The sequence below is a fragment of the Achroia grisella genome, unplaced genomic scaffold (genome assembly GCF_030625045.1).
Source record: "Achroia grisella isolate CSIRO2021 unplaced genomic scaffold, CSIRO_AGI_Agris_v1 utg149, whole genome shotgun sequence".
NCBI classification, from domain to species: domain Eukaryota; kingdom Metazoa; phylum Arthropoda; class Insecta; order Lepidoptera; family Pyralidae; genus Achroia; species Achroia grisella.
The window spans coordinates 2580651-2652739 of record NW_026712644.1 but is presented as its reverse complement, the minus strand read 5'-3'; the positions used below and the strand labels follow the sequence as shown (position 1 = coordinate 2652739).

The following is a 72089-nucleotide window of genomic DNA, read 5'->3' as shown; positions in this document are numbered from 1 at the left end:
ACGGCGCGATGATTTCATGAAAATTATTATTGAGGGGAAAATAGAAGGAAAGAGGGAGAGGGGAAGACCAAGGAATAGCTACATCAAACAAATTGAGGACAAAATGGGAGTCGTGTCGTATCAAGAATTAAAGAGCATGATGGAAGATCGCGGAAAGTGGCAAGAGCTCCACCGACAAGAGCGTAGCTCTTAAATTATGAATGAATGAATGAAAGATACATGTCTCTCGTGTACAGTAAATTTATTCTTCCTTTTATTTTTCTGATTTAATATTAATAGCCTTGGTTTTCCATATAAAATAAATAATTTTCTCTGCAATGACCAAATCATTTATTCAAATAAACTTACATTGAAGCACTTTTGATCAGAGAAGTATGTCAGTTGCTCTGTGGCAACGAGAAGTTCATGAAAACTGGAAATCGCGAAACCGTAAGTCTATGTACTTATTGAAGACATATACCTATAGATTGTATGTAGAAATTATATGTTAGCGGGAATGTCTCTGACTGCCACGGCCGCGACCCCAATAGCTATCAAGGTATTTGATGTTTAATAATCTTTACTTGTTATACAATGAAGTCGCATGAAGCCAGGTCAGTTCTCCAAGAATTTGTCATAATGGTTTCCAGGGAAGGCGCGTGGAGGCCAACCTAATTATTACTAGCAATGCACCTTACATTGCCAGTAATGGGGTCGACGGTCCAAACACATAAAAAAACAGCTATTCTTTTCAATATAAATCAATTAGTTTCTGATCTATTACTTTACGTTAATAATGTACATACATATTTTTTTTTTATTTCAGGCAGGACTCAAATACGTACCTTTATAGCTGGCGTGCCCACACTATGTACAGCATTGGACAAACTGCCTGGTGATGCTATCAGCCATAGACTAAACGCAAACAGGACGGTACAACATATCTGTAACAAAACCTGGTGTCAGAATGTGCTTTTTTGGGAATTATAGATAGATAGAATATACTGTATGTAAAGAAACGGAATAGACAATATTAATGGACACATGTATTGTTACAAAAAGGCGGCCTTATTGCTGAAAGCAATCTTTTGAACGTTTAAACTTAAAAATGTAAACTTACAATACTTAAAAGAGTTACACACAAATTTTTCACTCATTCTTCTTTTAATGAGACAACTTTCTGAGTGAGCGGTAGATTAAAAAAATTGTGATGACTATTCAAAAGTGAGTTTGTTAGAATAAAGGATTTTCTATTCTATTCTATTCTAATGAAGTTGACAGCTTTACTGACGGATTTACGGGACAGTTACTGCCGAGTCGCCATATTTTATAAACTATTTTTTTTATTTTTATACAAGACTTACACACATACTGTTATAAATGCATTATACAGTTATAGCCAATTCTGTCACCAATCGGAAAGCAGACCTCACAAGAAAAACAAACAAGAAACTTCACTAATATAACGTATTTTTTTAATTAATCAATACCTTTCACCATATTTTAACTGCGTGATTTTTTTAATCCTTATTTAATGGGAATGAGTTTTTAACCCCTGACTCAAAATGAAGAAGTTTGACGTGTTTGTGTATCTAGTATCTACGAAGGTCGTTTTTTTGTCTATCTGTGACATCAATAATAATAATAATAATCTCAGGACAATTCACACACGCCATCTAGACCTAAGTAAAAAGCCTGTGTTATGACAAACGATTTTTTATTTTTTGTTTTTTTTATTGAAATACTGACACGATCATAGAAAACACACAGATGTTTCTTGGCATGAATACAAATGGTTGTGTCTACAAATAAAATAATTAAATCATAATTCAATAAAAAAAATAATGTTTTATATTTTGATTAATTTTCCGAACTACATGAAGATCTTGCCTTGTTTATTTCTATTTAATTGTAGGCACTTGTTATAAATGTCACCTAGGTTTCGTTGTACAAACCACACACTTAATACAATACTGAATTAACTCCCAAATTGCATTCTTTGGAAACTCCACTCTATAGCTTTAGATTTAAAGTGTAATTTACTAAACCTGAAATTTTCCAGTTAGGTTCTAGATGTGGTATATGTAATTAGTCCATCCTTGTCCTTGTTACATTATGTTTAATCACTGCCCTCGACAATGATAAGTTGGGCGAGCTATAAACTATTCAGCGTGTAACCTTGATGCCTAATATTTCTTCAACTTGACCTTTCATTAACGATCTTTGAGAAGGACATACCAAGTCATGGACAATTTATTTTGTATTAATTTCATTCATAATTTAAGAGCGACGCTCTTGTCGGTGGAGCTCTTGCCACTTTCTACGATCTTCCATTATACTCTTTAAACCTTGATATGACACGACTCCAATTCTGTCTTTCATTTGCTTGATGTAGCTGTGCCCTGGTCTGCTCTCCCCTCTTTCCTTCTATCTTTCCCTCAACAATTACTTTCATTCTAATTGGTGGTTTGTATTCACACACTTAAACTTAAAAATGTAAAGTAATAATAAAATTATTTAAAAGAGCAACACGCAAGTTTCTTGCCCGTTCTTCTTGTGATGAGAGCTTTCCGAATGAGCGGTAGATTAAAAAATGTAATGACTATTCAAAAGTGCTTCAATGTAAGTTATTTGAATTAATGATTTCTATTCTATTCTATTCTATAAAGAAAAGTAAAAAAGGTGATTCGTGAACATGGGAAGAATGTTCACGATGTTTAGCTAACAGATGGGATCCATTCTCTTAAATAGGCCTACGAAGGATATCTAGGTACTGACATTACGTATGTCACGCCGTCCCTAGCTGAGTACGTAGTGCAGATGACTCCAGCAGCAAGATCTGAGGTTGCTTCAGCGTGCAATGTTTTATTTTTGATAGTACTAGTGATACAAATGTAATATTCTCGAGGTTGAGTAACTTATACGCGTTATTACATATGTAAATTTGCATTATTACTATTATATCTGTGTATTAATCTTTCTGCCAAACTAATATCAATAAGTCCGTTGATTTTTGTAGTGGACGTTTTAATAATATACATCTTATAACGGTTAAAAAATCAACTATTATACGCAAAACTTATTCTAGACTTTGATTCGCGGATTTGTCTCTGTTTGTTGATTAGCTCTGTATTCGCGCCTACAAAGCTGGTGCCATTGTCTGGATTGGATCGGTAGAACCTTCGGTAGAGGTCGAATCGCGAGTTCTTGTAGAATTACTAGTTCTGGCCTGCCAAACCTTACTGCTAAAACCTACATTACTTTGACAGGATCTTGCACAGAAGCAACCAACATCGCTACAGCTTCTGTAATCTAGTACTTTGCAGTTGAGAAAATGTTTATTTATAATAAAACGTTTTGTTTATAATAAACTTTCTATTTCAAAACCCAAAATTCGAATTTTAAATTTTAAAAATAAATGAGTATACATACCAAAGTGACACCGTTGATGATTATTAGCAGAGAAGCCGCAATTTTAGATGTGCTACTAGTTTTGCTTTCCATTTTTAAATCTGGAACAAACAAATAAGAATCATGAAACATAACAGGACCACCGTACTCGTTTCAATGGCATCTAACTGTATTTTCCCCAGAATATTGCGACGACTTTTGCGCATTTTTTAGATTTTACCTTTGTGCCCAACATCCTGCACAAAAGACAGGTCAATAGATGGGCCATGACACTGAACTTTTAAGAAATATATTATAATAGAAAACTGTATTGAAAATTCCAATTTATCTTTCATCAGAGGCCTAAGCATTAGAATCAAAAATGTATGTTTGCCAGTCGTTGTTGATATACAAGATGGTCAATGTCAGGATACAATTATTATTGTTTTGTATAGATACTTATATCAGTATACCTTTAGTACCTTTGCTTTGCACGATAGAAAAAAAAAATCTAATTCGTTTCTATTTTTAAAAGTCTTAAATTCTCAATTGCATGTTTACACATAAACAAACCGATTAATCTTTTGGGTGAAATTGTTATTTGTCTGTGGTATTAATGATTGCAGCTGTCAAATTGTGAGGTTTGACCCAAATAACTAGGAAAGTAGCAAGGTCATCGATCATTAGGGACACAAATATTTGTGATAATGACGCTTTTATAGCTGTATGTACCGTGTTATCAGGTAATTCTTCATCGATGTTGTTTTTATATGATGATACAAGAACGGTGCACCCTTCTACGCTGGCAGTTTACGCTGACGGAGCACTAGTGGAGGGTGATAAGATGAGCATGAAGTTAGGTCAGTTAGCCCATCTTGGCAAATTTTTTTACCAGCAAAGCAATTTACCAGTAATTTTCTAAGGGGAACCACAGGAGGTCAAGCTGACATGGTACATTGCTAGCAATAAGATCATCAGTCCACATTACTAACAATCACCTTTCCCCCCTATACAAGTATTTATATCAGTTGACTAGTACCCATAACACAAGCTCTACTTAGCTTGTACTTAGATAGCGCTGTGTGAATTGACTTAGGTTAAGGGGGGGAAAGGAGATTGTTAGTAATGTGGACTCATGACCCCATTACTAGCAATGTACCATGTCAGGTTGACCACCACGCGGTTCCCCCTGGAAACCATCGTGGTAAGTTCGTGGTGAGGTTGTCACGATGGGCTAACTAACCTGACCTCATGTTCATCTTATCATCCCCCACTGGTGCCCCGCCAGCGTAAACCGTTAGCGCGGCGGGTGCACCATTCCATTATCATCCATAAAAAAAAATTGACTTAGGTTAGTATTATTATTAATTACTAGTTACTAGCTATTATACTATGCTAAAATCTTTAAAACTACGCAAAGGATTTTGAAGCGGTTTTTTTAAATAGATAGAGTGATTCAAGAGGAAGGTTTATATGTGTAATACATGTACACCCGGGCAAAGCCAGAGCGGGTCGATAGTTAATATTATAAACGCGAAAGTTTGTGAGTATAGATGGATGTTTGTTACTATTTCACGCAAAAACTACTAAACGGATTGTGATGAAACTTTTCAGTAATATAACTAATACATCAGAATAACATATATAAGGCTATAAAATTCACGCGTAGTAAATAAATAAATATAGAGTTCGACTCCCAAATTGTGTGGTAGGTAGGCGTGTAAATCTATCTGTCTAAATTACCATATTATATATGGAATTAACCTAAATAGTGGTAAATTGTCCGCTCCATCATTCTTCTGATAAGGGTCGAGTGAAAAACTTTCCTCAATTTCCGCCTGAGGCGTTTCTGTTACAAACTTTTGATTGCTAAGGAAATAGATAACTTTCATCATGCATGCGCTGAGCGACAGTGGGTCAAGGAATAAATATAATAAATAATAAATAATCAGGACTAGACTATAAATAATCCCAGATGGGGTAGATACAGAGACATTTTTCCAAATATGATGCACTTGATGATGGTGTCAGGTGCACCTTTTTTTCTTTACCTCAGGAAAATCCATAATGGAGAACCATTCGCTTAGGGACGAATGGATGCCGAACTCACCTGCTAAAATCCTGACGACTATTCCTCCTCGACATAATTGCCGTGGACATTGAATACGCAAGCATTCACCAAGACCACCGTCATGGTTCCCATCGAAGGGACCTTCCATCTAGGCGTGCAGGAAATATGTAGTGTCTGCACGCCATCTCCAGACTCTTATGCCTCCTCGGTGAGCTTCGGATTGCCCTAACAATCCTCCACCTGATTTTACTCAGGTGTCCGTGCCAGGTGAACCTGCGCTAACGGTATACTCTGGCGGGGCACCAGTGAAGGATGTCAGGATGAGGATGAAGTAAGTTTATGTTTTATTATATATATTAATAGATATATTTATGTACAAATAATATGTATATAATAAATAAAGTTATGAGTATAAAAACAAACCCGGAGATGACGAGTTATTGCAGTGAAATGATGGCTAACCTATCTGTCACACTCGGGAATGGGTGCTGATTGTGGGTACTGCTTGCTGCTGTTCAGGTTATAGCTACTGATTACATTTCTTTTACATTCCATTACATTTCCTTTTGACAAAAATGCAGTAACATATGCAGGTGGTCACTGTATTATCCTGAATTGAATTTAAAACTGAATTTGTAATTTTATAATCATGTACGGGGTTATTTGAAAACAATAAGAGCCGAGTTTCTTGTCAGTTCTTAGGTTAGCACTCCGAATTGACAGTAGATTTGACATATCACAAAAGTAATAGACCTACATGAATAAAGATTTTAAATTTTAAATAAAAAAGAAGAAAAAAGGGAAAGAACGCCTGCCGTCTTTTGTTATATGTACAAGCTAATTTGAAAAGAATAAAAGCTGAGTTTCTTGACAGTTCTTAGGTTAGCACTCCGAATTGACTGTAGATTTGGTATATCACAAAATTCTGTAATAGACCTACATGAATAAAGATTTTAAATTTTAAGGAAAAAAGAGAATGAACGCCTGCCGTCTTTTGTTATTAAAAATGTCATAAAATTTAGACAATGTGCTTCGCTTTTTCTTCATTAAATAATCATTTTCTTCATTAAATTATATCTACACGCGTATAGAACAGTTCTTGAAAATGACTCCTAGTTGAAGTTAGCGTGTGTGTTTAGTGTTGATACAAACTATTTCGCGAGTGTGGTTCATCATATTCCGCAGGAGACTGCCTCCGTTTCCCTGTCATCCGGACGTGTTCTGCCTGGACCCGGGGTGCGTGTTCTTTAACAGTGCTCTGGATTGGATTGCAGGTCAGTGGGTGCCGTTATTTTAGGGGTGTTTGTTGCCGCGCAGTTAGGGGCTATATAAGTTTGTGGAAGGACGCCCTTTAGGTCCGGTTAGGGTGCGTGTAGTGGCTGTTTACACGCCGCTACATTATATATTTTAATCACTGCATTTTTGCTGTAAAACTCGACTTAGAAAGTTATACAAGGCGCATCCGTGTTAATGATCTACAGTACCAAATATTTCCTATATTCAGAGTAGTTTTTTCAAATTGGTTTCAGCTATTATTGGTATGGTATTTAGATCTGTAGTACTGCGACCTACATAGATTTATTATATTAATCGGTCAATACTTACTATTGTTATATTCCTTAACCTATATATAAAATGATAAAATAAAAGAATATTGTCTTTGTGTTCACCACACTTACTATAGCAATCTGCCACTGTATCGCCGGTATACCACTCCCTTCGGCCAGTAGGCTTTATAAACTCGAAAATTGGTACAATGATTACTGCCAGGAAGTGGGGTGAATGGCCACTTGCAGTGGTCTGAATAATATATAAGATACCGCCGCGCCTGAAACGGGTCCCTGGGGACGGAAGCAACTGACGCGGCCGTTGGTCTATTTTTAGCATTGTTCTTTGTTAAAATAAAACTATAACGACTAGGTATCTTAGGAGGGGTGTTTTTTTTATTTTTATGTATGATAATGGAATGGTGCATCCGCCTACGCTAACAGTTTACGCTGGCGGGGTACCAGTGGAGGATGATAAGATGAACATGAGGTCAGTTCAGTTAGACCATCGTGACAAATACACCAAGAATTTACCACGATGGTTTCCAGGGGGAACCGCGTGGAAGTCAACCTGACATGGTACATTGTTAGCAATGAGATCATCAGTCCACATTACTAACAATCCCCTTTCCCCCCTCTTAGGAGGGGTAGTCAAAGGTATTGTCAACTGTCGATTTTGTGAAAGCACATTATTGGTACATTTCGCTCAGTATATTTAAATACAATTTATAACACACAGCGCCAGCCAGGCTAAGCATAGTTGTAAGCTTGTGTTATAGGTACTAGACAATTGATGTAAAGTCTTACTCATCCATACAACTTGTGCCGTGCGAATCGAACCCGCGACCATAGGTAGTAACAGAGTGTGCTAAACCTAGCACTTCAAATTTTCTTTTAGTTGACATTTCTCTATAAAAAACGTGGTAAACGTTTAAGATAGGATAGTCAGAGGTATTGTCAACTGTTGATTTTGTGAAAGCACTTATATAAATTTATAACACGCAAAGCCAGCCAGTTCGAAGCTAAGTATAGTTACTAGTTAATACCATCCTGATCATCTGGATGAATGGCGCCTTCCACAGTACGGTTTTCTAGAAACTTTTTGCCTCGCACAACCACATTGTGGAATCACCTTCCAGCAATGGTATTTCCGAACCGATACGATATTGAAACCTTCAAGAAAAGAGCTTATTCCTTTTTAAAAGGCCGACAACGTACTTGCAATTCCTTGCAATTGCTGGTGTTGCGGGGTGCTCATGGGCGGCGGTAATCACTTACCATCGGGTGAGCCACATGCTCGTTTGTCCCCTATGTTATAAAAAAAAAAGTTGTGTTATGGGTACTAGATAACTGATATAAACTTTTGTATTGATGAGTAAGGGTTTATATCAGTTGTATGGTATGCATATAAAATGCATTAGCACACTGCCTTACTTCCAATGGTTCCGGGTTCGATTCCTCGCACGATGCAAACATTGAATGCATGAGTATTATTGTTTGTATCGCTCTGGGTGTTTTATATGTATGTAAATACAAAAACAAATGTATATAAGTGTATATATATACATAGTTGTCTAGTACCCGTAACATAAGCAATTTTAACTATAGACTGAATAGTGCATTGTGATTTTTTTTTTTATTCTTATATTTATTTAGGGACATTTATCATAATATGATAATGCCAGCCCCATCGTATCTTATTACAAATCGACTCATTATCATCTGCTTCTTCCTTATCCCATTTATTTGTGGTCGTCGTAATATGTTTTTCGCTTCCATTCATCCCTGTTCGCAGTCATCGCGTTATTTACTTCCTTTCTTACCATATCATGTTTCACACAGTCCATCCATCTCTTTTTCGGCCTTCCTCTGCCCTTATAACCATCCACATTCATATGTAACACCTTTCTTAAAATATTATCCTCATTCGATCCCTGGATGATGTTGGTATGGTACATACCAACATCATCCAGGGTTATTATAAACTATTATTAGGATAAATTGGATTGTATCTATTTTGCGTGGTGTTTCCATCAGTTGTCTAGTAATCATACATTTGGCTGGGTAACACAAGCTCTGCTTAAATTGGAACTAGATGGCGCTGTGTGAATTGTCCAGGATTCAAATATACCGAATGTACCTATATATTTTTTTTTTTTTTTATACAGCATTGGGGCCAGAAAGCATACGGCCCATCTGATGGTAAATGGTTACCGTAGCCTATGGACGCCTGAAACACTATTATTACATGCAGTATTTTTTTAATTTATATTCATGAGTATGGTTGTTTGTATCGGTCTGAGTGTTTACTATATATAATGTATGTATTTATAAAAAATATACTTATGATTTCTATAAGTTATCAGAGTGGTAGAATAAAAAATATAACTATTCAAAAGTATTTATATTAAGCTTATTTGAATAACTAGCTACTCGCCCTGGCTTTGCCCGGGTGTACATGTATTATATATATACAAAGCTTCCTCTTGAATCACTCTATAATGCCGATTTCTATTAGTTTTCAGAGTGGTAGATTAAAAAAATATAACTATTCAAAAGTATTTATATTAAGCTTATTTGAATAACTAGCTACTCGCCCTGGCTTTGCCCGGGTGTACATGTATTATATATATACAAAGCTTCCTCTTGAATCACTCTATAATGCCACATTATAAAGAAATATAATTTGTATAAGTATAATTAAAAATAAAATTGTGTCCATAAAAAAATTAGGGGTGGACAACCCTTATCACTTAGGGGTATGAAAGAAAGATAATCCGTTGCGTAGCTTTAAAGATTTAAGCATACATAGGGACGGACAGACAGACACATTATTTTATACTATGTACCTAATGGAGATTATTTCTGTTTCTAAAACAAATTCGTTTGGTACAATATTGCTCTATACAATTTAAAGATGTCGGATGATATTACGTCATTACTTCCATAGACAGGTGGCAGGAATTGGTGTATTAAAAATTAAACAAATTATTTACCTATGTGACCTTGACACTTGGTAATATTCATTGTTGTAGTGAAGGTAATCCTGACTAATATATAAATGCGAAAGTAACCGTCTGCCTCGCTTTCACGTCATAACTACTGAACCGATTTAAATGAAATTTGGTACACAGATAGTCTAGACCCTGAGAAAGGACATAGGCTACTTAATGCAAAAAGGGTTATAGGCTTATAAGAGGTTAAAAGGGGGAATGAAATGTTATATGGAAGAATCGTCATTTTTGAAGCTAGAAGCTTGAAACTTATTTCTGAGGCTGTTGATTAAATACTAATAAATATTATATTCAAAGTTTGTAAATATTTACTCTTTATAAATACTCTTAAGAAAGTTAAAATTTAACCCTAAAGGGGATTGAAGGAAAACCGGTCATTTTATTTGCCTTTTTTGAGTTACATAGATATTTGAATATATAATTTATTATTATTTTTATTCTTTGTTTGATCGAGCTCACTAGAACACGCGGACGAAGTCGCGGGCACAGCTAGTACAATATACATTATTAATATTATGTCAAGACACATTGACTTGTAAAAAGTCACTAATTTAACTCATTAATTTAAATGAATTCATTTAATTGCCATTTTTCTATGAAAATTTATACATAGGTTGGTTTAATCATTAGTTTTATAACAATTCTACATTCCTATTAATGTTATAAAATGTTTGTTAATTATATTCCTATAATCATATACAGAGAAAAAAAAATGTCTACCATAATACGTAAAGAATTGTAGCTAATTAAGTATTTCTTGTCTGTACTTAGAAAATAAAAAAAAAAAACAAATTTAAGATATTTAAACTTTTATACAGATTATAAAAAGTGTTTTTAGTTTTGTTATCTGTATAAAAGTTTAATTATTTTCTAAATAGATTTAAATAGATATAGATTTCTACAATAATATCTAATTGTCATTCATGCTCTAGTAATGTTCGTATAAAGAATAATATAGTTTACTTATGAACAGATAATAAAAATAACGAATCAAGTCTTACCTTTGTCTTATTTAAAAAAATGTTTTCCCGCCCAAATAGTTTTTAATAATCCCACAACACTTCCAATTACTACACTGACATTTAAAATTATAATCATTAATAGAATAAAACGAAACCAGATTTTAATTATTACGTAATATTTAAAACCTAACATTTAAACCTACATATTGAAATAATCTAGTTCATTAAAAATATAGATTATAAATTCAGTTTGTTTAAATATTTAAAAGTTCGTAATTTGAACACGTAATTTCCCCGTTGAGTCATGCACACAACCAATACATACGGCTGTCGAGGGAACACTGACGCGCCTATATGTGGCGTATAGCAAATTTCTACAATACGACCGAATTTTAGAAACTACTAGCTGGCCCGTGTAACTTCGTCTGCATCACACTTATTTGACATTTATCATTATACTAGCTGTGCCTGCGGTTTCACTTGCGTTATATTTATAACCTGTGTGTTATTCTAATGTATAAGCTATATTACTGTAAAGTTTAAAAAAAATCCATTCAGTAAATTTTGCGTGAAAGAGTAACAAACATCCGTCCATACTCACAAACTTTCGCATTTATAATATTAACTAGATGAAAACCCGGCTTCGCTCGGGTGAAATGTGGGTAGATATTTCTGTAGTCATCGGTTCTCATGGAATATTAAAAGTAAGCAAGGCATAGATTTGTAAAGCTTCGTTCATTGTGTTTAATAAATATAGTAAATAAAAAGTGCAAAAGTTTTTATTTTTTTGTAAAACTTTTAATTGGGCTAAAAAGGACTTGTATCCAGAGCCGTAACACCAATTAACAAAAATGCCAAATTTGTCTCACAATCAGCCAATTTCAGGTTTAAAAAAAAAAATACATACTCTTTTATCATAAAAAAGTGTCAAAAACAATATTTTCGCGAAACGTCAACGACCGAATAAAATGCTAGTGAAATGAAAAGATGGCGACTGCGTTTTGTTTGTCAGTGTCATTAGAATTTAACGAAATACTCCATAATCCGAATTTTGCGTATATATGTTGTCGACTCGAAATCAATATTTTTTTATGTTTTGTTATTCACATAAGGTTTTGTTCGAGTTTACCGTACCCCTTGACGAAATAATTAATATAGGTAGATGATAATATTTCGCACAATTTACATACGTTTTTAAATTATAGCCTAGGTGTTATTCTGATACATAAGCTACATTACTGTAAAGATTGTAATGTGATGAGTCAGCTTTCTGAACGAGCGGTAGATAAAAAAAAACTGTTATGACTATTCAAAAATGCTTAAATTAAGTTTATTTGAATAAATGATTTTCTATTATATTCTGGATCTATAACTGGACGGTAGGAAAAGAAAATATAATATAAAATATTTGAAGTAAGCGGCTAATGTCCTATATGAATAAATGATTTTTGAATTTGAATTTGATTAAATATTTTCAAGAGGATAATTGATGTATGGTTAAGTCTCGGTGGTATAGCGGTTTAGGACAGCGCTTTATTTTCGATGGTCGCGGGTTCGATTCCTCGCACGATGTACACATTTGTATGATTATATCTGTCTGAGTGTTTTCTATGTATATTATTCATCTAATCACATTATTTGGGGTCTCATTATGTATCTATTTGCAAAATAAAATCTAAATATTTATATCAGTTGTCTAGTATCCATAACTCAAGCTCTGCTTACCGTGGGACTAGATGGCGCTGTGTTAATTGTCCAGAGCTATTTATTATTAGGTAATTAATTTTTTTTTCATAATTTGGTCTGGTTGTCGTTAAGTCCCGATTCAAGATATCTGGTAATTTTATATTTATATTAGCAATTAACATTAATAACTGGTTTCCAAATGTGTTGCCAGCTTATATTTTTTACACAGTTGTAGGTAAATTTCTGAGAGTAGCGATTTATTCGTGTAATTAGACCTTTTAGGGGAAAATGTCGAAGTTTGAAGTTAGGTCAGCATATCGTTTAATGCTCGGAGAGGTTCTTAGTGTATATATTTATATAACTACAATGCACTAAATACCAAAGTCAAAGGCCAGTTATACCACAGATAAGACATTATTACATAGTTATACTTTTTGATGCTCAGTGAGGTTCTTAGTGCTTTTCAACACGTACAGGGTCCAGGGAATGTACTATAACAATGTCACTAGTTTAACACTTAATTTATCTATTCGTTTCAATTATTCTTTAGGAACGTAAGTGCGTGAGTTACGTGAGATCTTTTTTACTGTCATAGTAGAGAAACGAAGGGTACATAAAAATAATTATCAAACTAGACCCATACAAATTGTTTAGTTTTTTAACTGATTTCTAAAAGGTTGTGTAAGTTTTTGTGTGTACCTATATATACGTAATTCACATTATTTATCTATGTGTTATACAAAAATGCCGCCAAGCCAGCTTGCTTAGTAAGTTGTTTCTGTTAAAGTTGATATATGGACAGAAAAAATACAAGGCACGGTCATGCAACAAGTCCTCCAGAATGGCAAGTCATTTGTGATACACGACCGTGGAAATACGATGTAATGTTCGTAATGCTATTCATGTACTCGTATATAGGCGACGGTTACCAGTTACCATCAGATGGGCCGTCAGCTAGTTTCAGTCCAGTTATATAAGTCTTGATTTTTTTTATAATATTCATTCATCATTCATAATTTAAGAGCTACGCTCCTGTCGGTGGAGCTCTTGCCACTTTCCGCGATATAATATTAGGAAAAAGAAATAATCTTTATTCAAATAAATTCAGTACAAGCTTTTGAATAGTCATATTTTAGATTCTACCACTCATTCGGAACGCAGTTTCATCACAAGAAGAATGAGCAAGAAACTTGTGTGTAGCTATTATTAATACTTTTTTTTTATATAAATAATTACACAATAACAAGAGACATGCGATAATCATAGAAACCGCTACGCCACTCATTCTTAGTGCAATCATATAATAGAAAATCATCAAATCATAGTCATAAGAATGTTTTTTTTAATATACCGCACATTCGGAAAGCTGTCTCATCACAAGTAGAACGAGCAAGAAACTTGCGTTTTGCTGTTTTAAATAATCCTTGTAAGTTCACATTATACAATTCAAAACGTGTGAATACAAACTACCAACCAGCACTAATTTATTAGGGTTAAATATAAAAACACAATAAGATTAAATCAGTCGTAATGACAAGAGCAGACCAGTCCCTATAAGCAGCACTCGTTGACGAGTATGACGGATGAGCCAGCCATCACCGCACTCGACCATATTTTAGGGCGCCCAATGACCCGGCCCACCACGCCGCCACATGTCTGGACATTTTAGTGAGCATGACTCCTCATTCCATGACCACGTCATAGCTACTTAAAATTACTATATGGTAGTTACAGTATTCGCGCTTTATATAAGGATGCAAGCGGTAATCAATACAAAAGCCGCTACGCTATCATATATGAAAGAGAATATGAAAGAGCTATATGAAAGAGAAGTTATAACGTTGTTATAATTTCTCTTTCATACTGCTTTCTTTGTTGTTTGTGTTTCGTTGTCCGCAAATAAACTCATTATTATCGTTAAAGAACTTTTCAATACTAACAATTTGGTATTACAAACATATTGACCTATATCTTTTTAGATTCAAATATGCAGCGGAATTAAGCATGTCAAGTGTTGCGTTTACCACGACATTAATGTTTTTCCCTTACCGTCCAAAAGTTCGAATTCAAAATATCTTTATTCATGTAGGTCTATTACAGACTCACTATGTCAGATCTACCGTCAGTTCGGAATGATTTCAAGAGAACGCTTTATTTATTTTTTACTTACAAAGTACATTGTAATTGAATACTGGTAATTTCAGACAATGACGTCTCAATAAGGAAAATGCAAATTATAACTGGTATCTCTGACGCGTAAATGGAATTTACTAATTTAGTTGTGTGCGTGAATTGACAGTGGAAGATCGCGCGATGGACGCATTAAAAACAATTAAAAAAACATATATTCGTATTCAATATTATAGTGAAACAGTGTAATATGTGTTATTGTTTATTGTTTTAATATTTTGTTTTTAATTTCACAATTGTATTTTGTGTATTTGAGTGTTTGTTTATTGAAGTATTTTAATTGACCTCGCCTTGAACTTTATGCGGATTTAAAACTGATAATGTTTTTGCTTTTGCTTCTTTTTGTTTATGGTAAGTTTTTTGTTTTTTGTTGTAGATAAACAATGTAAGTACTCTATGACGTGGTGATATAGTTTCTTTTTGATTGTTATTATATATTTTTTTCATATTTTTAAATGAGCTAAACAATAGAATAGGTACTCTGTAAGAGATAAACATTAGCTACTTTGTGATATGTTAATATAAAGTCCGTTTTTGTATGTTACGATGTTTTTTACCATTATACAAGCTTTTTATTTGTCTTATTTAGGATAAGACAACCTAATATTAGATTTTTTTTTTAATTTTTTAATAGTTGACTGATACAAAGTCATCTTGATTAGCATTCTATTGTTTTGTTCTTCATTACATAGTATAAAACAGTCGCTGTCGCTGTCTGGCCATCCCTATGTATGTTTAAATCTTTAAAACTAAGCAACGGATTTTGAAGCGGTTTTTGTTAATAGATAGTGATTTAAGAGGAAGGTTTAGATATATATATATATATATATAATACATGTTCACCCGTGCAAAGGCGGGGCGAGTAGCTAGTATACAATAATAATATATTAATTTACCATTTAATCATAGTTCCACGGTTAGCAGATCTTGTGTTATGGGTATACTAGACAACTGATCATCATCATTGCCTTGCCTTTATCCCATTATTTGGGGTCGGCGCAGTATGTCATTCTCTTCCACTGATCTCTATCAATCGTCATATCTAAACATACTCTTCTTTTATTCATATCATCTTTCACACAATCCATCCATCTTTTCTTAGGGCGTCCCCTCCTTTTACATCCATCCACATTCATATTATACACTTTCCATAAGACATGGTCCTCATTCCTCTGCATAACATGCCCATACCAGCTCAATCTGTTACCTCGCAACTTTTCTATAACCGGCGCAACTTTCAAACTTCCTCGTATATACTCATTCCTTATTCTGTCATTCCTGGTAACCCCACACATCCATCTTAACATTCGCATTTCTGCCACATGCACACGCCTTTCGTCCATCCCTTTTACGGCCCAACATTCAGATCCATACAAAATGACAGGTCTTATGATAGATTTATAAACCCTTTAGTTTCAAGGGCATTTGGGGGTCGCATATCGTTCCCGAGACCTGTCGCCATTTCATCCATCCCGCACTAATTCTGTGCCTTACATCGCGGTCTATGTCGGCATTGTTCTGAATAACTGAACCGAGGTACCGAAAATCGGAGCAGACCGGAAGCATTACACCGTTTAGATAGATAGGCTTGAAACTGGAGAGACCGCCGAAATCGCAGAATAGGTATTCAGTTTTAGTTCTGCTGATCTTCAAGCCAACACTCTCCAGTTTTTCTTGCCATCTATCTAGTCTACTCTGGTCCTCGATTCCATCCTCACCAACAAGCACAATATCGTCGGCAAACAGCATACACCAGGGTACCTCGTCCTATATTAAACCATTGAATGTCCGATGTCAGAGCATCCATTACAATGAGGAAGAGGTAAGGGCTTAGAGCCGAACCCTGGTGTAAGCCTACCGCCACACTGAACTTATCGGAGGCACCTACCGCCGACCGGACGTATGTGTTAGACCGAATGTACATGGCACGTATCAGATATACATACTTCCCTGGTACACCTTTCTTCTTTAGGGCCCACCACAAAACTAGACGGGGAATTCGGTCGTATGCCTTTTATATCGACAAATACCATATGCAAATTTTTATTTACATTCCGGTATTTTTCGCACAGCTGGCGTAGTGCAAAAATGGCATCCGTGGTGCCTCGACCAGGCATAAAACCGAATTGATTTTGTGAAATATCACACTCCTCTCGCAAGCGTCTCTCTATCATTTTCTCCCACACTTTCATAGTATGTAACATAAGCTTTATTCCTCGATAATTGCTGCAGTCTTGAACATCAGCCTTATTCTTGAAGATAGGCACCAATATGCTTTGGCACCATTCTTCAGGAATAGTTTCTTCATGCAACAACTTATTGAAGAATAAAGTGAGCCACTTACATCCATTTTCACCCAATAACTTCCATACTTCCACTGGTATTCCATCTGGTCCTACGGCTTTACTGCTTTTCATACTTCGCACAGCTTGTTTTACTTCTTCCATTCTTACTTCTCTGACTAAACCCACATTCACTCTTTCCTCTCCTATCGATTTATTCCATGAATTTTCTTCATTCATTAAGTTTTCAAAGTAATTTTTCCATCGATCTTTTATATCATCTTCTTTCATTAGAACCTTTCCTTTATCATCTTTTATACATTTTATATATACTCCATCGTTTGTATATCTCTCATTTTTGCTATCGGAAGAGTCTTTTGGCCTTCGGAAGTATCTAATGAGGCGTAGAGTTTATCTTGGAATTCAGCTCTTGCCGTTGCAACAGCTTTCTTTGCCTTCTTTTTGCATCCTAAATACACTTCCTTTTTTTTTCGTCTTTTGTATTATCATTCTCTTTACAGCTCTTTTGCCATTCTTTAAACGCTCTTTTCTTCTCTTTCAGTATTTGTTGCACACTTTCATTCCACCACCAAGTATCTTTCTCTATCATTTTTTTTGTTTCGCCAACAATATGTTTTGCTATACCTCTCATTCCATTCGCTATTACATTCCAACATTCGTTAACAGATTTTCCTTACATATTATTCATTTCTATAATCATATCATTCACTTGTTCTCTAAATTTCATTGTATTCTCATAGTTCTCGAGCATGTGCCATCTTATTTTTGGGGGCGGTCGGTTTTTGTTTTTATTATACTGTAAATAAATATATTTTTTTTGTAAATACATACATAACATACATAGAAAATGCCCATATAAACAATCATACTCATGAATACAAATATTTGCACCGTGCGAGGAATTGAACTCGTGACCATCGGAAGTATAGCGGTGTGCTAAACCGCTAGGCCACCAAGGACGTCGAATCTGTGGTTTTAAAGTTTTAATTTTATTATTGAGTTTATTTAATAAAAATGTACGTATATTACTTAAATAATATTTCTCTTTATAATATTAATACCTATTGACGGAGAAATAACGTTACGAAAGCCACCAAAAATAACGGTACCCAAACCTGCTGGTCGACCTGATCATTGGTAGGTATTGTTTTTATTATTTTTTAATGGAATGTGGTGATTCTAAAATCCTGAAATTCAATTGAAAATATCTCAGGTTATTAAACCATTGTAACTAATAATCTTATCATTACATGGTATAAAACATTGTCGCTGTCGCTGTCTGTCCGTCCCTATGTATGCTTAAATCTTTAAAAATACGCAACAGATTTAAAAGCAGTTTTTTAAATTTGAATTTGAATATATATATAATACATGTACACCCGTGCGAAGTCGGGGCGAGTAGCTATTCTTATATATAAAATCTCACAATAATACTTATAAATATAAATGTTATATATCGTGCGAGGAATCGAACCCGCGCCTGTTATGAATTTATTTATTTATTTATTTCAGGCAACTAGGCCCATATTATAAATACCTTATAGACTAACATACATATAATATAATATTTAAAATATAATATTAATAATTATGACATGCGTAATACGGGCGATGGTTTAGTATTACTTATTTACTAATTAAGATAAGAACTAGCAATCAACGTAGCCTCTATTTATTTATGGTTTTCCTTACTAATGACCAAATCACTGATGACAATTGTAATTGACGTAAACTCCATTTTATCTATTCTAATATATAAAATTTTTATATATTAGTTTGTTATATAAGTCCTCCAAAACCGCTTTACCGGCTTTTCATGAAATTTTATGTACATAATTTCACCCATCTATTAGATCCACTTCGTATCGAAAATAATAAATTCAATTGAGTTTAGTCTATAGACTAAATTGAACTGTAATAAAAAAAATATTGACATTTATAAACACTTAAATGTTTTACTTTGATGATTATTTAGTTTCGAATTGATTTGATTTTTTTTTTTTTTACCTTAGGACAATTCACACAGCGCCATCTAGACCCAAGTTAAGCTAGCTAAAGCTTGTGTTATGGGTACTAGACAACTGATACAAATACATAGATATTTTTTTTTTTATAAATACATACATATTATATATAGAAAACACCTAGACCGATACAAACAATCATACTCATGAATACAAATGTTTGTGCCGTGCGAGGAATCGAACCCGCGACCATCGGTCGTAAGGCGGTTAGTATTATCTCGTAAGTACTGCAAAGGAAAATTGTTAATTAAAAATATATTTGCTAAATACCACACAGAGTATATCGATCAACAGAGCAGTAAAAATTCAATAGCAGTACATTTAATCTACATGTGGAAAGGCAAAATTACAAGATTATACTGCCAAATCTTCAGTAAAAACGCATTCTTGTTCCCGCCAATAACAAATACAATATGGCGGAAAACTGCCGCGTCGAATATAATTAAATAACATATGTGAACTTATTCAATGTTAATGTTAATGAAATTATATTGGTAAATAATGGTATTTTTGTAAACCAAGATACTAATTGCAATGCTAAAAAAAGTGGAACCAAGCGACGTGCATTTGTTTTTATCTGTACCTAAGTACATATTTGCATTAGCTTTTAGTTCATATTCATTGAAATATCTTTACAAGATTTCATCTACACGGGAGTGTACCTTGTGGCGACGGCTAAAAAAACCCACTATGACCTGCGTAAAATTTTTCATGCACACAAGTATTACTCATATTTACATGTAATTCTGTTTATTACGATAGTTGTTCTTGAAACTACTATTATTAGTAGTTTCAAGAACTACTATTTGGAATTTGAATTTAGAATTTAGATTTCTGGGCTGAATGAAAAAAGAAATTCCATTTTCCAGCATATAAGTCCACCTTTAATCTGGCCATAAATACTGCTACTGCTGCTAATTATTTTGAATTTGGAACACGTGTATTATTTTAAAAACTTCTTTCGATTATGCGCCATTTTGCATATTTTTCGTGTTCATTATCAAATTACAATATGGAATGGGTTGTTAAAGAAAATCGGATTGCAGTGATAGCTTTGCACAAAGCGGGTATGGAGCCGTCTGTTATATTCTAGACACTTCAAAAGCAACCGTATGCTGGTATATCGGAACAAGTTCACCTTTATATTATTGATTCGCGAAACTTCGTCTGCATCACACATACTTTTTTTATATTACTATGGTGGCAAACAAGCATACGCCCCATCTGATGGTAAATGGTTACCGTAGCCTATGGACGCATGATACACCAGGGGTGTCACGTTGCGCGTTGCCGTTTACTTGGTATATGTGATTGTTTTTTTTTAATTATAATCAACATCATTTTTTTAAGCATTATAGGCTATTACGTAAATTTAATTTTGGCTCAGTCTTCATAAGAACAGTATTAACTTACTTCTTATTAATATTATAGACGCGAAAGTTTGTGAGTATGGATGTATGGATGTTTGTTACTTCACCGGACGTTTCAACGCAAAAACTACTGAACGGATTTTTTGATGAAACTTAACAGTAATATTGTTTATACCACTAGTAGATCAGAAAAACACAGGTATTAATTTTATGTGGGTCGAAACCGCCCGGGGCGCCGGTGTGGAGCGCACAGCGCGCGCAGTGATACCATATTGTGTGTATATATATCGTTAGTACGGTGTGTGTGTGTGTAGTCGAGATCAACTGGGCAATTCTTACTGTTCACAAATGAGACTGTACCATAATTGAAGCAATACACACACACACACACACACACACACACACACACACACACACACACACACACACACACACACACACACACACACACACACACACACACACACACACACACACACACACACAAAAATATTTTGCGATTAGAAACACAAAAATTGAAAAATTATTACTGAAACCGATTATAAACAAAGGGACGGTCAAATAGCTTCATCAAGAACCTTTACCTGTGGGCTAGGTATGAGTTTATACGAAGTAGTTAACACAGATAACACTACACTACAATATCATCAGCATATATCTCTTACAAAAAGCCACATTGCTGAATACCTGTCGGATAACTAGGAAATTCTTGACTTCCTCAATAACATCTACACATAGAGCAACCTCTCCCATACTTGGCAATGGCCCGTGTATAAAAGGGAAAGAAAAAATAAAAATAATAATAATAGCACATTATAAAAACTTTAACGCAGTATATCTTATAGATATAGCTATATAGATATACCTAATACACACAACATACAAACTACCATCTCAGATACAGTGTTAAAATACCAGGATCTTGCAATAGAGGTAAAAACACAAACACAACGGCGAGCCGAAACTGTATATATTGTTGTATTGTAATTTCTTCTACGGGTATCGTCCCTGAAACACGTAAAAATCGTCTGCGAACACTAAGTAATTATCCTTGTAAAACATATCTTAGAGATGTGCTAACTCGTAATAGACATGACTCGAGTTAACTCGAGTTAAAATTAAAAAAACTCGAGTTACCTGGAATAAGTTTTTTTTTTTATTTTTTTTTTTATTTTTTCGAGCTATTATAATGTTTTTGGGCGCAGCTAGCCTTGAAAGCTTGAACTTTAGGGGGCGCGCAGAAATGGCACTTTATAGCCGCGGGACTTATGGAACGCATAATCATTTTATTGATAACATAATCGGGCGAATATGCGAAAAAAAATGATAACAACCTCAAATCAATATTAAATACCTATTTGTGACGAGTGAAAATTGTATGAAACCTGAAATGATCGGAAAATTTCATGTCATTGTCAGTTGGATGACAGAATCATGTTCTCGCTCTTTCCCTTGATTCATTCATTTACCAGTTGAATTCTTCCTACTCGAGTTGGCAGAATTCAACTCGAGTTGACACATCTCTAACATCTCAAACAAAAAGCCACGATACGATAACACTGAATACCTGTCGCATTACTAGAAAATATCTAATATCTTCCTCAATAATAACATATTCACATAATGCAACCTCTCCCACACTTAGCTTAGGCCCGTGTGGGTGAGTATTACCTTCTTTTAAATCAGATAAAAGAAAAAGCAAAATAAATATAAAAAAATCTTTATTCGTATCAAATAATAAACTATTACAATTGCTGTTTAGAATAAAATTTAGCGATATTAATCTAGATAAAATGGTCTATAACTATATTCGGTATAAGAACTAACAAGAAGCTCAGTTCTTAATTTTTATAAATTTAAATAATATATATGAAATGTATATAAAAATTGTTACAGGCACATCCCCAATTACGTCATCGACGGTGATTAATCAAGTAAACAAATGCAGGTAATTAAGTCTCGCTTCTTACTAATGATTTTTAATTGGGACATCGGAATGTATTAACAAGTTGTTAGTTCTAAACGTTTCAACAAATTGCTTATAATATTAAAGGAAAAATATTAAATATTAATTTATTTAGAATGGTATACAAGCTGGTGGCACGTCGATGGTAAGTGGTGACCGTCGCCTATATACATGAACAGCACTAGAAATAATATCTTTTCAAATAAACTCAATATAAGCTTCGACGACCTTGGTGGTCTAGCACACCACTTTACGACCGGTCGCGGGTTCGATTCCTCGCACGGCACAAACGGGTGCACCATTCCATTGTCTACACATATAAATAAAATTGGAGTGTCTGTTTGTAATATTGAAATAACCGTTTTTACTACATGCATATGATTAATATGGCAATGAAACACACACCAAAATAACATTTTTTTACAATTTTTGTCTGTCTGTCTGTTTGTTCCGGCTAATCTCTGAAATGGCTGGACCGATTTTGACGGGACTTTTTTTGGCAGGTAGCTGATGTAATAAGGAGTAACTTAAGTTACTTTTATGTTAGAAAAATAAAGTTAAATTCCACACGGACGAAGTCGCGGGAACAGCTAGTCATCAATAAGAAAAAAAAGCATATGGATCAAGTAATTATAATTTTTTTCCTCTTTGGCCACAAGTTACAATAGTATAGGCATTTCCAATGTGGTCACACATGTTACAGTTGCCGTTATCTCTGGTATTGAATGTTGTTTACCTAAACCGTCACAGTTACGAGTTAACTGCACTTTATAAATTATCATTATTCACGGCCTCGATGGTCTAACGCAGGGTAGGCAAACCTTTATGCATCACTAGCAATGTACCATGTCAGGTTGACCTCCACGCGGTTCTCCCTGGAAACCATCGTGATAAATTCTTGGTGAATTCGTCACGATGGGCTAACTGACCTGACCTCATGCTCATCTTATCCTCCACTGGTGCCCCGCCAGTGTAAACCGTTAGCGCAGACGGGGCGCCATTCCATTATCATCTATAAAAAAAACCTTTATGCTTGAACGTGCCATTTTTCCAAAAAAATGTTTAATGGGGTCATTAATATGCCATCAAATAATTTTGATTTTTCTGTTTATTTGGAAAATAATAATAATAAATACTATCAAAACTCTCTATGAAATAAAGTAAGCAAAAGAGGTATATTTTGGATTGTTTTTATTACACGCATAAATTAAATTACTGTAAAATTAGTGTGACTTCTGTTGTTCAGGTTAGATGACAAATAATTTATGTCAGGCTTGTACGATGTTACTTTTAGCAAAATGCATGCTGAACTGGATTCATCTGTCAAACGGTTTCTAACCGAGTTTTTAATGTTATTCATCTCTGACAATAATGACTCGCAGGCATGGGTAGGTGAAAATATTGTTAAAGTTATGAGCCAGCTTCTTCAAACAGTTTTATGATCGACGACGTGCCCAAAAGACGTGCTTAGCGGGGCGGGATCGATTCCTCGCACAGTCCAAACGTTTGCATTCATAAGTATGGTGTATTGGTCTGGATGTTATTATGTATATTAAGTATTTACAAAAGAAAAATGAATCTAAGTTGTCTAATATTACAGAAGCTCTGCTTAGCTTGAGACTAGATGGCGTTGTGAGTTGTCCTGAGATTACATATTATAGTGGTCGAAATTCGACTATAATTAATTTCAATTATATGTTTTAAAATTATTAAGAATCTATTAAGGGTGGCAATAAACAAAAGAGTTGTTAAATACAAACTGTGTTTGTAATGTTTTTATTATTGACTAGTCCGCGTGGAATTTAAATTACATTTTTCTAAAATAAAAGTAGCCTAAGTTACTCCTTATTACATCAGCTACCTGCCAATAAAAGTCCCGTCAAAATCGGTCTAGCCATTTCAGAGATTCGAGAACTCGAGTCAACTCGAGTTACCTGAATTTCAACTCGAGTTAACTCGACTCATGTTTATTACGAGTTATCACGTCTTTATTTTACACTCAACTTAAACCTATGTTATGTGAATAGGTACTAATGGAAGGATCTCGAGTGTTGATAGTGTCTACACTTGTAATATTTCTATCAACACTCGAGATTTCCTATTATTTCTTTTATTAACAAGAATCATTTTCATTTACAGCTCGAATGAATTCTCATGTGGAGATGGCAGTTGTATCAAGCTTAGCAGCTTATGTGATGGCAGACAGGACTGCTGGGATGATAGTGATGAAGCTGCCTGCAGCGGTGTCTCGTAAGTCATCTGGTTGTATCGTTTTTCCTATATGTACATCAAAATGTAATGGATCGGTGGACTGTATGGGTGTCTAAATGATGAAAACACGTAGTTTGTATGATAATAATATGTTAGAATATAGTTGCGAACTATACGAAAGACAATAATAGAATGATACAATAAGTTGAATTATATCAAATAACATGACATATAAAAAAGAACTCTGAAAAAATATGAATTTAAAAATAATAAAAATATCAAATGAGTTCGGCGGTCGGTCGCCAACATAACATATATAGAATTCTCCTGTCACAGGTTTCGAGGATTTATACAGGAGTATAAAACGGCTTGACCGATTTTGATGATGTTTTATATGTATATTCAGTGGGGCAGAGAATAGGTTTATAACTAACCTATTTTATACCACTAAGTGTTAAGGGTTGCTCACGCTAAAAAATATTTGTTTAATTTCGACAAATCTTTTTTTTTGTTATGTGGAATTAAAATACTCTTTTAATTTTTATTATATGGCATTAAAAATACATACAACCTTCAATTTTCACCCCACTACCACCAAGCCCTATTTTTTAATAGCGAATTTAATTTATATAGCAAAAGAACATTTGCGGGGTCAGCTTATTTTTATAAACGATTTTTTATATAATTAGAAACTGCGGGGATCGGGGATTCTAAGGGTTATTTAGTCTTATAAGATGTGACGTCCAGGGACTAGCGGCAAGGCCGCGGACAGCGCCTGAAGGCTGACTCTGACTCAATGGAGAATCATGAATTTAAATGGAATACAAACTATTAAAGAAAAGGAATCATCAGATTATTGTATATATAATGGAAAACAATTGATCATATTAAAGAAAAAAATATGTACTAACATGGCAATCATCAGATATACGGACTATGATATCCGTGATAACACTCATCCGTTGCTATTTTACAGGACTAAGATGTCATGCCTCTTGTCCTGTAATTTCAGGATAAAATAAGTGTATTTTTATTTGTCTTGGGTGATCAGGTGCTAAGACCTGTAACACTGCAACCTACATAGATCTATTGTGCTCGCCCTTTTTCAAAGTTCGCTACCTAGACCCTTCAGGGACAAGAATTGAGTGTAAACATTCCAAAGGAGATATTTCGTATATGCATGAGTGGGCTAAAACCACATAGGATGTGTAGTGGCGTTTCCTCTTCTGCTTGGTAGAAATTAAAGTTCTTAGTGTTAACCAAATTTGCACTCTATCTTTTGGGCTCTAAGGTGGTAGTAAACCGACCACGACGTTGTAAACAATATTTCTTATTCAGTAGGATGTCAGATCAACCTCCACTTTTTATCACTTTAGGGTAGTGTGTAAACATTCCAAAGGAGATATTTCGTTTATGCATGAGTAAGCTACAACCACATAGGATGTGGCGTTTCCTCTTCTGCTAGGCAAAATTTGGGTGTATATTTCAATAGGTTCTTAACTAACTAAAGGACTTTAGTTCGAGTTCTTGCGTTGCCTATATACTTGAATAGCACTGCAGACATCACGTTATCATGTCACAAATGTTATACCACTCGTCGTCACATCGTTGCCGTTCTAGAGGTCTAAGATGTCATGTTGTACTGTAATTTCGGGATGAAATTTTGTATGTAATTCTCAATGGGTTCTTGGACTAACTAGAGGACTTTAGTTAGGGTTCTTGGATGGTTTAAAAACAACATTGGACCTTGTGGATGGATTGTTGATTTATTATGGTATGGTAGCGGGTGTACCGCTTGCGCTATCAGTATACGCTGGCGGGGCACCAGTGGATGATGGATGGGATGAGCGTGAAGTCAAGTCAGTTAGCACATCGTTAGGTGGCGCATTGACCAATAAATTACCACATGGAGGTCAGGGGGACCGCGTTGTGGTCGGCCTCTGTGTGAGGGTCTAGTACTCCTACTAGTAATACAGGCTCGGCGAGGGACATTTGAATCCCGCCATACGACTCCCTCAGCTGGCTGCTGGAAAATAGCCTTTACACCGCAAATAATTATTTGCGGTGTAAATGAATGAAGCTGGGGTGGGCCACCCCAGCAGAATGAGCAAACGGCAAAGAGCTCAGCTCGAGGCCCGAACCCTGCGGATCGTAAGGACCTGCAGAAGACCGGGAACCGAATCGAAATACCGGCCCTCCTACCACTGTTATATTATGGGTCATCTTGTTTTTTGGTAATATTGTTGAAGAAATTTAATATTTAAATTTTGTATTCTACAGGAATGACGCTGGGTCTGATATTCTGAGCAGAGCGAAGAGACAATCGGCTTGTCAGTATGTATTCACGTTGTTGTATCTATAAACAATACTAATGTTATAAATATCTGTCTGTCTGTGTGTTTATCAAGTCTAAACGGCTGAATCGACCTCAATGCAATTTGACATGGAGAAGAATTGTTTCATGAGGACTTTTCTTAACTATTCTAATGGAGCGGCTGAAGGCCAACTGCCGCATGACGGATACGACTTTAGTCTGAGAGCACCGCCAGGGGTTCGAACCTCGGCTCAGGCCGTCGTAACATCGATCCCCGTTTGAATTGGACGGAGAATTGATCGGCGGAGGGAATAGTAAAATAGTGGAATTTACTTTTGTAAGCCTATTATTTAGTATAATCATGCTATTTTTTTAATGGATATATGTTTTTGCTATATGTATATATTACTGTAGAGTTTCATTAGAATCCGTTCAGTAGTTTTTGCGTTAAAGAGTAACATGCATCCATCCATGCTCATAAACTTTCGCGTTTATAATGTAATATTAAAAAAAATACCATTCGTTGATAATAAAAATATTTTACAGGAAGAATCAATGGCAATGCCGGGATGGTACGTGCATCGGCTTCGACGGTAAATGCGACGGTGTGCTCGACTGCCCGGACGGTAGCGACGAGACGCATCCGCTCTGTAGGAAGAGTCTGTTAGTATAGTTTAATTATTTATTTACTTTCTTGCACCAGAATATATATAAAATATATATAAAATATATATATATATATATTTTTTTTTTTTTTTTATATATAAATTTATAATATCTTCCGCTTCTTTTGTGTGTATCCTTTTGGCCTATTTTTTTTGTCCTGTATATGTGTTCTATTGTTTTTTTACCAGAAGTATATTAGAAAGAACATAAACAGAAGTAATAAGGTACAAAAGACGGTCTTATCGCATAAACAATCTCCTCCAGACAACCTTTAGAAGGTAGAGGTAGAAGAGAGACAGAAAGTGGTAGAAGGCGCAAGAATGGATTATGATATTAGAGAAATAAAAAAAGGCATATCAATACTTAATATCTATATATATATATATATATATATATTATATATATATATATAAATATATATATATATATAAAATAAAGTCGTGTTAGTTACTCCACTTATAACTCAAGAACGGCTGAACCGATTTAGCTGAAAATTGGCAGGGAGGTAGTTTAGAGCCAGGAGAAAGACATTTTTATCCCGTTCGACACCATTCCCGTGTGACTTGACATGAAACGTCAGTCACTATAAAACGTGATATAACAAAAAAGAATCAGACTTGGAATAACAAAACGTAAATGACAGCTATGTAATGACGTATGGATGACAATTTGATATTTGTAAGAAACCAATAATAAAACTATTTCTATTAAATAAATTAACTTAATTAACAATTATAATGTAATGATAGTGCCATTGCCCATTCGTATAAACAGTGAAGTGAACAGAGTATAAAACTCGGTATGGTTGAAAATTCAGTCATGGCAAATGCCAACCTTTAGGCGTCTCAAAAATTCAATTGGATAGTTAGTGGCTTTATTATTATCAATAATTTATTATTGATATCAATACCTAAAGGTTGGTATTTGCCATGACCATCAACAAATCACAAGGCCAATCCTTTAAAAAAGTTTGTGGTTTAAATCTAGAACATTCATGTTTTTTCCATGGTCAATTATACATGGTATGTTCACGGGTCGGAAGACCATCTGCGTTGTTTGTTTTTGCGCCTGATAATAAAACAAAAAATGTTGTGTATCACAAGGTACATAAATGAAGAGCATCCTATGTACTAAAATACAGAAATAATTATGAATGATTAATGTAGGTATTTTTTTTTTGTATTTTTCCAATTAAAAAAAAATCTGCTTATTTATTGCCATTAAGGCGGAACAAAGTTCGCCGGGTCAGCTAGTTGAATAATAATAGTAATTTAATAATGTACAATACATTTTTTACACTTTCGTTCACGATCAATTAAATGCCACGTAGGTGGCAGACAAGCATACGGCCCATCTGATGGTAAACGGTTACCGTAGCCTATGGACGCCTGAAACACCAGGGTTGTCACATACGCGTTGCCGACCCTTAAGAAACCTTAATATACCCTTCTTGAAAAACCCCATACTGTAGTCTCGTGAAACCTCGGCAGGTAGTTCATTCCACGATGTAAGTGTACGCGGGAGGAAGCTCCTCTGAAATCGCACTGTCCGAGACCACTTAGGTTCCAGCGTGTGGGGATGAATTCCGTGTGGAATGAAGAATTTTCTTTCACTGGCATGAAATTTATAGCCACTGTAATTCTGATGTATAAGCTACATTACTGTAAAGTTTCATCGGAATTCGTTCAGCAGTTTTTGCGTGAAAGGATAACATCCATACGTCCATCCATACTCACAAACTTTCGCGTTTATCATATAAATAAAATAGTAAGGTGATGATAATAATAATTGTAATCATAGACAACTCGCACAGCGCCATCTAGTCCAATGGTAAGCAGAGCTTGTGTTATGAATACTAGACAACTAATATGTAATACTCATATATTTTTTATTTAAATACATACATAATATACATTGAAAATACTCAGACCGATACAACTAGTCATACTCGTGAATGTTTCAAACAATGCAAACATCGAACTCGTGACCACCGGATGTAAAGCGATGTGCTAAATGGCTAGACGAGCGAGACTGTCTACAATCTCGCGTTGTAGCTCAATTATTGTATATTTGACCAGATGCCAGAACAATAATGTACCCTACGAGGAATCGAACCCGCCACCACCGGAAGTAAATCGGTGTACTAAACCGCTAGCCAACAAGGTCCACCGGATAAATGTTTGTACCTTACGAAACGAACCCGCGACTATCGCAAATGAAGCGTCGTCTAGACTCAATTGTTTAGTCAATTATTATTTGACCAGATGCCAGAACAATAATGTACCCTACGAGGAATCGAACCCGCCACCACCGGAAGTAAATCGGTGTACTAAACCGCTAGCCCAATAAGGTCGTCTAGACTCAATTTTTGTTCTATTTTACCAGGAGCCAGAGCAATAAATGTTTGTACCTTACGAGGAATTACGACAGCCTCGGTGGTCTAGTGGTTTAGCACACCGCTTTACTATCCGATGGTCGTGTGTTCGATTCCTTGCACGGTACAAACATTTGTATTCATGAGTATGATTGTTTGTATCGGTCTGGGTGTTTTCTAAGTATAATATGTATTTATTTACAAAAAAAAAAATGGATCCATGTATTTATATCAGTTGTATAGTACCCATAACACAAGCTCTGCTTAGCTTGGGATTAAATGGCGCTATGTCAGCAAGTATGTATAAGTTAGCAATTACAATAGATAAAGAAAAAAGGAATCGAACCCGCGACTATCGCAAATGAAGCGGTGTGCTAAACCTTGACTCAATTGTTGTTCTATTAACAGATGCCAGAGCAATTGGTTTAAATGTACATACGGCGCGTGTGTGGACGGGACGGCTCCCTGTAACGGGGTAAAGGAATGCGCAGATAACTCTGATGAGCTGCTACCCCGCTGCAGGAACACCACCGACAGCGTCAAGTGAGTACTTGAGTTTATATATAATAGTTTTTTTAAGGGATGATAATTTTATATATTCTTGGAAATAAGACCAGAAGTGATTTTTATAAAAAGAAATAATTACGGCTACCTAAGGTAATTAAACTCTAAAATAAATTTATAACAAAACAATTTTATTGTAACCGTTTAACGATACATCTAAATTTAACTAATACGAATCAAAATGATAACTTCTTACATCGCTTATTTCATACTGCAAAAATAATTAACTACGAAAACTAATTACAAACAGAAATAATTAACCTCCAATTCAAATCAAACAAAACAACACTATGAACTTAAAAAGATTATAACCGATAGCTAAACTAGCAGAGTAACGACATAACAGTCTAAATCACAAAGCGAGAGTGTGTCGGTTCCGAGATGGCATCGCCTTTTATAGGGTCTCCCCTCCACTCTTAATCTTCTTTCCAACAATATTTAATTTAGGCTAATTATAGACTAGCTAGCTATAGCTATAGTTAGGTAAGGCCCATATAAGGCCCAACTAGCGACTCGCCCCGGCTTCGCGCATGTGCCTTATACTCTTATTTCTTAATAGGGATTTTAAATTATACGACAAAACAACATAGTATATATATCTATACATATAAATAAAATTGGAGTGACTGTTTCTAATATTGAAATAACCGTTTTTTAGTACATGCCTATGAATATAAATACGGTACGTACAACAAAATAACATTTTTTTACAATTTTATCTGTCTGTCTGTTTGTTCCGGCTAATCTCTGAAATGCCTGGACCGATTTTGACGGGACTTTTATTGGCAGGTAGCTGATGTAGTAAGGAGTAACTTTGGCTATTTTTAGTTTAGAAAAATAAAGTAATATTCCACGCGGACGTAGTCGCGGGTACAGCTAGTATATATCTAAAACTGTTCCATACAGAGGCAAGTTCAAATGTGAGAACGGCGACATGGTATCCTCTGAGAGCTTGTGCGACGGTATACCTGACTGCAGTGACGGTTCAGACGAGACGGTACGAGCCTGCGCGGGGAACACTTGCCACTCTTACCTCTTCCAGTGCGCATACGGCGCATGCGTCGACCAGGGCTCGGATTGTAACAACGTGAGTTGATATAATTTACTGACCTCCGATCGATCTCCCGTCCAATTCAAACGGGGATCCAAATTACGACGGCCTGAGCCGAGGTTCGGACTTAGCGGTGCCCTCAGACTAAAGTCGTATCCGTCAGGCGGGAGTTGACCTTCAGCCGCTCCATAAGTCCTTCCTTTGGTTTGGAGTGTCATCTACACTCGCCCACTATCGTCCGGTGAAGCTGTAAAGACCAGCTGTGACCAATAGCATTATAGTTTGAAAAAAAACCTCAATATGATTTCTAATTTGGCAATCCAAAGAGTGGAACACGCTGCCACACTGCTCACGACTTCGCTCGCGTTAATTTATCCCTTTAGAGGTGGAATTTATCAAATCCTTACTTAGGGGATGGTTATGTCATAGTAGCTTTATGCAAGCAAAGTCTCAGCCCGATCGGTTTAAAATTGACGAAGTTTCATATAAATTTTCATCCCCTATTTTATCCCCTTGGGGGTAGAATTAATCAAAATCCTTTCTTAGCGGATGCCTACGTAATAACATTTACCTGCATGGCAAATTTCAGCCCGATCCGTCCAGTGGTTTGGGCTGTGCGTTGATAGATCGCTATGCCAGTGTCACCTTTGAGTTATATATATTTAGATGTAACATTGCAGAAACAAGAATGCGCAGATGGATCCGACGAGTCAGACGAGTTGTGTAATAGGATTGGAGTTGTTAAACCAACAACACCACCCATCAACAACAATAACAACAATAACAACAACAATGACAACGTGACGCCCGGGTGAGATTTGATAATTATTTTAGATATAGGTTGACTATAGTCTGTTTTTTTCAATCTCAGAGACTAAATTGACAGGTGTAAATGTCAAATTTTCAAATAATGTTACCACTTATAGCGGGGTAGTGGTGTACCTGCGATACCGATTTGTTTAGTCGGAAAGTTTTATTTTAACATTAGTTTTAAAGCTTTACAGGACTTTTCCACAACAGATTTTCAAAATTTACATACAAATACTAGTGTTTCCATTACTGTCGTTGTATACAGTAAATATATTTTTGTTGTTTCCGTACCTATAGTAATTTTTCAGAATTAAGTTAAAAATCGTCTATTTTTTCCATTAAACTGTAAATAGGTATTTGTTTCATGGTGTATGATTCCATACGAAGGTTATTTGTTTTATAAAAAAAGCAGTTAAACTTTATTATAGTGAAAAATATGTGAATTTATATTTTTAACCTTGCAGTGCACCAAGACCAGGATATTGTCTTCTACCAGAATACCCTGAGAACGGTCGTTGGGTGGCACCAAATGAGAAGTCTGCCACTCCTGGGAAGTCATTCAAGCAGATCTACCTTCTGTATTCTTGTGATACGGGCTATGAGTTACTAGGAGACGCTGACGTCACATGTCTCGATGGACTATACATACAGGAAATACCTAAATGTGCACGTAAGTATAATACCTGTTTTTTATTACCCAATTTTTTTTCGGACTGTGTTCCACTCTTTGGTAGTGCGTATTAGGAATTGTGGTTTATTTCGGACCTATCTAATGATGTTGGCCGCAGCTGGCCTTTACAGCTTCACCGGACGATAGGAGGCGAGTGCAGATGGCACTCCAAATCCGCAGAAGGACTTATGGAGCGGCTGAAGGCCAACTCCCGCCTGACGGATACGACTTTAATCTGAGGGCACTGCTAGAGGCGCGAACCTCAGGTCAGGCTGACGTAATTTCGATCCCGGTTTGAATTGGATGGGCGACTGATAAAGAAAAACTACTTACCCGCTTTTAAAATTATAGACAGAAATGTTATGAAGACTCCGGCGATAAACTAGTCCATTAATATATTTTTATGCCTATTATTTATACCTGTAACACTGCGATCTAGATAGATCTATTGTGCACGCCTTTTTTCAAAGTTCGCTGCTACCTAGACCCATCAGGGACAAGATGTAAGGATATTCTTAGGAGCGGTAGTTATTATCTCCTCAGGATAGAGTGTATACTTTCCAAAGGAGATATAATGTATATATACAAATGCCTCTATTTCCAGGCCTCTGTCACTTGAACCGGCACTTCAGTATAGATTACTACTGCTACTCTTCGAACGGCATCGACGGCAAACGACCCTGCAAAGACTATGAACCCCAAGGAACCATCGCACGACCTCAGTGCAAACCAAACTATTATTACTACTACAACGGCGACCCTCAATCCATGACCTGCAGTGGAGGAGGATGGAGCGACTACCCCATATGCTCACCAGGTTTGACTAAAAATGGCACTAATATAACAATACTCATTAAGGACAAAGTCGAAGTACATGTCGGCAGTTTTCTATATACAATTTCCCTTAATAACAAACCAACAGTTGTTAACGCTAATAATAATAATAAAGATACAATAATTAATATAAATGACGTTAATAGTAATAAGCATACAGTAATTAATATAAATGATGCTAATAAAGAAATTGGAAGTAATGGAGATAGTAATAAACATGTAACAGAAACAAATATTGATAAACATAAAGATGAAGAATCGTATGATTATGATGTAGATGAAGATTTCTGGAGGATGGGTGTTGATGGGGAAAGTGTTAATAAAAATAATAATAATAAGGTAGCTAATTCTCAAGACGATAAAGATAGGGAGACAAATTTTCGAGATAGAATATACTTTAGAGATTAACTGTAAAGAAATTGAAATGTCAATTAAGTTTTAAACGACGGCCTCTAGTCTAATGGACCCCCGATAGTTACTTCCGAAGGTAGCGCATTCGATTCTCGCACTATATACACATTTGTATTCATGACTGTGATTGCTTGTATTAGTATCAGTGTTTTGTATGTCAAATAATTATAGTATTTTGAAATATATTTCTACCAGTTGTTTAGTACCCATAGTACAAGCTCTGCTTAATTTAGGACTAATCTGTGTGAATTGTCTTCTTTGTCTTGTTTTATATTTTATGCCGAGATAGACTTGACTCCAAGGCAAGCTTGCTTTGTCAGCTATAGTTCGGTAGTAGGTAGGGTAGGTAGGGTGCAGATTAGACAATGAAATTACAGGATAAGAGGCGTGACATCTTAGTACTCTGGTATAACAACGCTAGAGTGGTATCACGAGTTTTATATGATACATAACATGATGTCCATATTGCTGTTCATGTATATAGGCGACGGTTACCATTTACCGTCAGGTGGGCCGGAAGCTTGTTTGCCATTCTGCAAAATTATATTTGTGAATGGAGTAGAATCATAACTATTTAATATAAAAACCCTGATAATTGTATAGGAGTGTATAATTCCTAAAAAGGGGTACACAAGTCGAAAACTTCGCCTGATTTACTCAACCAGTTGATTGTATATTAAATATTTTCTCTATTTAACTGAACTGGTGGTAATTGGTACTTTGTATTCACACACTTTAACTTAAAAATGTAAAGTAACAACAAAATTATTTAAAAGAGCAACACGCAAGTTGCTATCTCATTATTCTTGTGATGAGACAGCTTTCCGAATGAGCAGTCGATTGAAGAAAATTTTATGGCTATTGAAAAGTGCTTCAATGTAAGTTTATTCGAATAAATGATTTTCTTTTCTATTCTATTCTAAAAGTGACATTAAAAAGATGTAATCAAATACAATAATTTATAATAAAAAACGGTGGACAAGTTGCCAGCAAGATCTTATTTTGATATTTATATAGAAGGGGTATAAAATCAATCTGATAAATGAGTTGGAAAGTGTTTTTTTTTAAGATTAGAGTATAGATATGTAGATAACTAGACTCAAATAGTAGATGCTAATAATGTAGGTTTAGTGATTGAGCTCAAAGCTCATTATAATACTTAAGTATTTAATTATAATAATAATGTGATAAAGCGTCAGTTGTATGATGTAATATTAATTTATCTGTGGTTGAAAGTAAGCTGTAAGCTTAACAACAGATTAGAAAATCTTTATAGTCTATAGATTTGATTATGTGAAGCAATTGCAATATTTTATTTTAAATTTAAGGCCTCGGCAGTCTAGCGGTTTAACACACTTTCTTACTTCCTATAGCCGTTATAATATAATTGTCGTTATGGTATAATATAATTGGTCTGAGTATAACTCAAAGGTGACTGACATAGTGATCTTTCAACGCACAGCCCAATATATATAAAATTTGGCAAAGATGTTATGACGTAGGCATCCGCTAAGAAAGGATTTTGATTAATTCTACCCCCAAGTTTGTATGAAACTTTGTCAATTTTAAACCGATCTGGCTGAGACTTTGCATGCATAAAGCTACTATGACTTAGGCATCCCCTAAGAAAGGATTTTGATAAATTCCACCCCTAAGGGAATATAATTAACGCGAGCGAAGCCGCGGGCAATAGCTATTTATAAATAAAGGACATCAGGTTGTTTAATTGTTGAAATTTTTTATAGGTCTAAATTATGTATGAGTAATTATTAGGATTTTGATTAATTCTCCCCCCAAGGGGATAAAATAGAGGATGAAAGTTCGTATATATCTTCTTAGATTTTCGCCTGATTGAAATGAAATTAAAGATTGGAGCTACTATGATGAAGACGTTTGCTTAAATAGAATTTTGAATCTTAGAATTCAACCCCCATGGGGATAAAATAAGGGATGAAGCAGGATGTAAATGTATTAGTTTGAACCTATCAGTACCTATTGGACCGTAAAAATTGAGACGAACAAAATAATTTTTAGTTCTTTAGGCTACTTTTGTGTTAGAAAAATAAAGTTAAATTCAAATAAAGTCGCGGGAACAGCTAGTTCTGTATATATTTGAAATATATATTTATATCAGTCGTCTTAGTATCCTTAACATCAACTCATGCTTACCTTGGGACTAGATGGCGTTGTGTGAAATGTTCAGGGATATTATTATAAATATTACCAGATTTTGTAAAGTTTCAGTGTGAGTGACTTATGGTGCTTCGTCCAGAGGGGAAAGAAGTGTTGTGGCATTATGGGTGTAGACTCAATAACGGTCGGAATTTGATCACCACTCAAGGTGGTAACGCTTCCAGTATCGGTGATCATGTTTCGTCACTGAATATTCAAATGCAATTAAATAATTATTTATTCATGTAAAATATTTATCATTTAAGCCGCTTATAAACGTAATTTTTTTTTTATATTATTCAATATACAGATTCAATTGAGAGGAACTGGCAAGCAACTCAATAGAATTTTTTTTAAAAGCCAGTTTAGCGTAATTAAATAATTATAATCATTACACAGTATAAAACAAAGTCGCTGTCGCTGTCGCTGTCTGTCTGTCCCTATGTATGTGTCTTTAAAACTACGCAACGGATTTTGAAGCGGTTTTTTTTAATAGATAGAATTATTCAAGAGGAATGTTTATTCCTCCGAAACGACTTGACCGATCCCCATGAAATTTTGTGAACGTATTGAGTAGGTCTGAGAATCGGCCAACATCTATTTTTCTAAATGTTAGGGGTAGTCCACCCCTAAATTTTTTTTTTTATTTTTTAGACAAAATTTTTAGTTTCTATTTTTTTATGATACAACATACAAAAATACATATAATCCTAAATTTTCACCCTTCTGTCTTTTATAGCGTTATTAATTTGTAAGGCAAAACAACGTTTGCCGGGACAGCTAGTTATTATAAAATTTTACGTACTTTATTGAAAATATATAATCTTTGCAACTGCTTCACATAATAAAATAATGGATCAGTATTTCTTGTTTGTATTTATTATAAAAATAGTAGGACGCCGCGCAGCTAGGTAACTGGTAACTGGTAGAGAAGGGCTTTAGATCCCGCCCAATGGTGGCCTTTGGAGAGGCCTATATCCAGCAGTGGACTGCAGTGGACTGATCACTGCAGTCCACCGCTGGACATAGTTCCCAAGTTACAAATGTCAGGGAGGAAATCCCTGACATTTGTAACTTCTGGTGTAGGACGTAGGTATAGGAAATACCCACGTTTCAGGAGTCATTGTCCTCTTGTTATAATTAATAATGAACTATATTTTAGTACAAGTAGTTTATTTATTAGTGTTTTATAAAACATTCTAAAGTACATATGCGTACTATATTCCTATCTAGTTAATAAGATACTTAATAATAAGGTCCGAGAAGAGAGAATAATAAATAATAAATGTTATTTGACAAACGTAGTTTTACGAATTTTAACACGAATAATTTATGGTAAATAAAGGTATTATTTACCTCTTAAGAAGTCTCTTACTCTCTATGTCAGCTCGTGGGTTCAATCTAGTCGAAACGTCGACTAGATTGAAAAATTATTCGTGTTAAACCCTGTTTAACAATATTAGTAAAACTAGTTTGTCAAATACGATGCATTATAGCATTTAGCATACTATTCACTGTCCAATTCAAACGGGGATCCAAATTACGGACGCCTTTGAACACCCCTAGTGCTCTCAGACTCGAGTCGTAAAAATAAGGTGGATTGTAAAGATTGTTAGCGGCAGTTTTAGAAAATAATTTAAGTTGTTTAGTGGAAAAATATCGACAAACAAACTTTAAATAATAGATAAATTGTCTCACATGTATACAGTAAATTAGTTAAGGATAGTTAAATGGATGGATGATATTTTGTATTTATTATATTTTGCATTTAATAAATTATTCAGTTTGTACAATTATTATTTTATTTCGCTCCTTAATCCTCCATCCTTTTAACTTATAAATTGTTAAGACAAAAAGCCTGGACAATTCACACAGCGCCATCTAGTCGCAAGCTGAGTAGAACTTGTGTTATGGGTACTAGACGACTGATATAAATACTTAGATATTTCTTCATTACACATATGCATACTTATATTGTAAATACGAAAATGTCTGTTTGTTTGTCTATTTGTTACCTATGAACGACTAAATGGCTTTACAGATTCTAATGAAATTTGATGGGATATATAATGTGCTTGTTTGCCTTAGTAGTATAAAAAAATGTACATAGGCTACTTTTTATCCTAAAATAAGTAAACAAAGTCTGGTAATAGCTTGTATAATGTACATAGTATAACTATCAGATGGCCATTGTGAGTAGCTTGACGTGGTCTAGTGTTTTGAGTAGTCATGCTCACTAAAATGTCCAGACTTGTGGCGGCGTGGTGGGCCGGGTCATTGGGCTCCCTAAAATATGGTCGAGCGCAGTGATGGCTGGCTCATCCGTCATACTCGTGAACGGGTGCTGCTTGTAGGGACTGGTCTGCTCTAATCACTATGACTGATTTCCTCTTATTAATTGTTTAACCAGTTGGTTATGTATTAAATATTTTTTCTTTTTGAGTATTTAATTGAATTAGTGCTAATTGGTGGTTTGTATTCACACACTTAAGGGGGTCTTCCTATGTGATGGGTTGAAAAAATCGTTTTTTTTTTTTTCATAAATTGCTCCCTTAACATGTCTAGAATACGGTAGTAAAGCGATTTTAGAAAATTCGAAGTCGTTTTAAAGATACAGCAGGTAAAAGAAAGAGCGGTTCCGAGCGGTGAGTTGGCAGTTAGCACCTACATAAATTTAGGTTGGCCTCTTCACCTGCAGCACTGGTGGTAGGAGGTAGTTCATCTGACAGCTGCAATATATTATTACAACACTCTTAATTTGAGAGTAAAATAAAAGGGAAACTATAAATTTACAGCAAATGTACTTTGATCAAATTTCTACATGTTCACAATCAAGATAAAACCAAGTTATATGTACTAATAAATGGAAAAACAAAGTAATTACTATTTTTTATACAAATATAAAAAGTTTGGTTAATAATTATAATTCATGTTGTAATTATTTATTTGTGTTGTTGCAATAAGTGTAAAGAAAATACACAAGTAGTGAATGCCATGCCAACACCATGCTGCTTGGTAAATAGTAATAGTAGTAGAGTAACTGTAGCATGATAATGAGTATAGATTTGGGACAATAACTTATTGTTTTTGTACCTTGCAATAAGCATCATACAATGATTGTTAGTTGTTAAAATAAGAATACTAACATCAACAGGTATTTGAACATCAGTGATGCCTTCTATTGCCACTTTCCCGATTACAGCCGCAATTCTCTCCTCCAAATCGGAGAGAGGATTTATGGTGTTAGGTCCGCCACCTGTGGCCATTCTTTTTCTCCGAATATCGGCTGCTTTCGCTTTCGTGCGGCATTTTATGAGATGCCAGTACTTATTAGTTAAAAAACAAAAAACATGCAAGCAGTGTTAGGTTAATGAGTCAAACAAAAAGGTTTTTGATGTATAATAGTAAAACACTCCTGAGCCATGCTATAAAAGGGAAATATACTTACACGTTTCCATTTCTCTGGAGTTTTCATGACTCCTCCACCAATAGAGTTGAGCTTAACGGCTAAACCTTCCCATGCTTTATTGGCTTCTTGTTGGCCAAGGAAACCTTTGCCGAGATTACCCATCGCGACACCGCGATGGGTTTCGGCAAACTGTACCAACAACTCATATTGGCGGCCCGAAATTTGGCGGTTTGGCGGCATATTATACACAAATTCTGCGTATATTACAAAAAAAAGTAGATTATTTGTATGCAATAAGTGTAAAGAAAATAGACAAGTAGTGAATGACATGCCATTATTTGTATAAAATATACCTGTATTTAGTAATATCACACTTTTTTATTATATATCAATTAATAAATTAACGACAAGTAAGTAGGCACTTTGTAATTCGAAGGACTAAAAATCGTTTCAAAACAATCAACAAGTCTATTATACCATCAAATTAAAAGGTACCCTACTAAATGTATAAGCTATCTAGGACCATACTAATATTCTCCATCTACGGCATTGTACTCACTTTTTAATTTGGTCGGATTAACAATATTCCGCTGCAACTTCATAGTAATGTTTTATCGATAGAAATGATTTATGTTGCGGCCATTCGACCTTACTTGATCGCATTTTTTAAATTGAAATGATTTCATATTGCATCACAACTTCAACAGAAACAATTTCATATCGTGTTACATAATTAGCCCACGGGCCTATTGTGTACCGTCGGCTTTATACCTGGCCTCCCTTTTATTAATATATTTGTTTATACAAGTTTAGACACGTTTCTACAGACTTGAACAGAAATTTCTATTGTTATAATATTTTACCGAAGTTATTTTAGTCTTGGTTGAACTTCGAAGAGAGCAACAGCTACAAATTATTTTTTTTCATAATGAGTGGACGGAAAGGAAGTACGAGTGGAAATGTTCATCCTGGTCGTAGTAAAAAAAGAAAGTTTAGTGGAAACCGTTTTACCCACCAAAATGATACGGTATTTACATCAGCTTCGGCCAAAAAACTTAAAAATAACATGAACATGAATGTTCCCATCGCTTCGAATTTCGCATATTGCATTTTGGAGTTTGTTTCTGTATTTGCTGCAAATTTATTAATTCGTTGTTTAGGAGCAGAGACACAAAACAATAACGAATCTTTGAATTCTTTGATTTGGACTTTCGCTCCTAAACATCTTCATTCTGGTCCCAAAGTTGTTGAAATTGCTAGCTACTTAGCAGTTATTATCTTTAATGAAGGTTTTCAAGGTATTTTAAAAGTTATGATTATGGGATGCCCTGTTGGTCGTGAAGCCCAAGCGTATGTTGAGAAACGGGATGAAAAGCGAATCTTACGCTCTGAGCGGCGCGTAAGTGATGTCGTTAAACAAGCCAGGATTGACTCAAGAGCTGAACAATCTGCTTTAAAAGAGTTTCACGAGGAAGAGGAAGGAATACTCTATGGACCAGGCATCGCCGATTGAGAGTAAGTTGATATTTTAATAGTTTTTAACGGACTTGAAACTTTAAACGCGTTTTTCTCAAAACTGTGTTTTTCAAACTTTCCTCCATTGTATCTCAGAAACGGCTGGACCGAATTACTTGAAATTTACAGGGCACACTCAATATATGTAAACGCATGGAATGAACTATTATCAATCGAAAAATTTCAAAACTTCGATTTTTTTATAGCAAAAAACAAAAAAAAAAAACGCCTAATTTGCAACTTTTATTTCAAATGTCTATCAAAAATCCAATTTCTTTTATATTCATTTGATTATAGGTCATTCCGTGCTTTTAAGCCTACAAATTAAAACGCCGTTTTTTTTTTTTTTCAGATAAGCCGATCAGCCGGAATCGTGGAGGAAGTGGGAGCTCTTTTTTTCGAGGCGGGGGTGTTCAGAGCGCTGTAACTCTAGTTTGACTGAATATTTTTAGCTGAAATTTTATATTTATACTGTCCAAATATGTGTTAATAAATGATAAAAAACTTGAAGCTCTAAATATTTACTGGTCGTAGAAAAAAAATCCTAAAATATCCCTAAAAAACAGGCCGTCACATAGGAAGACCCCCTTAAACTTAAAAATGTAAAGTAATAATAAAATTATTTAAAAGAGCAACACGCAAGTTTCTTGCTCGTTCTTCTTGTGATGAGACAGCTTTCCGAACGAGCGGTAGATTAAAAAAAAAATGTTATGACTATTCAAAAGTGCTTCAATGTAAGTTTATTTGAATAAATGTTTTTCTATTCTTATTCTATTCATAGTAAAGAGCCAATCATACTCATGAATACGTATGGCTGTATAAAAAAAGGAATCGAATCGAAGACAGACGGATCTGCCTACGGGCTTTATGGGCTGCAGCCCAGGGACAATGGATACCAAGGGCCCCCAGCCCCCACTATTATTTTAATATTAGGATATTATTAAAATCACTAGTATCCTGATGACTTAGGTGTAATGTCGGTTGGTCAGGGAGAGAAACACTTCAATGCCTACAATATTCACAATTACCTATCTCTATTTGTTTTTATAATAATATAAACACTTTTTCGCTCCAAAACTCCCGCTGCCTACGTTGAATCATTCATAGATTGATGATCTGTCAATGTCACAAAGATTACTTTGGCTCTGGCCTCTGACGTTTCGTTTCAGGTTACATGATTATTGACTTTACCATATTAAGAAAATCTATAATATTAAACAATAAATTCCCCCCCGTCGGAAGTACTGTACATCGGTTACCACTTACCATCAGGTGGACCAGCGTGTTTGCTATAATTACGTAATTACAGAATGCGGGCGTGTGACTCCACAAGGCGACACCCTGGCCATTGGCGGTCAGAACGCGGTGCGCGGCGAGCTGCCGTGGCACGCTGGCATATATAAGAAAACCACCACGCCCTACATGCAGATCTGTGGCGGGTCCATCGTGAGACCGAACGTTGTTATATCAGGTATTTTTTTTTTATTGGTGTTCAAAATCTACCCTGTATCATCGTAAGCACAGATTATTGTATTAGAGTCCGTTAGTTTGTGTTCCCGCGCGTTCCCTTCCTTACCTAGTACTGAACCGACTGTACGGCGGCCATGACGCGCGCGCATTGTGTTGTGAATTAAAATAAATTAGAACTGTGAAACCTACTGTGAAACTGGAAAGCTAGCGAAGATATCTTCGAGACCCTGAAGCCCAAGAAATCCGCAGAACCATACAGGTACGTGACTGACGCTTCCACTCATTTTTCACTATATATATACAGAGAGTAAATTCCCTAACATTTTGGTAGCAGAGTAGTTTCCCAAACAATTGGGTTATTTGGGCTATTATATATTTTTTTTTCCAAAAATTCTCATCTCCCCTCTTAAGGAGAGGAGATGGCAACATACCCCCGGCAGAAGCATAGTCGGCCGGGGTTCAGGGCCCCAGGGAGAGAAACCGGCGTACAATGCGGGCAGAATCTAAGAGCAATACTGACGCAGGTGTAGCGCTGATAACACATATTTTCCAATCATGGGAGAAGTCACAGGATGCACTCGGAGTTTTTTATGACCTATCAAAGGCATTTGATTGCGTGGATCATAAAACACTTTTGTACAAGCTCGAACATTATGGTATAAAAGATAATGATCTAAAATTAATGAGAACTTATTTAGAGGATAGGGTCCAAACTGTAGATATTGACGGTATAAAATCTAAGGGAGCTAATATTGGGTTCCACAAGGGTCAATCTTAGGCCCCTTTCTCTTTTTAATTTACATAAATGACCTTCCCTTTATGGTAGAGAAAATTGCAGATATAGTGCTGTTTGCGGATGATACTTCGTTAGTGTTTAAAATTGGACGTCAAAGTAATCAATTAGACAATGTAAATTGTGCTATGTCTGCTATATTAAATTGGTTTACATGTAATAACCTATTATTAAATTCCAGCAAAACAAAGTGTATAAAATTTACACTTCCTAATGTAAGACCAATAAATACACAGTTATTGCTTAATGATGAAATAGTAAATTTTGTTAATGATACAGTTTTTTTAGGTATAACAGTGGACTCGAAATTACAATGGGGGCCCCATATTTCAAAATTGGCCAATAGACTCAGTTCAGCTGCATATGCAATTAGAAGAATTAGGCAATTAACAGACGTGGCGACGGCTAAACTTGTATACTTTAGTTATTTCCATAGCATTATGTCATATGGTATACTACTGTGGGGTAAAGCAGCCGATATAAATACTATATTTATTTTACAAAAGAGAGCCATACGTTCTATTTATGGTATGGGTTCAAGAGAGTCATTACGTCAGTGTTTTAAAGATTCAAATATCCTCACCGTTACTTCACAATACATTTATGAGAATATCATGTATACACGGAAGAATTTAGAGAGTTTTAGAAAACTTAAAGACTGTACAAATAGAAACTTACGCAATAAAAATAAGCTAATTTTACCTAAATGCCGCCTGCACAAAGTCAGTAATTCATTCTATGGTAATTGCGTAAGATTTTATAATAAACTGCCAGAATCTGCACTAAATCTGACAGAGAGGCAATTCAAATCTTATATTAAACAATTTTTGTGTAAGAAAGCCTATTACAGGATAGACGAATTCATAGACGACAACATATCAAGTAAATAACTAGTTTATTAGCATACAACGTTATAATTTAATTTTCTCATTGCTTTCTTGATTTAATTGATTGATTTTAGAAATATGAAAGCGTAGCGGTTTTTGTATTGATTGCCGCATGCATTCTTATGTAAAATGTGAATACTATAACTATCAGATAGCAATTGTAAGTAGCTTTGACGTAGTCTAGTTTTTGAGTAGTCATGCTCACTAAAATGTCCAGACTTGTGGCGGCGTGGTGGGCCGGGTCATTGGGCTCCCTAAAATATGGTCGAGCGCAGTGATGGCTGGCTCATCCGTCATACTCGTGAACGGGTGCTGCTTGTAGGGACTGGTCTGCTGTAATCGCTATGACTGATTTCCTCTTATTAATTGTTTAACCAGTTGGTTATATATTCAATATTATTTCTATTTGAGTATTTAATAGAATTAGTGCTAATTGGTGGTTTGTATTCACACACTTAAACTTAAAAATGTAAAGTAATAATAAATTATTTAAAAGAGCAACACGCAAGTTTCTTGCTCGTTCTTCTTGTGATGAGACAGCTTTCCGAACGAGTGGTAGATTAAAAAATGTAATGACTATTCAAAAGTGCTTCAATGTAAGTTTATTTGAATAAATGATTTTCTATTCTATTCTATTCTAGCACCGCTTTCTGCATCTTTCCCGGGAGTGAGCCGCCCCGGAATCCCAACCGTCTGAGATGTTGTTCCAGACTGGTTGGGATAAGACCGTTCACCGTTTATTGTTATTATTATTACTATATATATATTTATTATATCTTCTTTTACGGGGGTAATATATTCAAACGCGCGGGCCTTAGCCAAGCATGGATGAGTTAAGTGAAATTTTCTTCTTCTTCTTCTTCTGAAGGTCTATTGTAGAGGAGGGGATATGCAACGTGTCTAGGTGTTTGTTCAGACTTTTTGGTATAATTCCTGTGGATGACAAAACTATGGGTACTATGTGGATGGTGTGTGCTTTCCATTGTTTTTTTAATTCTATTGCTAGATCTGTGTACTTTGTTTGTTTTTCATTGACTGTGCTTTGTATATTGTGTGTGTTTGGGATGGCTATATCTTATTATTATTATTATTATTATTATTATAACACTTTATTGCACCAACATATAAAGGACATGAACAAAATTAAAAACTTAAAAAAAAAACTAAGTACAAAAGGCAATCTTATCGCTAATGCAATCTCTTACAGACAACCTTATTGTCAGATGTTTGTAACACCTGTAGCACTGCGACCTACATAGATCTATTGCTCGCCCTTTTTCAAAGTTCGCTACCTAGACCCGTCAGGGACAAGAATTGAAGGATATTCTTAGGAGCGGTGGTTTTTATCTCCTCGGGAAAGAGTGTAAACTTTCCAAAGGAGATAATTCGTTTATGCATGAGTGGGCTACAACCACATAGGATGTGAAGAGTGCGTTTTCTCTTCAGTTTGGCAGAATCTGCAGATTCTTGTAGTGCATAGGCCTAGTTTAGCCATATGCTTGTTTAATTTGCAGTGTCCTGTGAGGGTCATCATGCATATGTTGTTTTTACTCAATAGCAGTAGTCTAGTATATCAGGTAACTATGGGTACCTTTCTGAATAGAATAGAATAAAAAATAATTTATTAAAATAAACTGACATTGAAGTACTTTTAAATGTGTCATACATTTTTTTATCAATCTACTGCTTATTCGGAAAGCTATATCTCATCACAGGAAGAATGAGCGACAAACTTGCGTGTTGCAGTTTTAAATAATTTTGTTGTCAGTTTACTACTTTGGTAACTTTGTATTCACATTTCAACTTAAAAATGTAAGTTGAAATGTGAATACAAAGTACCAACTAGCACTAATTCAATTAAATACTCAAATAGAAAATTTATTAGATATACAACCAACTGGTTGAGACCTAAATAATCCACTTCAAATAGCCATGCCCATAAACAGTTTTGGATATTCTAGTAAAATTGTTGCTAGCTCGCCAGCAAAATTAATTTTGTTTATTAACCGATGACACTAGGAGAACATCTTGAAAAGGATTTTCCTTTTTTTTTTACAGCTCTTATCAGGGGCTAAGAGCTGTAACACTACGACCTGCATCGATCTATTGTGATACCTTTTTCAAAGTTCGCTACCTAGACCCGTCAGAGACTAGGATATTCTTAGGGGCGAATGCGAATGGTTTTTATCTCCTCAGAATAGACTGTAAACTTTCCAAATGAGATATTTCCGATTATACATGTATGGGCTACAACCACGTAGGATGCGTTTCTTCTTCTTTTTGCTTTTCTTTTTGCCTAACCTAACTCCTGTTCATACATAATTTAGACCTATAAAAATTTCAACAATTAAACAACCTGATGTCCTTTATTTATAAATAGCTATTGCCCAATAACTTATTTAATTATATTCCCTTATGGAATTTATCAAAATCCTTTCTTAGGGGATGCCTAAGTCATAGTAGCTTTATGCATGCAAAGTCTCAGCCAGATCGGTTTAAAATTGACAAAGTTTCATACAAACTTGGGGGTAGAATTAATCAAAATCCTTTCTTAGCGGATGCCTACGTCATAACATCTACCTGCATGCCAAATTTCAGCCCGTTCCGTCCAGTGGTTTGAGCTGTGCGTTGATAGATCACTATGTCACTCAACTTTGAGTTGTAGTATATATATTTAGATTGTTAGGGTTGGACAACCCATATAAAATTTAATGAAAATCGGTCCAGCCGTTTCGGAGGAGTATGGTAACTAATATTGTGACACGAGAATTTCATATTTAAGATGTTAATGTTGTTTAGCGGCGCATTGCTTCTGGAACGACGCAACTGGGAAGCTACCAGCACGAAATTATGCAGTGGCTGTAGGCAAGTTGTACCGCTCTTGGAACGATAAAGGCGATAAGAGTCCGCAGAAAGCTGACGTGAGTACTAGACCAATAAATCTATTTTATAATGTAAAAGTAGACCTAGATAGGCCATATAGGGATAATTTTTTTTTATACTACTATGGTGGCAAACAGGCATACGGCCCATCTGATGGTAAATGGTTACCGTAGCCTATGGACGCCTGAAACACCAGGGGTGTCACGTGCGCGTTGTCGACCCTTAAGAAACCTTAATATACCCTTCTTGAAGAACCCCATACTGTAGTCTCGATATAAATAGAAATAGTATTTGTTCAAATAAATAAGCAATCTGAATAGTAATTTTTTTTATTCTACAACTCATTCGGAACGCAGACTCATCACAAGAAGAATAAGCAAGACACTTGTGTGTTGCTCTTTTAAATAAATATTATTAAGAATTACATTTTTAGGATATATGATGATATACATCATGATATCACGTTATCACGTGATACCTGTCATACAAGAGGTATGACACTTAGGAAATAGAAATAGAAATAATCTTTATTCGAATAAACTCATTACAAGCACTTTTGAATTGTCATATTTTGATTCTACCACTCATTCGGAATGCAGACTCATCACAAGAAGAATGAGCCTGTAAATTACCTTACCTACCCTTTAACTGAAGCTCAGGTAACAAAGCTGCTTGCTTGAAGCCTGAAATAATCACCTATTACATCAAACTAAGTTACATGACTATATATGACTATATTAAATGACTATATATATGAAAACTAAAACTACCGGCAATTATTTAACAATAATTTAAAAAGTTATAATTTTTAACATACACAAATCGTTTATATAGTTGTATGTAAGTGCCCACCTTCGATATTGATGTCCTCTACAAAACTGTAGTACATCACTTTATTGTCAATTATTTCCGCATCTCACGCGATATAAAAATTTGTTTTTCACACGTTCGATTACATTGTCCAAGTTCTTATACGTTCTGGATCTGGATCCTATTTTTCATACATTCTAACATTTTGGAAAATGTTCTATCGCCTATGTTCATCAGGGATAATATAGGATTGTAATGGTAAAATAATTTTTCAAGTCGGTTCAGTTGCGAGCTCTTTTGCATCTGCATCAGTGCCTTGCCTTTATCCATTATTCATTTATTTATTTAATTCAGGCGACATGGCCCATATTATAAATACCTTATAGACTAACATACTTAAGAAATAATAATAAAATATGTAAATAAAATTGTCTCTATGGTCACGGCACTGACGACGGCAATCTGCCAAGGTAGCGCCGATAGACCACCTCCTTCGGCCAGTAGTCCTCCTTCATGAAGGTGGGCAGCATGTTGGTGGGGACCTGGGCCACGAACGCTTTGAAGCTCGTGTTGTGGCTCGATTCCAACTGCATCACCCTTAATGTCAGGTTGCTTTTAGTCCGGATGTAGTGAACAATGTCCTGTTCCTTGGTAGCGTAGTGTAGGCGGGATAGTTACATTGCCGTGGTCGGTGTTGCGGCACGTAACATGTGGTTTATGGTCACCACAATATGTTATGTATCTTCTTTCACTGATCCCTATCGGCCGTCAATGCTAAGCTTCTCTTCTACAAAATACATATCCTTTATATCGTTTATACAAATCATCTTTCACACAATCCATTCATTTTTTGGTCGTCCTTTACCTTTCCATTCAACCACGTTCATGTCAAATGCTTTTTTTAAAACGTGGTCCTCTATTGCGTTCTATGCTATGAAAATATATTCCAGGTAACTTCCATCGAAATCCCGGAGACGTATCAAGGTATAACGGCGAGTTTTGCTCAAGACATCGCGGTTCTAAAGCTGAGTCTCTCGTTCTCCTATGAACCTCATATTGCACCAGTATGCCTCGACTTTGATGAGAGCTTCGACAATAGAGAACTAAACAGAAAAGATGCGAAAGGGAAGGTAAGCGGATTGAGAATTGGGACTAAAGTATTTGCATGTGCACAGAAAAGAAGGTAAGTGAACTGAGAATTGGGACTAAAATATTTGCATGTGCCCAGATGGTAAGTGAATTGAGAATTGGGACTAAAGTATTTGCATGTGCCCAGATGGTAAGTGAACTGAGAATTGGGACTAAAGTATTTGCATGTGCCCAGATGGTAAGTGAATTGAGAATTGAGACTAAAGTATTTGCATGTGCCCAGATGGTAAGTGAACTGAGAATTGGGACTAAAGTATTTGCATGTGCACAAATGGTAAGTGAACACAGAATTGCAAAGAGCAATTAACACTACTTGGGTACATTTTAAGAAAAACTTTGTAAAAAGTCGTCGTTATTGTTACCTCTGCCTACCTATTTCAGTAGCCTAGAAACTTTGTAAGATAGTTTCGTTTAAAGGGCAAGATAAGGCAGTTAAATTACAGAATATTGGAGCATAACATATTAGTCCAACAGAATGCTAACGCTTCAGTGCTATCACGGGGGTGGGCGGTCAGCTTTCTATTGTAATTAATTTAAAAAATGTGTCAAACCAAACAAAAATAATACGAAAGATGGTGGCAGACTCGCGCTCTGCCACGTTGGATTCTAAATATACCGAGCGGAATGTGAACATTTCAAGTTTGCGTATACGTCGACAATTGTCAATCTCTTGATCACCTCATTATTATTAGTTGCAGAACAGGTATGAAATCTAATGATAAGTTCATAATGAGTCGCTGATGTTACTAGGTGGCCGGCTGGGGTCTAATCTCCGAGGATGGAGACGCGTCTCCAACTCTTCAGGTTGTGGAACTGCCCATAATACCGTACGGCGACTGCAACATATTAGCACCGGAAGACTTTCGAAGATACCTGACTTATGACAAAATCTGCGCTGGTTATATAGATAAAGGTGAGAACTATTTCTATATTCCTAAGACAATTCTTTTCTTTCATCATTCTATGTGAGAGGTATACCGGAGTAATCCCTTTAAAGCTTTCTAAAAGATCTTGGCCTGTCTTGAACTGTAGCAAGTTCTATACTAGAAAGTGTACCTAAAGCTGCACTAGCAGGCTCCTACCAGATTTGGCTGGGCAGAGTAAGAAACACAAGCGGTGAAGTTGAGTTTCAACATACGAAAAGTGGCCCTTCCAACCTACACCAGGGTTGACCCGTGTGCCATACGATAGACCCGGTTCCAGCACGTTGATCCAACGAATTCTAAGAAGTTTATCTCTCTTTGCGTATTTCGCGATAATTGTTTCGACTCATCCGGAAGTCTTCTTTAGGGTGATTGCAGCGTGTTCGTTACGTCTCTCATCGCACTACTAGTTAGTTGTCGTTGTCACAGAAACCACTGGGAATTGAGCTTAGATAGGCGAGCAAGTCTCCGGTACCTAAGTAACTTAGTAAGGAACATGTAAGAAATGGGACCATGGACGTACTCTCGGGCATTGTTCCCAGCTGGTGTCGAGTGTGAAGAGTGCGTACTTCCGCCGGAGTCGCGGTAGAATGGTAACGCGATCTCGCGACTCCGGCAATGGTGCTCGTAGGTACACTGTGTGGTTTTTTTAGTGGGTACGAATCCCACGCACCTTTCGTCGCTCCAGTGATGATATTTCCGGTGTTCTGAAGATATTTCTACCAGGTATACATGTGCTTGTGGGTAGACACGGCGGTATGTCATGAGAACAGTGGTGGGGGCTGGTGCTGCCGGCGCTCAAGTAGGGGGCGTGGTGTTGTGAGGATGTTTGCACGAGTTGTGCGTGTGTTGGTTGTTGTATTGTTTGTCAGCATGCACAGCTGTGTGTCACGGGGAAAGATGCAGTAGGCCTGAGGTTGTTTGGACAAGGTGATCTTTTGTTGTTGATCTGTTGTACTGTTGGTCGGCAGGCACAGCCGTGTGTCACGGTGGACAGCGGCGGGGGGCTGGTGCTGTCGGCGCTCGAGCGGGGAGCGCGATGTTGTGAGGATGTTTGCACTAGGTGTGCGTGTGTTGTTGTAACTGTTGTACTGTTGGTCGGCAGCCACGGCCGTGTGTCACGGGGATAGCGGCGGGGGGCTGGTGCTGTCGGCGCTCGAGCGGGGAGCGCGATGTTGTGAGGATGTTTGCACTAGGTGTGCGTGTGTTGTTGTAACTGTTGTACTGTTGGTCGGCAGCCACGGCCGTGTGTCACGGGGATAGCGGCGGGGGGCTGGTGCTGCGGGCACTCGAGCGCTCCATCGATCGGTACTACCTGCGCGGCGTGGTGTCCATCTCGCCCAGCGCGGGTGACCACGGCTGCAACTCCAGGACGCTCTCCACCTTCACCAGAATACTGAGCCATTCTAGTTTCATTAAGAGATTTATTTGATATTTATATATAGTAAGAAATAAATGCTCAATAACTATGGATGTGTAATTATTTGCCTTTGTTTTGTAATACGGACTGTGTTTTTTTGTCAATTGGTGATAATCCCAATCTCTCAAACGGTATCGAACCACTTAGCTTGAGGCGAGATTTCGCATCATTTCGTGTGTTCTGCCGTATATACAACGGACTGTGTTCTGATGAATTGTTTAATATGATGCCTACGGCTACCTTTTACCATCGCACCGCTCGCCATAGACAAGGAATTCATCCCCACACGCTGGAACCTAAGTGGTCTCGGACAGTGCGATTTCAGAGGAGCTTCCTGCTCGGCGGGGCACTAGTGGAGGATGATAGGATGAGAGTGAAGTTTGATGGTGATTTTTTGAGTGTTATGGGTTATAGATATTTGATACAAATACACAGATAGTTTTTTTCGTAAATTCCTATTATACATAGCAAACACCCAGATAGAATACTATAATGATCTAGTGGAAAATATATCGATATTACAAAACATTGTATACTTTTACAATTCAATTAAATATAGGTATATAATACTAGCTGACCCGCGTAACTTCGTCTGCTTTACACCTATTATATTTCGCCCAATTTACATAATTTATAGCTTATATGTTATTCTGATATATAAGCTATATTACTATAAAATTTCATCGAAATACGTTCAGTAGTTTTTGCGTGAAAGAGTAACAAACATCCGTCCATAGTCATAAATTTTTGCGTTTATAATATTAGTAGGATGTACATAATAACATGTTCCCTTTAAACAAATTTAAAACTTCTGTTAAAACATATTTACTGAGTAAGCCTATTATTACTCGCTAACCGATTATTCAAATGACAAACCTGCATGACAATAGTTGTTCATGCACGAGATTTTCATTTAATTTTTGACATAGGTACCTTGTAGCACGGTGGTTATCACCTCATCACTGTAGCGTTATATATGATGTGATGAGGTGTCGCTACATAATATATTGTTTATTGAAGTATGTAGGTAGTGAGTATATTGGTGAAATAATTGTACTATTTATTTTATGTACATTGCTATATTTATTTGGTGACTTATTAGTAACGCGTACGTTCGACGCAGAGTCGTAACGTGGAGTAAGTTTGCACTGAACCTAAGTCTATGTTATCTGGAGAGGTAGTAAGGGATGGATCTCGAGTGTTGACAGAAATATTTTTATTTATTTATGTATATTTTAATTGTATAATATATTTATATATCTATTATAGTTTTTGTCACAGTTTTTCACCACTACAACGCTTTCTCTTTGTACCTACAGCTTAGCTGGTAGAGAATGGTATGGCATGTAATGGTATGGCATTAAACTCGCCAATTGTACAATAAAGAATAAAATTTAAAAAAATTATATAAGTGTAGGTACAACCTAAAAAAGATACAATGTTATCAACCTATAGAAAAGCAATCCCGTAGTATTTCTAGTCTATTCTTTAATGTATAGACTAAATTAAACGATAGGGAAAAAATATTTAAACTATTAATACAAAAAACTTGATTTCCATAAGTGACAAAAATGTCCTATATATATTTTTATCTCTCATTCGTTCATCTCCTTTTTAATGGGGGAACAGATAAAAGTCCTTAGACCGGACAGCCTAGTCTAGTTTTAAAATACTTCGTACTTACATGAAAAAAGACCAACATGAAATAAATGATTTTTTAATATTATTTTGTCACCTATTAAAAATAGATAATAAATATTTTTTAATAAACTGTGGTACCACAGAGCAATTAACAATACGTTTAATAAAAGGCACAGCCTTTGGTGAGACCAAAATGAATATACGTACCATCCTCTAATAAAAAAAAACGACTTCTTATAAATATGCCGCCAAAATTTTATATATGTAACGTACAGTAATGCTTCTAAAAAAAATCTTATGAATATGCCGTGATAAAAGATTTTGTTACACAGATTTATACAAAAGTGATTTTGTTCCTGACGTGAGCCTGAAAATTTTGTTTTTCATTATGTTTATATTTCATTTCCTCAAATATTTACGTTCACTCGACCATAAATCATTGTCAGCTGTCTATTATTTATTCTGTTCATCGATATTGTCTGTATAATTAATGAGTATCATGACAAACATCCATACTTTCATAAGTTAATGTCCATAACACGACTTTATCACAGTTACCCCCAACTCGTGAGTCCCTGCGGCAAATTATCCAGTATTAACCTCTGTTTGACCTATTTACCATTATAATAGCTGGGGGAGAAATGGACGTACAGACCGACAATCAAATGTTATCGTACGCCACAATGGTCTTTCAATACAGTAATAATAACAGAATTTTAGATATGTTTGTTCAAAGTACAAACTTCCTACTGCATGTGTTTATTTGATTGTTATTTTCGACTCTTTTACTTTTATTTTATGACAACCTGTGCTTGCGGTTTAACTTGCGTCATATGTATAGTCTATGTATGTGTTATTCTGATGTTAGGTAGCTATATTATTGCAAAGTTTCATCAAAACCCGTTCAGTAGTTTTTGCGGGAAAGAGTAACAAACATCCATCCATCCATACTCACAAACTTTCGCGTTTATAATATTAGTAAAATAAGAAGTTATAAAATCGTAAAATATAAGTTTTGCTTTACAATGCTGTGTGCAGAAACAAAAGCACACAGAAAAATTAAGTTTTACAAAACTTGTTTATTTAACCAAAATGGTATGTATTGGTTGATTTGGTCAATTCAAAGTGAAATAGCGGGTATGACAGCACGATTTTGATTATTAATTATCTTAATATATCTTATAATTGATATACAAATATTCCTTTTTGTTGTTTTAAACTTATTTTTTTTTACGTTTAAGACAACAAAAAGAAAATTTGTAAAACACAAAAAATAATATTTTTATTCATTTCTGAATTAATAAAATTAATTTAAGATAAAATTAGCAATGCGAAGAATGAAAATTGGATAATTTATTTTACATTTCATGTACTTATTGTGAGTAAAGGAGTACTGTACAAATTATAAAAATTAGCTTGCATATTGTTTAATTGTAATTGAAGTGGGTTTGTAGACGCGAATAAAAAACCTTCAAAATTAATCTATGCAAACAATTGCTAAAAAAATGCAGTCAAAGATTCCTACAAACACAATTTTTTTTCTATGTTCATATTTATTAACATTTTTCCTGCTATTGTCATCAGCAGCCAAAAAAAATAAGCAAGATGATGATGTAGGTTACATAATCTGTGGCATTGAAAAGGAGATGGACGAATATGGGAAAAAAAATCTGTGGCTTCTATATTTTGGCGGGAAAGGAAAAACCATAAACAAATAGTAATAGTATTTTAAATGCAATTAAAAGACATAGGAACAACGTCATACAGCCTCAAAATCTATAAAAATATAAGTATGCACGGTAATTTAACTACAATGGTACGAAACAGCATATCATGTTCAATGAAATTGGGTCGAGAATGCAATCGATTCAATGTAGCACGCGACACAGTTGTTTGACCTCATTTCTTCGTTGCATTTATTAATATTTAATACGTATATAATAGCTGACGATCTACCTGCCTTATCTCTGTCTACCCCTAAAAATACAGCGTGAATGTTATTGTATTGCTTTTCAACTACTATTTGGGTTTTATAAGAACTATTGGTAACTGTATAGTACAGTTTATGTTTTATAAAGCCACAAAAAGTACGTAAAAAGCGTTTAGCGTTTCGCGGTAAAATAACAATTTTTATTTTTTAGGTTAAAATTGTTGCAGGTCGGATATATACATCAATAGTAAGTACCACAAGCTGAGTATTCAGATGCATACCTCATTCTGTAATTTCATTGCCTCATCTGAGTCTATATACAACCGAAACATAGCTTCTATAATAAGATGTAGGCGACTTTTTACAAAGTCACTCAGCTTGTGGAATGAACGACATGACAAGGTTTAATCACACTCATAGATTGTTGGTTGTCTGTGGCTCATATTAATTTAATATTAGCAGTAATTATTATTTATTTTTTTTTACTTACTAGCTTCCACCAAGTATTATCATGATTTGAAATCTATATTTTTTTTTTAATAAAATCGTTTCAGGAATCAGTAGATAATGTTCAGAGTAATTATGAGTATACTTACCCGTATTGGAGAATAAAGATAACTAAGGAAAAAAGATACTATATAAGTGGTGGAAATAATTATGAATACTTTTCAATATAAAAAGTCATTTTTGATAGAATAATAGACTTCTTTTAGATAGATAGTGAGAATATGTCTTATTTATATTATGTATGACAATGATAGAAGGTAAAAATTAGTAAACTATACATATGTCTACATAAATAAAACAAGGCAGCCTTATTGCTAAATGCAATTTTTTTAAGGCAACCTTAGGATAACACATACAATTGTAGGAAATGGTGAGTTTAATCTTTTATTTCATAAATTTAAAAATAATTATTATAATTAGTATAAATGACTTATTTTATAATTTATTTAATAAATATTTTGATTATCAACAACTGCCCATCCTATTTGTAAAAGCATAAAGTGACTTACACAACTAGTAAATAAATTAAAATGTATATACAGTATATAATGTTTAATAATAATAATAATAATATGTCTGAAATAAAAACTAATACAATTGCTGCTTATCTATACATCTTCTATACATATATATAAAATTAGAGTGTCTGTTTGTAATATTAAAATAACCGTTTTTTACTACATGCATATGAATATAAGGTGCATAAATAATATAAGGTACACTAAAATAATATTTTTTACAATTTTTGTCTGTCTGCCTGTCTATTTGTTCCGGCTATCTATTTGTATCTCTGAAATGGCTGGGCCGATTTCGACGGGACTTTTTTTGGCAGGTAGCTGATGTAATAAGGAGTAACTTAGGCAACTTATATTTTAGAAAAATAAAGTTAAATTCCACGCGGACGAAGTCGCGGGTACTGCTTGTAATACATAAACATAACCACATTTTACCGTATAATAATAGACAGATACCTTTTAATGAATACCTATGGAGAAACATCAAATTACATATCATTAAACTACATACACTACTAGCAGACCCGGTCACGCGTTGCTTGAATAAAATAATATTGCGACTATAAATTGAGATGTAAGATATCCTATCTTATCACTACGACTGATTTAATCTTATTATGTACTAGCTGTTCCCGCGACTTCGTCCGCGTGGAATTTAACTTTATTTTTTCTAAAATAAAAGATATTACACCCTAAAAATATAAATACAACCTAAAAACCCTTACAGGATTTGTCGGGGCCGCTATTATTTATATATTATTGTTCTTTGTAACAGCAGCAGGAAAGTAGGAGGTGATATGATGAGTCCAGATTGTAGCTATGTACATATGCTCCCGCGATTTCGTCTTTTAAGTTAATTTAAGTTTATGTTTCTAAAATAAAAGTAACCTAAGTTACTCCTTATTACATCAGCTACTTGCCAAAAAAAGTCCCGTCAAAATCGGTCCAGCCATTTCAGAGATTAGCCGGAACAAACAGACCGACAGATAGACAGACAAAAATTATAAAAAATGTTATGTTATGTACCGCATTTATATTCACATGCATGTAGTAAAAAACGATTATTTCAATATTACAAACAGACACTCCAATTTTAATTATATGTATAGATTTATATTTGATCCTAATAAATTAGTACTGGTTGGTAGTTTGTATTCACACGTTTCGACTTGTAAATGTAAACTTACAAGGATTATTTAAAAGAGCAACACACAAGTTTCTTGCTCGTGCTTTCCGAAAGAAGCGGTAGGTAAAAAAATAGTTGTTATGACTATTCAGAAGTGCTTAAATTAAGTTTATATGAATAAATAATTTTCTATATTGAATTTTCCATTTTTATTCTATCGTATCTTTCAAGTTGTATCAAAATGCACACAGTGTGCAAATCAAGTCTGCAATCGCGGACAAACAACGTGACACGTAATTTTATATTCAATCATTCAATGACAGCCTCGCTAGTCTAGTGGTTTAGTACACCGCTTTACTATCCGATGATCATGATGCATATTCTATCTATCTATCTATCTAACTTTTACCGAAGTGGACTTTGTACAAAGTCACGTGTGTCGCTGTGTCATATATTTCATCCACTATATTGCTCGCTTTATAAAATGTATTTAAGAGTGTTAATTTTGTTATTTCACTGCCTATCACGTGACACCCGTGATACCACTCACTCGTTGCCATTCCAGAGTACTAAGATGTCACGCCTCTTACCCTGTAATTTCACTGTCTAATCTGCACCCTACAACCGAAACGGCTTACAAAGCAAGCTGCTTGGCTGAAATAGGTGAGACAGTACACACGCAGACGAGTTTTTACAAAAGTACACGTATAAATACTATCTTTATATATATAATAATAATATCTCAGGACAATTCACACAGCGCCATCTAGTCTCAAGCTAAGCAGAGCTTGTGTTATGGGTACTTGACAACTGATATAAATATATAATTTTTTTTTGTAATTACATACATATTGTACATAGAAAACACTCAGACCGATACAAACAATTATAGTCATGAATACAAATGTTTGTGCCGTGCGGGGAATCGAACCCGCGACCGTGGGAAGAAAAGCGGTGTGCTAAACCGCTAGACCATCGAGGGGGATAAATATAAATATAATAATATCTCAGGACACTTCACACAGCGCCATCTAGTATCAAGCTAAGCAGAGCTTATGTTTTGGGTACTAGACAACTGATATAAATACATGGATACATTTTTTGGTAAATAAATACATATTATACATAGAAAATACTCAGACCGATATAAACAATCATACTCATGAATACAAATGTTTGTGCCGTGCGAGGAATCGAACCCGCGACCATCGGACGTAATGCGGTGTGCTAGACCACCGAGGTCGTCATATACATATATATATAATAAAGCGGCCTTATTGCTGAATGCAATTAAAACTGTGAAATAGTCCATACATAATCGCTAATAGTGGTTTTTATAGTTTCCGCGATTGGAAATCTAAATATACATAACTCAAACGTGACTGACGTAGTGATCTATCAACGCACAGCTCAAACCACTGGACGGATCGGGCTGAAATTTGGCATGCAGGTAGATGTTATGACGTAGGCATCCGCTATGAAAGGATTTTGATTAATTCTACCCCCCAAAGGGATAAAACAGGGAATGAAAGTTTGTATGAAACTTTGTCAACTTTAAACCGATCGGGCTGAGACTTTGCATGCATAAAGCTACTATGACGTAGGCATCCCCTAAGAAAGGATTTTGATAAATTACACCCCTAAGGGGATAATATAACGCGAGCGAAGCCGCGGGCAAAAGCTAGTCATATAATGTATTTTAAGGTAATGATACCCCAGAACTCAGTATTCTGTATGTATATGACAAAAAATATATAAAACTAGACACAAAATTAGGGTTGCCACTTTCTTAAAACATATTACTTTATTGTTTTTTCAGTATATTAGAAGTGCGATGCCTAGTACGATGGGGAACCTATAGGGAAAGTTATAACGCTTCCAATAGCAATGGTCATGGTTCCGCACCGAATGTTTGTGGTCTCACACATGCTAATGGTAGCGGTAATAAACTATATATAGATATATATATATATAACTCAAAGGTGACTGACATAGTGATCTATCAACGCACAGCCCAAACCATTGGATGGATCGGGCTGAAATTTGGCATGCAGGTAGATGTTATGACGTAGGCATCCGCTAAGAAAGGATTTTGATTAATTCTACCCCCAAGGGGATAAAATAGGGCATGAAAGTCTGTATGAAACTTTGTCAATTTTAAATCGATCGGGCTGAGACTTTGCATGCATAAATCTACTATGACGTAGGCCTCCCCTAAGAAAGGATTTTGATAAATTCCACCCCTAAGGTGATAAATTAACGCGAGCAAAGCCGCGGGTAAAAGCTAGTTGTATATAGCATAAGGGACAATCGAGCTTGCGGCTCACCTGATGGTAAGTGATTACCTCCGCCCATGAGCACCCGCAACTCCAAGGGAATTGCAAGTGCGTTGTTAAGCATTTTTCTTAGTTTCAACAGAGTATCTATTGAGTAACAAGTTTTCTGATTAAATTTCCACTTTATTTATTTTTCTTTCATTCTGCTATTTTGAAAAAAATAAATACTCTATCTATTGAGTAACAAGTTTTCCAATTAAATTTCCACTTTATTTTTTTTTTCTTTCTAAGTGCTATTTTGAAAAAAATAAATTATTATTGAGTAACAAGTTTCTAATTAAATTTCCACTTTATTTTTTTTTTCTTTCTAAGTGCTATTTTGAAAAAAATAAATACTCTATCTATTGAGTAACAAGTTTTCCAATTAAATTTCCACTTTATTTTTTTTTTCTTTCTAAGTGCTATTTTGAAAAAAATAAATACTCTATCTATTGAGTAACAAGTTTTCCAATTAAATTTCCACTTTATTTTTTTTTTCTATGCTATTTTGCCTAAATGTTAAACTGAGCCTATAGTCTGTTTTTTTTAAATACCGGAGATAAATTTTACACTACCGATGTTGCCATGTTTTTGCAATTTTTAAATAGGCTTGTGGCTCTATAGAAAAATTAATATTAATTACCCATTTTTACAGGTTTCAGAAATAATTTGTTGGTATTTCTATAAAAGGCATTATTCCAAAATTAATAAAGTGTATTATTATTTGAAAATTTGACATTTACATCCGTCAATTTCTCCGGTCTCCGGGATTAAAAAACAGACTATAGTGGGAACCCTAACGTATGTACGTAGAATACATGACCAGTTCTAGCGGTCACACGGAATCTGAACTTCACATTTATCTGTATTCTCATATATGTAAAACATAATATAAAATCTATACCTAAAGTAATAAGATCTATTATTCGTTATTTATTAAGGAACTTCAAGTTTGTTTTTGCATTGATCTCGTGTCGTATATAATATTTAGTCTGTGTTTGGTATTGAGAGAGTGATGTCGTGATATATTGTTAATAATAGATTCATGTAGTCAATATTGTTAATTATTTATGATAATTAATACGATTATAGATTTTTTAATACAGTTATTACAATGTTTTTGTGTTTATTCATATTTTTACTCTATGGTAAGAATATTTCTTTTTTTATTACGTTTTTTATGGCCAGTCCTTATCAATTAATAGTGATACTCTTTGATATTGACATATCGAGAAGGTTTTATATACAATGATAATTGTTGACAAAATATTATAACTAGCGGCTTACCCCGGTTTTGCGCGGATGTAATCATTGCAGGCAAATCTCTTATATATTAAGACCATTAAGTTTCTCAATTCCACTATATTTATGTGTGTTATTTCAGAAAATGTGTGTAGTGTTACCGATTTTTCTGATTCATTTTTTATTAGAGAGTGGTCTCTTCTCGTGTGGCCTCACAGAAATTTGGTCATGTTGTGACAAGTAGTTTTTGATTTATCCTTAATAATGTGATGAAATCGGTTTTCTACAATGGCCTCGTTTGTATCTTGCGAGGAATCGATCGAACCCGCGACAATTGGAAGTAAAGCAGTAAGTATGCTAAACATCTGGACCAACGGGGCAGTGCTCTTTTCACAGAGGTTATTTTATATGTTTTAAACAAAATACTGAAGAAGCTGTATGTATCAATTCTAGCGAAGATCTTAACACCGCAATTTAGGAAGGAGAGGGGATTCTTAGTAATCTGACACCATTTCTTGTAATGTACCATTAAATCGACCTCCACAACCTTCCCTCAGGAAACCATCAATAAATTCCTGGTAAATTTGTCACGATGAACTAACTGACCTGACCTCATGTTCATATTATCATCCTCATTTCTAGCAATATACCTCGTTAGGTTGACCTCCACACGGTTCCCTCTGGAGACCATCATAATAAATTCCTGGTAAATTTGTCACGATGAACTAACTGACCTGACCTCATGTTCATCTTATCATCCTCATTTCTAGCAATATACCTCGTTAGGTTGACCTCCACACGGTTCCCTCTGGAGACCATCATAATAAATTCCTGGTAAATTTGTCACGATGAACTAACTGACCTGACCTCATGTTCATCTTATCATCCTCATTTCTAGCAATATACCTCGTTCATCTTGGAGACCATCATAATAAATTCCTGGTAAATTTGTCACGATGAACTAACTGACCTGACCTCATGTTCATATTATCATCCTCATTTCTAGCAATATACCTCGTTAGGTTGACCTCCACACGGTTCCCTCTGGAGACCATCATAATAAATTCCTGGTAAATTTGTCACGATCACGATGAATGTTCATATTATCATCCTCATTTCTAGCAATATACCTTAGACGTTCTGCTCAGACCATCATAATAAATTCCTCACGACAGATCTGACGTTCTGCTAAACCGTTAAGTTAGCACAGGCGGATGCACTATTCCCTTCTGCTTCTTTATGTGCCTTCTCCTTCTGGAGGTTATGGATCATCCTGATGATCTGAAGGTTGTCGACAATTGTTCTGAACGGGGATCTGGTGTTAATCCCGAACTACTGTCTTAAGTTATACTTAAGTTGCCCAGTCTTGCGCGTCTGAATTTTTTTCTGGAATTGCAAAAGACTACTTTTTTATGGCCAAGGTATTTCAAATTCCTACATTTTATAGTATCCAACACTTCAAGTCTTTTATCTATATTGGATATGGTAGAGTACCAGTCCATTAGCATCCTTTAAAAAATACGGCCATATAAAAAAAATCTAACATTTTAAAGTAACGCCATCTAGTGTCGAATAGTGAAACGTAAGAAGTAAAAATCACGGATTCTTACCACGTTTTATTTTTAATCAATTCCCGATATTTCGGCAGTGTTTCAACCGCCACGTTCACGGGTAAACTGAAGAGCAGCGTGTAGATGGTAAATAAAATCTTTTGTACGAACACACATATGCGACTACTTTCACACTTCGTTTGTATATAAAATTCTTGTGTCACAGTTTCGTGTTTATACTCCATCGAAATAGCTTGACCGATTTTGATGAAATTTTATATATGTATTCAGTAGGTCTGAGAATAGGTTTATAACTATTTTTTATACCCCTAAATAATAGGTGGCTCACCCCAAAACATTTGTTTTCGTTTTATCCTCAAATTTTTTTTTTATTAGTGCCATTAAAAATACATAAACCGCTTAATTTTCACCGATATACTATATTTGTATTCATATGCATGTAGTAAGAAACGGTTATTTAAATTTTACAAACAATCCAATTTTATTTATATGTATAGATTTCTTAGCTATTTTTTTTTATTATTTATATTGTGGCGTTAAAGAATCACTACCACCCTAAATTTTCACCCGTCAATCACCAACCCCTATTTTTTAATAGCGATATTAATATATATGTCAATACAACGTTTTCCGGGTCAGCTAGTCAGCATATAAATAGTGAACCTACAATATAAACAAATATTTTACTCTCACGATTTGTAATCACTTAGATGTTAGGGATTTGTAATTACCCGTTCATTGGTGCAATCGGTTTTCCCCAGAATTGTAAATATATGACGCATTCCATATATAATTGGATATTCCCAACATACTGTAACAAGACTACTAAAGTGTTTATTTATATTACTTTAGAGCAGTGGTTCCCAAAGTGAATATCGACCTATAGGGGTCTATAATAAACTGCAAAGGGTCTACGACAACGGTCATCTTGTTGTTTTTAACACTAAACTTTACTACAGTTAGAAATTTACAAAAAAAATCAATACCAGATAAGAATGGGAGGTCTACCCAGAACCGAAAAATATGGCTAGAGGTCTACGACACAAAGAAGTTTGGGAACCTCTGCTTTAGAATATATTACTAAGCTGACCCCACTTAGGAACTACTGCGACATTGACTACTTATAGTGTATTTAATTGATAATTAATAATATATTACTAATAAAAAATAATTGCTTCAAAGTATGACTAGCTGACACTGTAAATAAGTTTATTTGCGGACAACGTTATAATTTATTTTTCAGACTGCTTTCTTGATATATGATAGCGTAGCGGCTTTTGTATTGATTGTCAAGCCAAAAAGGACGATACCTTCATACAACCCTTCTCTCTGCTCCTCCCTCCTCCCCTTTTAATCCCTTACAACCTTTATTTCACATTAAAAAGTAGCCTATGTCCTTCCTCGGAGTTTAGACTATCTGCGTACCAAACTTCATTTAAATCGGTTCAGTAATTTTGGCGTGGAAGCGAGACAGGCAGACATAGTTACTTTTGCATTTATAATATTAGTAAGGATAGGAGTTGGTGAGAGAAGGGTAGAAATTCAGGGTATCTTGGTTTACCGATTTTCATGGGGATTTTCAAGAATATTAAGCATTCATAATGATCGGCAAAGAGCACGTGACGCCCCTGGTGTTTCAGGCGTTCATAAGCTACGGTAACCATTTACCATCAGATGGGCCGTATGCCTGTTTACCATCATCGTCATATATATATAAGATATTTATGTTTTTCAGGCACTCCTTCAATTCTCACAGAAGTAACCACCGACCAAAGACATTTGGACAGGTAAAATGGGTATCTTACCTGTGTATTACTCAGGAATGAATTCAAGGTATACTTTGACACAGATCATCCGCACCCCCCTAGGGGAGTGAAAGTTGGGGCCTCGACGAACTCCTTTGCTAGCAACGACTCCGGAGGAGACAACCCTCGGGTCACTGCATTTGAAGTCTTGTAATAAGCAAATAACGTCCAGATTACTTGGTGTTTACATTTTTAAAAACTTAATCTAACTTAAGAACTAATGCCATAATTGGGAATTGTTTTAATTATTTATAATTATTATTTATGTGTTTTTTTTTCACCAATCTCTGCCGCTATGCTGTTTGCTTTGATGGTTTCTTAAGAATATCACTTATGAAATCGAAAAGGTGAAATACTTATTACAAAGCATATAAAAAATTATAAAAGGAATTTTTTTATTAGGAGTTTGGGCTATTGTCAGGTACTTGGACTTGTAACACTGTGACCTGCATAGATCTATTGTGCTCGCCCTTTTTAGAGTTCGCTACCTAGACCCGTCAGGGACAAGAATTGAAGGATATTCTTAGGAGCGATGGTTTTTATCTCCTCGGGATAGAGTGAAAACTTTCTGCTTGCGATCGCAAATAGCCATTTAATATATTTAAAAATAAAATTAATAAAATTCAAATTTGGAACGTCACGCATGGTACATCGATGTTATTTTATTTTATTTTATATTTATTTCATCGATGTTATTTTTTTTTATTCATTATTATATTGAAATTATCTTGTTATACTACATCTAAAAGAAAAACAACAATTTATTATTTACATAACATATTTAACTTTAAACACATTTTTCACTTCTTCTCGAACATTCCGTGGCGTCACTATTAAATTCAGTGTACAATATATTCAAATAACTTCAGCAAACACTTTCCAAAGGAGATATTTCGTTTATATATAAAAAAGGCATACATTTATGAATCTTTATTGATGTACCAGTTAACATAAATAAAATAACCAAGTGTTTTTAGCGATGATCATGTAAACCTATAAATGGAAACATGGAAACATCTTAAAAACAAGCTGCTTTATAATAGAAACAGTTTAATGTTTGAAATATTTTTCAGATATCTACTGAAATTTGAGGAGGCAGTTCTTAATAGAGACAAAAGGGCGACATGTCGGTACGTATAAATAGATATAATTACTGACTGACCTGATAAACCTTGTTTTTAGGGTTGTATATATTTTATACATATACTAGCTGAACTGCAAACGTTGTTTTGCCATATAAATTAAAATCGCTATTGAAAATAGTCGTGTTTCATAAAATTATTCGTGTTAAGACCCAGTTAATGATATATGTATGGAATACCGTACTATAATTGTTTGGGAAACTACTCTGCTACCAAAATGTTAGGGAATTTACTCTCTGTATATATATAGGGAAAATAAGGAAGCGTCAGTCATTTACCTTTATGGTTCTGCGGATTTCTTGGGCTTCAGGGTCTCGAAGATATCTTCGCTAGCTTTCTTTGTTACTAGTTAGGGAGGGGAAGGGAACGCGCGGGAACAGAAAACTAACAGACTCTAATATAATAATCTGTGTTTACGATGGTATAGGGTAGATTTTGAACAATAATAATCATGTACTTATAAATTATCACTTACGTAGCATAAATCAGTGTATAACATCAAGAGCTCACTACGGGACGTATCTTTTATTTATCATCCCCATAGATTATCAATTATCATTATCAACGAGTGTAGAAACAACCCTTACAATATAAATAATGTATATTAAACATGAAAGTTTAAAAATAACTGTAATATAAATACATTAAATGAAAAAAAAATAATATAATTGTGAATTCAGGCCCAATCAATGGAGATGCCGGGATGGTACTTGCATCGGTTTCGACGGTATGTGTGACGGTATCGTGAACTGTCCGGACGGTAGCGACGAGACGCACTCTCTCTGTAGAAACAGTCGGTTAGTATAGTTTTTGAATGCATGAATAAAACTCTCTGTTGTTCCTCTCATAGAAAATACAATTAGATACACATATAACTCAAAGGTGACTGACATAGTGATCTATCAACGCACAGCCCAAACCACTGGACGGATCGGACTGAAATTTGGCATGCAGGTAGATGTTATGACGTAGGCATCCGCTAAGAAAGGATTTTTATTAATTCTACCCCCAAGGGGATAAAATAGCGGATGAAAGTTTGTATGAAACTTTGTCAATTTTAAACCGATCGGGTTGAGACTTTGCATGCATAAAGCTACTATGACGCAGGCATCCCATAAGAAAGGATTTTGATAAATTCCACCTCTAAGGGGATAAATGAACGCGAGCGAAGCCGCGGGCAAAAGCTAGTTATGTATAAAATGATAAAGAAAACAATAATAAACAAGACAAAAAGGTAACATTTAAACTTCGTCTGCATCACAATTACTCAATTTACTTTATACCTTTTTAAATTATAGACTATGTGTTATTCCAATGTATAAGCTACACTACTGTAAAGTTTTATTAAAATCCGTTCGGTAGTTTTTGCGTGAAAGAGTAACAAACATCCATCCATACCCACAAATTTTCGCGTTTATAATATTACTAGCATTTACCTGCGGCTTCGCTCCCATTAAATCCATAAAGTAACTTCATTACTGGCTGCTGGATGGCGCTGAAGTAGATGCTCCCTCCGATCGGTCCCCCGACCAATACAAAATGGAGGTCGAAATTACGAAGGTCTGAACCGAGGGTCGACTCAAACTAAAGTCGTATCCTTCAGGCAGGAGTTGGCATTCCGCTCCATAAGTCCTTCCGCTGTTTTGCAGTGCCATCTGCACTCGCCCCCTATCGTTCGGTGAAACTGTAAAGACCAACAGCATTGGAATAGCTCGAAAAACATAAACCATTCGATGTTTGAATGAATGTATCTCAAAACTTGTAAAGCAAAGCACAGTTGCCATAATAACAACTGTTTTAGAGATTTAATATGAAATTAGTAATATTCCAACTTCCAACTACAACTGTCAGAACTACTACATTGAAATTGGGGTTTGTGGCCTCGTTCAGTCTTCGACGCTTGCTCTTCAGCACTTTTCGATAGGCCTACATATATCTTATTGTATTAATTAATGGTAAAGGCTATACAGAATAGCAGAGAGGGTGGACTCACTGCCCCTCCTGAGTTATAGACCGTTTTGTCTCCTTCATTACTTTTAATTTTATTATTGTATTGGCAACAATTGTATTACTTTTTATTTGAGACAAAGATGATTGTTATTATTATTATATGTAACAGTGCTAAGGTAAGAATTAAATTATTGTTTCAGTTGTCAGAACAACTGGTTCCAGTGCACATACGGCGCGTGTGTAGACGGGACGGCGCCCTGCAATGGCGTACAGGACTGCGCCGACAACTCGGATGAACTGCATCCACGCTGCAGGAACGAATCCTTGCCCATCCTGTCAGTCTTTTAATTATACCTGTTAGGGAAAATACTTTGTGGAAGCGTGAGGTTAAGAGTCAGTTCTTTCGTTCATCAGGATATTGCTTGTTACAACATTTACCAGAATTATGAAACGGCTTGCACCAACGGTATACAGGTGGAAGATGATAAAATGAGCATGAAGTCAGGTTAAGCAACTCTTCTTAGGAAACAACAATTTGCCATAATGATTTCCAGGGGGAACCGCATGGATCTTAACCTGATATAGTAATTGTTGTCGTTTTATTATTATTAATAGATTTATAATCTGTCTAAATAGTTTCTTCAAATGCCACAACGGAGAGCAGATCCCAGTCTCTGACCAATGTGATGGCGTGCGGCACTGCTCGGATGGGTCGGACGAGCGGGTGGAAACTTGCGTGGCGCAGACCTGCTTCCCGTACCTGTTCCAGTGCGCTTATGGCGCCTGCGTCGACCGGGGCTCCCCTTGCAACGGCGTACGTCTCTTACATTCTCTTATCAACTCTCTCTCTTACGGGTGGGTCCTGCGCAGCATAGGCCTGCTTCCCGTACCTGTTCCAGTGCGCTTACGGCTCCTGCGTCGACCGGGACTCCCCTTGCAACGGCGTACGTCTCTTACATTCTCTTATTGACTCTCTCTTGCTTTACTTGTGAAGACGAATGGAATTGACCGTTCCAGAAAACATATTCACACTCGCCGCCTATAGGTTGGGATGAATTAAATAATCTCTAAGAACAAAAGCATCGCCAATTATTAAGTACAATTTTAGCATTGGTTTTCATAGTGTTTGAAATGTTGGTTTTCAGGTACGTGACTGTGCGGACGGTTCTGATGAATCTGAAGAACTGTGCCACAACGTCGTGGCTACTGATGACTCCAACAAATATAATGACAACAAGTTAGTATTCTATACTTTACTAGCTGTTCCCTCGACTGCGTTGTTCATCGTCCGCGTGGAATTTAACTTTATTTTTTACATTACATCAGCTACCTGCCAAAAAAAGTCCCGTCAAAATCGGTCCAGCCATTTCAGAGATTAGTCGAAACAAACAGCATACAGGCAGACAAAATTGTAAAAAATGTTATTTTGGTGTACGTACCGTATTTATATTCATATGCGTGTAGTAAAAAACGGTTATTTCAATATTACGATTACAGATTATATGTATTGTAAGCTCCAATGGAAATAGTGCTTAGAATTTTCAGAGCACTGACCGGTTTGTTGTTCTCTTAATAACAAAAGAAAAATGTAATTAAAAATAAAAATATTAATAAATCACTGCCTATTATCAAACAAAGTAGTAAAGAAATTAAGTTGACATTAATGGAAGTTGGAATTAACAGTGGAATGGTGAACCCGGCTGGACTGACGGTTTCCGCTGGCGGAGCAACAGTGGTGTATGATAAGATGAACTTGAGTTCATCTTATATTATAGAGGGCGATGTCATAACAACTTTGACGGTTTGTTTAAGAATTATAGTGTGTGTAAGTGGAGTAATGTTTGTAAGATTGAAAAGAGGATTTTTTTTTCTATTGGGGGTTACGGCTATTATCAGATGCTTGGACCTGTAGCACTGCGACCTGCATAGATCTATTGAGCTCGCCCTTTTTCTGAGTTCGCTACCTAGATCCGTCAGGGACAAGAATTTAAGGATATTCTTAGGAACAATGGTTTTTATCTCCTCAGGATAGAGTGTAAACTTTCCAAAGATATTTCGTTTCTATATAAAACAGGTTTATGAATCTTTTTTGATGTACCAATTAACATAAATAAAAGAAATGTAATGAAGTGTTTTTTAGCGATGATTGGTGCACCCGCTTGGACTAACGGTTTACGCTGGCGTGGCACCAGTGGAGGGTGATAAGATGAACATAAGTTCATCTTATAGAAGACGCTGGCATAACAGCATATTCCGATATATTGATGTATTATTTTATTTCTTCCCCAGAAGCCCAACTCAACCAGGGGTTTGCATTTTACCCTCGTACCCAAAAAATGGACGATACAGGGTCACGAACGGTCCAAACGACTTCCCAGGCCAGTCTGCGGACATGTATCTCCTAAATGTTTCGTGTCACCAAGGTTACAGATTAGCTGGTGACAGCACTGTATACTGTTTCCAAGGGTACTGGGTTCCAGAGAATTTGCCCAAATGCCTCCGTAAGTAATATGACACTGTTTTTTCTAACTTCTCTAAATCTGTTGGCCGCAGTTGCCCTTCACAGTACAGATGGCACTTCAAACCAAAGGAAGGACTTATAGAACAGCTGAAGGCCAACTCCTGCCTAACGGATACGACATTAGTTTTAGCTCAAGTTTTACCTTGGCTTAGGCCATCGTAATTTCTACCCTCGTTTGAATTCAGCCGCCAAGCAGCTTGCTTTGTAAGATGTTTCGGTTGTAGGGTGCAGATTAGGCAGTGAACATCTTAGTCATCTGGAAAGGCAATACATAAGTGGTATCATGGATGTCACATGATAACGTAGTGTCCATAATATAAATAGTTTAGACGGTCTCGAATGTCTAGCGGTTTACTTCCGATGGTCGCGTGTTCGATTACTCGCATGACACAAACATTTATATTCATAAGTATGATTGTTTGTATCGGTCTGGGTGTTTTCTATGTATGTATTTACAAAAAAAAATTATATCTATGTATTTGTATCAGTAATCAACTACCCATACCACAAGCTTTAGCTGACCTAATTTGGGTCTAGATGGCTCTGTGTGAATTGTCCTGAGATTATTATTATAATCCACTTTATTTGCCATAAAAAAAACTACTCCTTTGCTAACAATACCTTGAATCTCTCCAAAAATTGCAGGTTCCTGCAGGTTCACACCGCATCCCAGCGTAGAATACTCCTGCTTATCAGACAGGTCCTCACAAAGACGACGGGCTTGCAATGCATACGAGCCTGACGGTACAGTCATCAGGACCCGGTGTAGACCCGACTATAACGGACGACCTCGTACTATGAGATGCGTCGACGGAAATTGGAACTCAATTCCCCAATGTTCAATGCATCATCAAGACGGAACCAACATCACAATATTAGTTAAAGATCAGGTCGAAGTTCACATAAGTGGTATACAGTACGCATCAAACGATGTTACTGAAAAGAAAGAGGTAGAAGATGATAGCAGTTACGATATTGATGAAGGGGATTTAAGGATAGATGAGTAGCTAGTAAACCTAAACCTAATAATAATAGAGTAAATTTACAATTTAATAATAGTACTATTAGTATAGACAGTGATCGTAGTATACATTTTAGACAATAAACTTAAAATTTTACAATTGTGCCTAGACCAGTAATATATCTGTCAACACTCAAGACCCTTCCATTAGTACCTCTTTAGATAACACAGATTTAAGTTCAGTGTAAAGTCAGTCCACGGTACGACTCCGCGTCGAATGTACGCGTTACTACTAAGGTATGTAGCACACTACCAAATAAAGGTACTAATATACAATAACTAGTACAATTATTATATTGTACCCTCACTACCTAGATAAATTAACGCGTTGAAGACCGCTTTAAGAAATCTTATTTCTCACATAGGTATTTTTTTATTGATAACTAGCTGTACTCACGACTCCGTCGGCGTGGATTTTAACTTTATTCTGAAGTAAAAGTAGCCTAAGTTGCTCCTTATTACATCAGCTACTTGCCAAAATAATTCCCCTCAAAATCGGAGCAGTCATTTCAGAGATTAGCCGGAACAAACAGAAAAACAGACAAAAATTGTAAAAAATGTTACTTTGGTGTATGTATCATATTTATATTCATATGCATGTAGTAAAAAACGGTTATTTCATTTATATGTATAGCCAAAGGGTCACTCCGCAATTAAAGTAAACTGACACGTTGGGAGCGAGTGATCACCCGTGGGCACTTTAATTGAAATAAATCTAGGTGTTAAATAATGTCTACCTCTAATTATTGTATACTAAAAATATATTTAAAAAATAATATACGTAATTAACAATAAAAATACCGGTCCCTATGTGAGAAATAAGATTCTTCAACGTGTTAAACAAATATATTATGTAGCGACACCTCATCACATGTATAACGCTACAGTGGTGAGGTGATAACCACTGCGCTACATAGTTAACGATTTGCTTTACGATCTTGATGGTTTCGCGATTTAGCCGCTTC

The 72089-nt window shown here is 35.5% G+C and overlaps 5 protein-coding genes across 7 annotated transcripts in view; 3 read left to right on the top strand and 2 right to left on the bottom strand.

The window, feature by feature from the left end:
- The window catches only part of LOC131840824 (uncharacterized), a 14248-nt gene extending 10765 nt beyond the window's left edge, over positions 1-3483 (bottom strand). The window contains exons 1-2 of the mRNA XM_059189020.1: positions 3412-3483; positions 825-923 (exon numbers count right to left, since the gene is read on the bottom strand). Coding sequence (XP_059045003.1) covers positions 825-923; positions 3412-3483 — 171 coding nt within the window. The remainder of the gene's footprint in view (positions 1-824; positions 924-3411) is intronic.
- Positions 3484-14912: 11429 nt separating this feature from the next.
- Positions 14913-51869, top strand: LOC131840643 (modular serine protease-like). Its single transcript, XM_059188816.1, has 15 exons — positions 14913-15190; positions 22433-22484; positions 24642-24752; positions 26994-27047; positions 27574-27690; positions 30476-30610; positions 31538-31718; positions 32363-32493; positions 32957-33162; positions 33767-33979; positions 42813-42974; positions 47453-47574; positions 49297-49476; positions 50246-50408; positions 51657-51869. Exons 1-15 carry the CDS (start codon positions 15160-15162, stop codon positions 51848-51850), a joined length of 2052 nt encoding a protein of 683 aa, XP_059044799.1. The 5' UTR covers positions 14913-15159; the 3' UTR covers positions 51851-51869.
- Positions 39247-40434, bottom strand: LOC131840644 (uncharacterized). Of its 3 annotated transcripts, none has more exons than XR_009357425.1 (3): positions 40342-40434; positions 40028-40242; positions 39247-39308 (listed from the first exon to the last, which is right to left on the bottom strand). XR_009357425.1 is itself a non-coding variant. In XM_059188818.1 (3 exons), the coding sequence occupies exons 2-3, from the start codon at positions 40226-40228 to the stop codon at positions 39522-39524; spliced, it is 585 nt and encodes a 194-aa protein (XP_059044801.1). In that variant the 5' UTR covers positions 40229-40242; positions 40342-40434; the 3' UTR covers positions 39247-39521. The 3 variants fall into 3 exon arrangements, 2 of the variants coding, with proteins under 2 accessions (XP_059044801.1, XP_059044800.1); XM_059188818.1 differs by having other exon boundaries at positions 39247-39905; XM_059188817.1 differs by lacking the exon at positions 40342-40434 and having other exon boundaries at positions 39247-39905; positions 40028-40323.
- Positions 51870-60881: 9012 nt separating the features above from the next.
- Positions 60882-66439, top strand: LOC131840823 (G-protein coupled receptor GRL101-like). Its single transcript, XM_059189019.1, has 4 exons — positions 60882-61020; positions 64421-64472; positions 65564-65620; positions 66313-66439. The coding sequence occupies exons 1-4, from the start codon at positions 60987-60989 to the stop codon at positions 66437-66439; spliced, it is 270 nt and encodes an 89-aa protein (XP_059045002.1). The 5' UTR covers positions 60882-60986.
- A 1003-nt stretch (positions 66440-67442) lies between these two features.
- Positions 67443-71182, top strand: LOC131840822 (modular serine protease-like). The gene is made up of 7 exons (XM_059189018.1): positions 67443-67504; positions 67783-67917; positions 68219-68396; positions 68458-68526; positions 68728-68819; positions 69872-70083; positions 70749-71182. The coding sequence occupies exons 1-7, from the start codon at positions 67443-67445 to the stop codon at positions 71108-71110; spliced, it is 1110 nt and encodes a 369-aa protein (XP_059045001.1). The 3' UTR covers positions 71111-71182.
- Positions 71183-72089: the final 907 nt, after the last annotated feature.

Coding starts and splice junctions, on each gene's coding strand:
- LOC131840643 (XM_059188816.1), top strand. CDS start 15,160: ATGTTTTTGCTTTTGCTTCTTTTTGTTTATG. Junction 24,753..26,993: donor GCTGCCTGCAGCGGTGTCTC/GTAAGTCATCTG, acceptor TGTATTCTACAG/GAATGACGCTGGGTCTGATA. Junction 47,575..49,296: donor AGAGTCCGCAGAAAGCTGAC/GTGAGTACTAGA, acceptor AATATATTCCAG/GTAACTTCCATCGAAATCCC.
- LOC131840644 (XM_059188817.1), bottom strand. CDS start 40,318: ATGTCATTCACTACTTGTCTATTTTCTTTACACTTATTGCATACAAAT. Junction 39,906..40,027: donor CTCCAGAGAAATGGAAACGT/GTAAGTATATTT, acceptor TTAACTAATAAG/TACTGGCATCTCATAAAATG.
- LOC131840823 (XM_059189019.1), top strand. CDS start 60,987: ATGTTTTTGTGTTTATTCATATTTTTACTCTATG. Junction 64,473..65,563: donor GACCAAAGACATTTGGACAG/GTAAAATGGGTA, acceptor AATATTTTTCAG/ATATCTACTGAAATTTGAGG. Junction 65,621..66,312: donor GACAAAAGGGCGACATGTCG/GTACGTATAAAT, acceptor TTGTGAATTCAG/GCCCAATCAATGGAGATGCC.
- LOC131840822 (XM_059189018.1), top strand. CDS start 67,443: ATGAAATTAGTAATATTCCAACTTCCAACTACAACTGTCAGAACTACT. Junction 68,397..68,457: donor GGGGCTCCCCTTGCAACGGC/GTACGTCTCTTA, acceptor TGCGCAGCATAG/GCCTGCTTCCCGTACCTGTT. Junction 68,527..68,727: donor GGGACTCCCCTTGCAACGGC/GTACGTCTCTTA, acceptor GTTGGTTTTCAG/GTACGTGACTGTGCGGACGG.